The following is a 60948-nucleotide window of genomic DNA, read 5'->3' on the forward strand; positions in this document are numbered from 1 at the left end:
TGCGTCGTGACAATATTTCAGGAAAATAAATTTGCATGGTGTCACGATACGAACCACCGTGAAGATTAAATAACTAAATTTAGTGTTTAACATTTACGTATGGAGATAACTAATGATGACTTACAGTAAGAACTGCGGTAGTTATTATTTTGTTACAGTATATTATGCTGTATTGTAGTAACAGTTCGCATAAGGTAACAAATATTAATTGATTATAGTATTATGTCTTGTAATGCTTGTGATGAATATCCAGAAGATATTCAATTACAGATGATACTATACATAATTCTGTGTGTGGAAATACCGTAGTCTAACTATTTAGAATCGTCCAGTACATATCCAAAATTATAAATAATTTCTGTATTAATTTAGCTTTCCAATATGAGTTAGATTTCATAAACTGTTATGACTCTTACATGATAGCTGCTGCTGAAAGGTATTTCAGATCGATAGATAGTTGAATCAAAGAAGAGTTTTATAGTTGTTTTAACGTAGAAGCAAAGGCGTGTAAATTCTTGTGAGGTAGTTGGGGGATACTGAATCACGAAGACTATAGTAATTTAGAGTCTTCTTTTTCGTTATCTTTGTCCCGAAGCTGGTTTGTGACACAAGGATATAATGTCAAAGCAGAAAATGTCTTTAAAAGTGCTATATAAGAGGAAGTCGGTTAAAATATCAAGATGTCTCGTCCAATTAATTATTTTTCTTGTTAGATAAAAAAGGTAAATAATGGAACTTTAGCGACTATATTTACCTTAAGTATTTGGTAACTGATCATAAAGTTTCCAAATCTCCACAAAAATATTTTGGGTAAGATTCGACCAAATTTGCAATTCACGTATCTTTCGAGATAGAGTTTGAGAATGTGATCACTCGTTTTTAAATTGTTAGCATTTAAACTCGGATACAGTACTAAAATGCATTATATTCATTATTTTATTATGATTAAGATACATATTGAAAATATAAAATACCTGAGGGAATTGATTACTTCCTTGATATTAGATAGGAATGAAACTATTTATGAGATAAAGTATGGTATTACTCCCTTTAAATGATAATTTTAGCTCTTGTTCAAGGTATAATTTACTGTTATTCTATAAATAATTAAATTACTGCAACTATAATTTTTTGAAAACAGTTTAGATTTTGGCCGGCTACTAAGTTCGATGATAATTAATATTCATGCAAATATCATATTGATATATATTTAACTGCTCACAGATAAATCGTTTGGGACTAAAGATGGTTTCTATTTTCAAAATTGATTAGACTACTGTTATTCTCTTCCATTTTAAACATACTAACAATATCATTTCTTTTGAAGTTTTGTGTGGCACAGGTATTCTACAAAGCATAACATTGTTTTGCACCGTTTTTAGTCCACTGTCATCAAGCTTTCATCAAGAAGGTAAAAAAACTGCTATGGCTTGTATGCTTTAAATGGATTAGCAATAAACAAGCCAAACTCTTTGAATATCGTGACGTCCAATCAACTGTCATCGAATACCAATCTTAACTCATGAGTTATGTGGCAATTAAAACATGGTCAGCTATTAATTTGATCACCTTTTGACATTATCTATTTTAATTGAATTATTTTTTACGAGAACTTATTTGTAATGAATGCTTACAATTATTCAATATTAAATTCCTGTTAGCTAACGCTGCAGCTATTTCTCATAATTGAATAAATCTTTTCACCATAATCCGGAAAAGCAAGATCTAAACGTCAGCTTGCAGTTACTTTTTTTTTAAAACAAAAATTAAATTGTTTTGCCGTTTATTTTCCAACAGTCTGTTATCGACCACTTAAAAACGATTTATTGCAGTTTGTTATGAGCAATGTTCAAATTTCTTACGAAACTGACGAAAAATAGTTTAACATAAATAGACTTTGCATTATGATATTAGAGAATGCAGTCAATTTCCCTTCCACTAATTAATCTTTCATTAAAGAAACTATTTAAGAAAAGTGGTAAACGTCAAAATGTTAAGAGTTGCCATTTCCAGAAAGAATGTATTTATCACATTAACAGAAGCTGGAGGCACTATCTGTTATTACGATAAACAGAAAGCTGTAGGATGCCTTCGAGGTTTGTTCATAATAGTATTTCTATTTCCTTACTTTCAAATAATAACGGATAAAATTATACTGTTCTTTTATTTAACGTATGCTAGAGTAGAAGCTTATCATGAATTGGCTAGTAAGATATCTTTATATATAAAATGATATTGTAATTCTGATTAATTAAAACATACGATGTAGAGACTACAACGTTAATAGTAATAAAATAAATATTCACTTATGATTTCAAATGTTATCATGGCATATCCAAAGTTAAAAGTATTGTTGGTGATATTAAGCTGCTACCAAAATTGTTACTTAAGGAGCACTCAGAATAATTTATTTAGCCAATATATACAAAATTTAAAAAAAATGATTAATATCAAAAGTTTAATGAATCACTGCATACTAGAGAATACTGAATAACGCAGGACATTGCCTATAGCAACTTTAACACCCACGGATGTACGTGATTCAATTTATTCATTTACCAATAATAATTTGAAAGTACTTCCAGATCATTCTAGTAGCCGAATAGTGTTAGAAGATATTTTCGACTGTTTAATTAATTGTTGGCGTCACCTTTTATGTTACTCTTTACCAAAGAATGAGCGATACTGCAATAGCCTTTTAAAGTATTCAAGAATTTCTGAGCTTTCATATCTTTACAATGTTGTTATCAGCGAAATTAAGCGACAGTTGTTTTACATTCGCTTCAATTATGGAGTAAATGTTATTGTAGTAGATGAGTAGGTTGGATCAGAAAAGAAATGACAATAAATCCAAATCTAGAGCACTTATTATTTAAATTCATCAATATCTTGTAATGACCTTTAACGTATCATTAATTAGGCAGACCGATAAGAAAGTTACTGCCGATCTTTCTCCAAAATATATCATAGGATTTAATTTCCGTTTGTTTGAATAATAGGAAGGAGTAATGTAGCTTCAAAATGAAATAAGTACGAATCCAAATCTAGTTTCTTTATTATTTAAATTCATTAATATTCTGGTAAGACATTTAACTTGTCATTAATTAGACTGTCTGATGAGAAGCTTATTACGAATCTTACTTCAAGATAAAAAAGTTGGATTTTTGCTTACAAAGTATACCTCGCAGTTTAGCTCTAATTATGCACCTTGGAATGCAGATAAGCCATACCGTGTATCTGGTGAAATATTAAGCACTTTATGTTTATTTTTATTTTCTCCATTTTTCAATCCTGGATGTAAATTAAGTTACTATTAGAAACAATATCTTTGGTAACCCTACCCAAGTAGGCCAAGCCTTTTCTTTCTTTAATAAAGAATTCCGCGATTGTTTACATTTTTCTCCATCCAGTTTATATACTGTAATTAAAGAAATAAATACTAGCTTCGAAATACGAGACCTTCAGGATAATAGTATTCGATAAAAACTGCAACACCCAACCAGTCAGTTTACAGATCGTATCTTTGATTTCAATTGGCTAAAACCACGTTGATAGTGCCAAGTGCCTTTCTCGTATATTCTAGTAACTTCGATAATGGTTCTTATTTTAACTTGGTAAAACTCTATAGCGTAATCACATTGTATAGAAGCAATGTAAAATAATGGTAGCATACATTAATCTTGTTAGTATTTTACAAAAGTACACTTAATGAAGATCCCCTTGCTCGATTACAATCTATTTCATTAGGAATCTTAACATCTTAATCGTCCTTACATTTTAAGTTTAATTTTTCTATGTATATTTGTATGGTAAAAATGGTCTGTTAGAAAATATGTTATATACAGAAGCGGCAAAACTGCTTTATCTTACACTGCCCTTTTTGCCATATAATATAGTTTTATTTATTTCCATACAAAAATTTCTAATAAATACATGTATGTGGGTATTTCAAAGCTATTTACAATTTTCCAGTAAAAGTTAAATTTATGCGTTCGATAGCTTAAGAATATTTCAAAAATAAACTATTTAACCCGTAAGCTATTGTAGCTGTTTAAAATTTCCTAGAACAAGCCCAGGCAATTGATGGCATATTCTTCAAAGCGTTCGAGTTCATCAAAGACAAATTACGATATTTTTTTTAATTCGGCTAGTATTGCACTTGAGATGATCTTGTTTTTGTAAATTCGAACATTCAGTCTGATATGGCCTAGTAGCGCCCGAATACTACAGCTCGTGTATACTAATCACATTGATGATAGGCGATTTGATTGTCTTATTAGAAGGAAGAGTTTTGTGATTTCGAGTGATTTTTAACTTGCAGACTGTTTTTCTAATGTCGCTGACTAAGTAACCATACAAAATGGCATTCACTGCTGGGTATGTAAACGTTAAATAAATTAGAATACTTCGTACTGCCAATGTCGTTGGTGATTCGTCTTCAAGTTGTGGATTTAGTATACTTACTAGACTATCGATATAGAAAGGAGTCCACATGATAAAATAGGTTACCACAATAATGGCTAATACTTTAGCTGCTTTTAGATGTTTTCGTACTCGAGGCGAAGAGGTCATTACTTGCTCTCGATGAAGGGATGTTAAACTGAAATTGGGACGATTTTGAATGAAGGACTTTGCAATGCAAAATATTCGATAATAGATGATCGATATTGCAAAGAAGGGAAGAATAAAAAAAATGATAATCTGTACTAAACTGTAATGAAATTCGTGTGGATTTTGTGGATTCCAAGCAAAGCATTCATTTCTTAAAATTGGACGAAAAGTCAGTATAGGGATAAAACCAATTAGAGCAGATACAATCCAAATAAAGGCGACGATAATAATTGCATATCTGGGCTTAGAGTAAACATGATATCGTATCGGTGCTTGCAAAGCGATAAGTTTATCGACACTTACGGCTACTAGATGGAGGTTAATGGAAATAACGATAGCAATAGGAATATTGGATGAAAGATTGCAGTATAACCAATTTTCTTCTCCTGAAGTAGGATTACCAACGCTAGGGTATAAGTAGGCTAATGCAAACATAATATCAGCTAAGAACATACCAGCCATAATGACGTTGGTAACATTTTGCATTTGTTTCTTACTCAATATGATGAGAATATTGAATAAATTAAACAAGACTGTGATGGTAGCAATAGAATTGCCTACAATCACTCGCACTATATCTTCTGATGAAAGACTAGAATTAAATTTCGATATTTTATAGCTTTCATTATCCATAATGTTCAATAATTTACTTGTGGTGCTAACTTCGGCTGTAAGTTTAACCGAAATATGAGATGGTACCGTTGTGAACACAGATACTAATGTTGGTCTCGACTTTCAAAATATAAGTAATCTTTGTCAAAAATAATGTCAATTACAGCTGGCGGATCTAAATAAGACCATTATTAACTGCTTGTCTTTGTATTTGATCAGTTTATGTCTATTTAAGAAAATAGTAATTATAGATTGCCTCTAAATATAAAAGAAATCAAGTTATTTTACTAGAATACCTAATGCAAGTATGAATTAAAGTAGATACTAATAGACTATAATATAAAGTCATTTTTAAGAACCGTTCTTAACCATAACAGATAGTTTCCATATATCCATATTACCATATTTACCAAAGGCAAAGATCGATACTATCAATGTATGCTAACTCGTTTTATTTCAATTCATTTAACAATGAGATTATTTCCAATAACAATGATTATTATTATCCATGGCATGTACAGAAAAGTTAATTGACATATTGATTAAATGGCATTACTACTACAAACAGAAAAAGTTCATATTGAAAGCAACTTTTGATATTCTCTATAGCAGCATTATAAAATGCAAATAATTTGATTTCATTTATTAAAATGGCATAATGCAAATGAAACTGTAGTAACGGTTGTGTTCCTAATGTTATACTGCTGCCATAGTGATCATTGTTAGTAAGCCATTTAAGGGCTAATTTGATTAAGAGCATAGGTGGAAATAATTTTTCCCTGATGTACATCAAACAATGATTTAAAATTATGACAATATCAAGTTGAAAATATCACAACGATGTATTAAACCAATTCCTAAATTTACAAATTTCGAAAAAAATAGCTACTGCATAGAAGACTAAATTTAATTCTGTTAGATTAATATCTTAGGCTTAATGAAAATTAAATGATTAAATTGAACAAAATAACTATATGGTAAGTTTTCTCCCTTCAAAGTAGGGCCAGGATAGTAGACAAGTTCATTTGTTAGCCGACCCGACTTTCCTGATATTAGATAGCAGTGGATAAATATGAGTGTATCGTTTAATTAAGAAATTAAATGCCGATGCGACAAGTTGTCTCTCTTCAGAGTAAAGTCGAGATAGTAGACAAGTTGATTTATTAGAGTTGACTATCCTGCTATTTGATAGCAGTAGATAAATATATAGCTGAAGAACATAAATACGGACCTGGCAAGTCGTCTCTCTTCGATGAAAAGTTGACACAACAGGCAAGTTAATTTGATTACAGACTTGACTTTGCTGGTATTGGATAGCAGTTGATAAATATATCGTTAAAAAACAAATGCTGAAATGGCAAGTCGTCTCTCTCTGATGTAAGGTCAAGATAGTGAACAAGTCGATTTTTAAACAGATTTAGCTTCACTACTCTTGGATAGCAGTATTAAATATACTGTTTGATTGAATAAAATACCAAAGGGACTATTCGCCTCTCTTTGAAGTTGAGATAGTGGATAAGTTAATTTGTTAACAGACTTGACTTTCAGCTATTGGATATCGTACGAATAGATAAATATTCTGTTTTAAAGAACAAAATAGCTATATAAAGTAAAGTTGAGATTGTCGAAAAGTTATTTTGTTAGCCGACTTGACTTTCAGCTATTGGATACCGCGCGAATAGATAAATATTCTGGTTTAAAAAACAAAATAGCTATATAAAGTAAAGTTGAGATAGTCGAAAAGTTAATTCGTTAATAGAGTTGATTTTCTTACTATTAGATAGCTGTAAGTACCGTAATATAGAATTAATTGCTAGTTTTCAGTTTCATTCAAATTTTTTGTTGTTGCCCTTCAATTGGCAGTTACTAATCGAAAAAATTAGGCTTAAAATTGTATTTCAGTTATTTTTGTTTATATATCTGCTCCTTTATAGAACGTCAGCAAGGAAGAAGAATCTTAAATATTTGATTATGGATTTGCATTTATTGAAAATTCTTCCTCAATAAATGAACTTGTACTTCATAACTAAAAATGAGGTTAAATATGGGGTGATTGATGTGTTGATCTATTTAAAACAGGAAGACCCCTTTTAGATTGTAAAAAGTTATAATATGATAAAAAATTATCCTTATATGGCTTGAAAATAAATGTATAGACTTAATTTCAGATGAATCATAAACAATGATAGCTTGTTATAAATTAAATTATGAAAAGAATAGCCGATGCTATAGCTGGATAATCCAGAAAGAGTGTGAAGGATTGTTTTGATGAATTTGCCATATAGTTTTAATCAGGCTTTTTTCTAAGATAAACCCTTTCAGTTTCACAAAGAATATGACATAAAAAAGTAGAATGCCAAGGAGTATTCAAGCTACTATATGTACGTTGTATGTACGTTGCACGTACATACACATATAAGCAGCAAAGATTTACTATTTAATTTTTAAGACATATAAAGTACGAAAAATACCTCACATCTCCTTAACGCGGTTTTTTGAAGAGAGTTTTCTTCGTTATTTTGTAAAGTAATCGCAATTAATTATATCATAGTAACTAATTTGTCGGTGTTAGCTTCTCTGGCTTGCATTGATAAGATTTCAGATTCTAACTGGCTACAGTAGCCAGAATAATGTATGGTTGGATTTCTTAAAGTATCATGACAAAATGTTTATGTCATATTTAGTTAAAGCTTAAATTGAGCATCCTGCTTTTAAATATTGGAGGATACAATATAAGTTAGCGGTAGTAAGCTGACTAAGAATGATTTATACATCTTTCAACAGTAATATGTAAGGAATATTATTGATAGAATACATACTCTAGCTATTTATATAAATTATGACTTTTAGCCTAGGTGATATTATCTCGATAAGCTAACGTCATTTTCATTAAGAATGAAAGAATCATAAAATACTAAAAATCAATTACTTTAATACCGGTACTAGTTAATATCAAACAGGATGTTAGAATGAAAGAATCATAGAATACTAAAAATCAATTATTTTAATACCGGTACTAGTTAATATCAAACAGGATGTTTTTGGATATGTTTATCCTATGCCTATATATTTTTTTCTATAAATTGAAAATATTTTTCCGTTACCATGTTTATAATTTGACTATGCGTTATCTATTAAGTTATTATTGCTATCACGACAATACTAGCATTCTAGGTGCTAAAAGGAATCGTATTGAAGTAACATTAAAAATACTATAGCCAAAGGTTTCATTATTATTATCAATTATATCAATGGATAAAACAATATGAAATTTTACTACAAATATTATATAAATTGCTTGTTTAGCTTATTGCAAATGGAATATCTTAATGCCACTATTGCATCATACTAATCTTCTATAGATTTCAGGCATAATATAGACATAAGAATTTTGCTATTGGCTTTAATCTATAAGCACATTATATAAGAAATTAAACGGTAATCCTATTTATAAGTTTTGGTTACTTCAAATATATTTGTACACTTACTAAAAAGAAATTGACTCAAAATTTTGTCTCATTCGAAATATTAGCAGTGATTTGCAGAGCCATTCCAATTTTTTATGCCCAGTTTTATATAATTTATCGCTAAGCTACACTCTTGCAGACTTGTAACATTAAGAATTGAGTATTTTAATATCTGTCATTTTTCAGATTAAATTGACATATCCTATCACTGAGGTATCTAGGAAATGTATGACTTCGAGAGAATAATTTATGTATACCTATTACTACTTCATAGGGGATTAGTAAGATGAAAGTTCAATTATCAGATATCACTGAATTGAATATGAAATATTTAGAAGTTCGTTATCTTATTAGATTATGGATGCCTCTCTGCTGTATATCTACTTAAAACGTATTGAAAGAGAAAAAATCCAAGTATTTAATGGGGTCTACTAGTACTATTTCGCTGAACCTTGCATTATAAACAAATGGCCCCGCAAGATATTATGAATGAATTAACTAAAAATAGTACAAAAGATTAATTATTTCCACTTAACATTGTGTAGCTATTGGAAAGTTGCTCCCATTTCAATTTTTGACTAGATATCTATATATTATACTATCCAAATTTTAGTAATCATGCATTTACTTTGAATTTTTGATTAATTACAAGCCATTGATATAGATATCATTTACAATTCCATTTCATTTAGGAAATTCATCTTAAATTGACGCTGTCATAAATATGCCTTAAAACAGGAGCCAAGAAATGATATTCGAAATGATTGTGATTGAGTTTTATTCTTTGAATAAATCATTTGAGAAATAAAATTATATCTCATATCGATTATTTCACCACTAATATATGGCACCAAAGATGTTGCATAGAAGTGGTAGTATATAAATTACTGTGTAGCCATATCAGCTTATTTTACCGGCTATATTCGCGGATATTGTACGAAAATAAATTAAGTTAATGATTATTTATGAAAGCTTCGTATCTGTAATAATTAAAACCTGAAATTTATATTTAATTTAATTTTGCAACTTTCTAGGTAAGACAATGATTTTAAAGAGTACAATAATTTCATTTATTGACTTCGCCAAAGTTACAATATGCGCGTGCATAACAAATACAATTAAAACAACTATCTATGTCTATTGCGAAAATTCTATGTAATATCTTGTGGGCTATTAGTTTATAATGCAACGTTCGTAAGGTATTCTCACAGCAGTTCAAATTAGTCGAGTTGAAGAGAAATATACTAGCCTATCGCTTAATTTATTATGTGAATTAGTCAGCATATAAGCAAATAGGAAACGATGTTTGCAATGCCATAATATGTTTGAATACTAATTATATCAAGCGAAATAAGATAAATTTTAATTTCAAGATGAAACAAGTTATTATTCTGATTGGCTTTTACATAATCTTTATTGGCTTTACATAACCGAAGACCTCATATAACTTTCTGTATTAACTATTTTAGTAAGTCATTTAGCTGGATTTGGCCAAAACAAATTTATGGTGTGATATGATATTATTTGTCGGATTTTAAGGCTAGCGTGTTTTCGCGCCTAACTTATATATTTACTGCTTATTAGTCTCTATATTGCTAACTAAATAAGGATATCCTATAAATACGTATTTGCTTTAATTTACTCAGATTTTATTGGTTAATATCTGGAAGAAAAAGCTTGTATTATTGACAATTCAATCAACCTTAGCTATTGTTTATTTAATGTTCTAGAAGATACAATAGCCTAGTTTAACTTCGTGTTACGAAAAATTTTCTGGCCCTTCGAAGTCTTACAGATTATAAATACAAAATATCAAAAAAGGGCTTCAATCTGCTAAAATTACATTAAATCTTTTAAGAATTTATAGCAGCATTATATATCCATGGAACATGTATAAGGAATGTAGCCTTTAGATTAGCTTTAGAATCATCCTGCGACGAGTAATAGTAAAAATTAAGCTATCTTATCATGTAAACGTTCGTCAAATTATAATGTCTTCTTGTTTACTTTATTGTTTGGTAAAGATTAATTATTTTGCATCTAGATCCTTTAATTAATATTATAATCTGATGGAAATTCTATATAGCGTGTTACTGTAGCTTTTGCAAAGAGGGCGTTTCTATTCGGATAATTGCATAATTTACACTAAATAAAGCAATATGGGATACATTCCTAATTTGATGTAACGTTCTTAATCGCGGTTATCATAAGAGATATTAACTCTTATGAACTACTTTGTTTGTTTCTAGTTGTATTTATAATGACTCCAGCATTGTTACAAAAATATACTATTGAACGACTAATTTACAAAATGGCTCCGATTATACTTTGCTTGATACTTCTTTCAGTTTGTCCATTATTAGGTAAGCTTAAAATCCTAATTCACGCAGCAACTTTGAATTCTTGCAATATCTACTGATTTATTGTCTTCATTTTAATCAAATTTTGATCAGACAGATATTGTTTTATTTCATTTAAGATATTTAACTGAATGGTAGTGGCACTAGCAAATTTTAAAATTTTAGTTGTGAATTTTGACAATCAGTTATAATCAGATGGCACATTATTGGCCATCAATGGTGTTTAATCTTTCGAATCAAACTTAATCTTACTCTACTTTATCTCTTTAGCTATAACTCTAAAAGAAAAAAATTTTGTTTAACTAATTTGGCACACCACTGTTGAAAAATCATCTCGATATCAGCAATTACGCAACCAGTAAACATTTTATACATTAGCTTATACTTTACCAGCTAAACTAACGCTATCTCGCATTAAACTATCCTTTCAATCTCTTTCTATTTGTGAATTCATCTTTATAGTTTATAAGATCAGAACTTCGTAACACGTTTACCTATCATTAAATCTTGTCCGGGACTTGTACAGAGAATAGCTAGTTATGATGTTGCTATTAACTGCTAAATGCATATGATTTTTAAAGCCTTCTCTCAGTGTCCAGTGCAGTGCCAGTGCACAGGAAATCCTGTAACCACCGTAGCTTGTACTGGATCACAAATCACATCTCTTCCAATATCTACACAAAACTACGATAAAGTTACTAAATTGTAAGTATAATCATTTTATCAAATTACATTAAATTCATTGAAATTGGATTCATTTAGCAAAATAATTTATTTATTGAGATTTTTTGCTTGAAATTACAGCATTTTAGCTAATACCGCCGTCACTACTCTCCCTGTTAACAGCTTCAACAAGTTTCCAAACTTACTTCATTTGTAAGTATAACTCATATGCGCTTATTAGATTATAATTTCTTACCTATTTGGACTAATACTGCAAGCACATCATTGTTAAGGCAACTCATCTCGCCTTAATAAAATAACGTTCCATCACTCCTAATAAATGCACATAAATACAAGCCTTATACGAGTTTTATGCACTAGGAACTAACTAATGCCAGGTTATCGTAGTCAGTGCTATGTGAGAGAAGAAAGGATGAAAGAGGAAAGTTATTAATAGAATTGCGGCAGTGTAAATGATTTCTTCCATGTATATATTAACATACATTAGCATCAATGAACTAAAGCTATCATAGAGTTATACAGTACATTATAAACTCATCTGTAATTTGATTTTGAAATCTACTTGGAACGTCCGTAATTTTTATAAGACATACCGTAGAATAGAAATAATAAAGTCTGAGAGGGTGTAGCAGTATCTTACTGAATGATATCATTTTTGTTATAAATTATAAAAGATCTTCTGCAAGTTACGTGCTAAAAGTAATAAAATAAATTGCGTAGCTATGTTTCGTAGACGATTGTATATAACTAGTTATTTTACCTTAAATTGTAAAGTAGATATTCAGACTGAGGCACAGTTTCATACTGATGGATATTTCTAGATACATTAGTGAGTACTAATAGTAATGTAGAGAAGAGTGTATTTTTTTCAGGTAGAGCAATATTTTAGATAATGATATTATTTTATAGTAAATTATATAAGACTCTTTTAAGGATACGAATAGTAATGAAAGCAATTGAGGAAGAATGTGTTACTTTTCAGGTAGAGCAGAGTAGTAGTTTAGTTAATACCTTTTTTGTAACAACCATATATGGCTCTTGCTGAAGTACTAACGGAAAGAAAGTAACTGTGTAGCTAAGCTTCGCAGATTTTCATGTTTGAGATGTTGTTATTACGATTAATTGCAAAACAGACATAAAAACTAAGGGCCAGTTTAATGCTTATAGTTGTTGATAGCTATTTGTTTATCAATAGCTAATTACAAGTTCACAGTATTAGACTAGAGATTACTTTCTGCTCTGGATCCCTTCTTATTGAGCGCGTTTAATAAAGTCTGCACGAATTAAAAGAGGGCAACAGCGATAAAATGTATTAGAACTGAGACTAAGAAGGCAGGATGATTGAATCAAATTAGTCTAGAATTTATTCTCCAAAAAAATTATAATAAACCAGCTAGTTCAACTACATCTATAAAATAAAATATTGTAGATATAGTAAATAGAATGCATCGAGCAAAATGTAAATGATAAATTAGTTTACTTTGGTTAATTTTCTGTCGTTAGGAATAAATTTTAAAACAATGGCTTTGATAAGTTACTATTTAGTGCTAAATTTTAGATTAGCACATATAGGACAGCTTTTATTTCTTCAAGTTTGTCATGCAATCTTTATTTTGGTTTACATTTTCTGTTGTAGGTATTTGAGCAATAACCTAATTAGTGATATTAAAGTTGGTGCGTTTAATAATTTGTCTGCCTTATCGTCATTGTAAGTGGCACAAGTTTAATTATTATTTCCATTTTTCGTACCATTATTTGAACAATTCGTCGAATTGGTATTTATCGTCACATAACTTTTATTATGATTTCGTGCTCTTGTATTTGCTTTTTAGAGATTTATCTTCCAACAAAATACAAACTTTGCCAAACCTGGTGTTTAATTCGCTTTATTATCTTTCAGAATTGTGAGTAATTGTCACGGTACGAACTACCGTGAAGAAATAGCTATTTAAATTTGGTGAATATAATATAGTGATAATATATTACAACTAGTTACTTACAATAAGAATTACTCTAATTGTAAATGTTTTACTGTAAATTTAATGCTGTGCTCTAATGTGCACTGAAATGATTCTGTGAATGGACATGTTGTAGTCCGAACGTAAAAAATTAGTTCGTAGATGTTCTCACCTAAGTATTTTTATAAGATGACTCGTGAATGTTAGCTGCTGTAGAAGGGTATATAAACCCGTCAGATAGTTGAATAAAGCAGTTGTCAATTGTCTAGTTGAGTTTAACGTAGAAGCAAAGGCGTTTAAATTCTAGTGAGATAGTTAAGGGATACTGAATCCCGGAGACTATAGTAATTTAGAGATTTGTTTTACGTTATCCTTGTCACGAAGCTGGTTTGTGACAGTAATATTTTAAATGAAGTTAATTTTACTTCTTTACGTGCTGATGATAGTAACTAAAATTGTAAATATGTAACAAATTGAATAGGTTATTGATTAAATTTGCATGATTGGACTATTTATTTGTTGTATTAAGAATAATTTTTGAATTTAATCTTTAAATGTCATATTTTATTATATCTTATGCCAAACTTATCTTGAATTAATAATTACAGTAATTATGATTGTTTTTAAAGCCTTTTAACTTGTTCCAGTAAAAATTATTCAAAGACAAGATAAATTCAATATAAGGCAATTCACTCCGACAAATGCTGTGTATAATTGCTAGAAATTATTAAGCACGTAGACATTCGTCAAAATGATACTTTACTTTATTACTCTGCCATATAAGCTTTAACTATAGTTTAGTAAACCGATGAGAAAATATCTAATACAATGGAATAAGATATTCATTAAAGTGTAAGTTGCCATTAATAGCGTTGAAGCAGCAAAAGTTATAACTAGAACATGTACTTCTTAAATTATATTGCGAATAACTGCTTTATCCGCAGTAAATTTAAAGTATCTAAACGCTATCCAATACTAAGGAAGATTAAAATAGTAATGTAAAAGAAAAAAAAAATTCGCAGATATTATAGTCTAGTGCTGAAAAATTTATAACCAGTGCAAATGTACTAATTAAGAGACTGCAAATAATTGTTTGTCAAGAGTAACTTTTAAAGTACCTCAATCCAACTCGATAGTACAGAAAATTAAAGTTACTTATCGGTATTCAATTATGACAATGATAATATTTTATTACAGATTTAGAACAATCGCACATGACTACCCACATTCCTTAAAAAGTTTAGGCGGCACTTATTTCTTTTATATCTTCATTGAACTTGACTTGTATTGCTATACGAAATTTAAAACCTAAATAAGTGTTCCAGATTTAATTGATGTTCTTTTATTTTTCTGTCTGCTTGCTATCAGAAGTTAAATTGTATTTTTTAAATGTTATCATTAGGGATCTGTATAATAATAGTATTTCCTCAATTCAAGATCAAGCCTTGGCTGGAATGAAATTTCTATTAACATTGTACGGATTATGATATTAACTGATTAATCGATTGATTCTAGTTACAATAATTGCTTCTATATCATAATGATGTCGTATAATAATCGATAGTACCGATATCTGAAGCAAATTATACTATGAGGATGTGAAAATTTACATCTTTGTGTCACTGTTCTTGATTATGAATACTTTCGGTAACAACATTGAAGCATCATCTCCATTTATTTCTTGTTAGGCAACTCTTTAACAACAAATTAACGTCTATTCCGTATAAAGCTCTTGAACAATGCCTACTTCTTACCAAGTTGTAAGTAAAATTTTAAATCAAAACAGTAAACGTATCCAATCTATCCAGTAAATCCATGGTACCTGAATTTAATGGAACTAAATATTAAAATAGACTATTCTGCAAATTTTTATTTAACATTAATTAGAAATTTGAAATATAACAGCATAACCTCAATTGATAGTTCAAAGTTGGATCTACACAAATTAACCGTATTGTAAGTAAATATTGCTTGAGAAAATGAACTTTTTAGATAGTATTCATAGTATTTATTTATTTTCGTAATCATTTTTACAAGTATTACTGAAGATCTACTCCCAGTTCAATATGATCTTCATGCCATCATTCTTGTAAATTAATCTTGATATCTTGCCAGCATGGTAACTGGACTCAAATGACATTTAATAAATAGATGGTGTTAATTAATATGACGCCTTATTAGAGAATTAGGTTTTAACAAGATTGCTTCTGTTGGAAATATGGCATTTGATAATATACCAAATGTTCTGATGATGTATGTACGCCAGATATGATCAAATAGCTGGTACTGCACTATTTAGCAAACGGAAATTTTGCTCCAAGATTTAAAGAACATTTCAACTATTTCTATGTATAGTGATTTAACACATAACAACATTAAGACCATTACCCAAAGGATGTTTTCCAAAATTAAGAAATTAAAGTCTCTGTAAGTTTTGACTAATTACATCTTATACTAAGTGATAAGCTTAATATTACTATGTTAGCGAATCGTTTTAATGGCTACAGTATGTAGAAGTCCTTCTTCATTGAAACCAAATACAATTGCGAAAACTAATCTTTAAAATGCCTTATTGCCATTTAGGTCTCTTTCTAATAACAAAATAACATATATTCCGAATGGTTGCTTTATGGGGTTTAACTCGTTGACCAACCTGTAGGAATAAGATTTTTGTTCTGTTTGTAAAATTATTACTATACATAATAAGAAAATCTACAACTTTATATTGCTAATAAATTAGTTTGCATCTCTGCTGCATTTGGTATTTATTGAAATAATTAGAAACGCTTTAACAATTTCCATAAAAATAACTTTAATGCATTTGATTTTCAATCAAACTTTGGTTTAAAAAATTCTGCAGGGACTTAAGTAATAACCAAATTACCACGATTAACCAACAGAGTCTCGGATCATTACCTAGCCTTACGCAGCTGTACGCCAAATAGACATATCTTATATTGAACGTATCTTTTCTGCGTATAATTTATAGATAATTTTTGAGTTATGATTGCTTGTATCCTTAGGAAAATAATTCGTTAATAATTTTAATAGTGCATTCATTTAATTTATGTATTTTTCGGCAGATCGCTGGGCTCTAATTTGATTTCGTATATTGCGGATTCTAGTTTCAGTTCCATGCCCAAATTAATGGATCTGTAAGTTTAAAATACTTATTTGTTAGGATTGAAATTTTAGGGTTTCAATTTTAATTTATCGATTATTTATGCTGAGATTTTTAACAATCAATGCAATTTTTTTGCAATGATTTCATAATGAGGTCACATATTTTATCGTCCATAAATAAAGCAACTTGGGTAATAGGAACCTAATTTAATTTTTAAATTTTAGTTCGCTAAATCATAACCGAATACAAATGATTTCAAAAAATTTGCTTTATAATCTGAAGTCTCTCCGTTATATGTAAGAATGGATTAGCGTTAAGACTCAACTGAATAATATTACACTGTTATTTGCAATCTTCAATCTGTGCTAAAAAATCGTCTCTGCCGTTAGAAAAGATAAGCATAGCATCAATTTCATGCCAGATTTTAGAAATTAGCTTAATTTATTATTATCTCTCCAGCATTTTTCAGAGCAATTGTATTCAGAAAATCGCAGATAATGCTTTTAACCAAACACCAGGCTTGCAGATTTTGTCAGTTTAAATAAGATTTAGATAAGAAAATATTAAATATATAAAAACATTATGTATATTTTTATCAAATAGTATTTTAAATTTTTATTGGCTGTCCAAACTATCTTAATCTAAAGATTACTAGACAATAATCGGCTAACAGTTATTGGTGACAAGACTTTTTCCGGATTAGGAAATGTGACGTTTATGTAGGTCTACAGCCCATATACTATGTAACAGCAGATAAATTATTTTCGCTTCATCGTGATCAGTTATGCCAATTTTTTAAATTTTATGGTGCTCAATGTATACTGCTTAACATCCTCCTAATAAGAAGAAATTTTATCCTAGAAATTTAAGAAATAACTATTTGGGTTGTATCTCCACTAAAGCATTTACAATGGCAACCAAATTAAAAGCTTTGTTAGTTTAGATCTATGATTAATTCCATAACAAAATCCAAATTATCGAAATTTTGTTTGACCGGACAAGTTTAAAAATATCTTTTGATTTACCAAAAACTTAGAAATAGCAACTATTCAAAAGCTTGTTGTAATATTCCTGCTCAAGTGGCCTGTAACCCTAGGGCTCCTGGAAATTGTACAGGAATTTCACCGACAACGTGTGCAAATTTCAATGTAAACCCACCTCCAACAAGCATGACCTGCAATGCTAAGTAATCTTTATAATGTAGTACCGTTTTTAAAATTATTTGTTGTAATTGTTACAATATTAATCTTGATCTCGCTATAAAATTTTTACAAAACCAATTAAAGACCAGCCACACCCCCTTCCACAGTAATAATTGCAACTAGTACCGACGGAGCCACTCCAACATTTGCTTGGGCAAATCAACTTCTGATCTTTGTTGCTGCATCTTTAAATATCCTTCTTTATTGCACTTCTTAACGGCTGTCTTTCAAATAGAATCAAAGCAGCGGACGTGAAATTACTTCTAACTTAGCAGTAAACATACCTAATTTGATTTATTGTAAAGTTTGTTAGATTTTACATTGGTATACCATTATTATGGCTTCCTAACTAAGATGTAAAATAAGTTATGATATAGATCATTCTCTTGCGTTACTTGTATAATTATCGCTGGCTCAATAACTTTAATTGATTGCATTAATAGGATAAAAATTCATATTTAGAAAAATAAAACTAAGTTAAATTCTCCATCTCTTGCTTTATTTAGCCACTGAGTAGGATTGTACAAAAATGTGACCGTAAATGCTGTCTAGTTGTAGCGACGTAAATATTAAAACTGCAGATAGGATACTTGCTTAACCCCTTATTTTGAGTTTTTAGTAACTGCATATCATCGCTGATTCCATAATATTTACTTGGGTAGCTAAATACGGAAATAAATAATCTAGCTATAAGTCTTAGCAGTTTATAGTCGTTACTCATTACGCATGAAATAGCATGGATAAAGTCAAGACTTTCTTAAAAGATTTTGCAACATTTCGGTATCACGGTACGAACTACCGTGAAGAAATAGCTATTTAAATTTGGTGAATATAATATAGTGATAATACATTACAACTAGTTACTTACAATAAGAATTACTCTAATTATAAATGTGTTACAGTAATTGTAATGCTGTGCTGTAATGTGTACTGAAATATTTCTGTGAATGGACATGTTGTAGTCCGAACGTAAAAAATTAGTTCGTAGATGTTCTCACCTAAGTATTTTTATAAGATGACTCGTGAATGTTAGCTGCTGTAGAAAGGTATATAAGCCCGTCAGATAGTTGAATAAAGCAATTGTCAATTGTCTAGTTGAGTTTAACGTAGAAGCAAAGGCGCCTAAATTCTAGTGAGATAGTTAAGGGATACTGAATCCCGGAGACTATAGTAATTTAGAGATTTGTTTTACGTTATCCTTGTCACGAAGCTGGTTTGTGACATTCGGCTTCACTGTCTGGGTTCTTAAATATAATAGTGCACCTGATAAAGGAAATACTCGGAAGATTGCAAATCAAACGTGATATTATTAGCGAAATTCTTTTTGCCAATATTGAATTGCTTTTATCGCTAATTTTATTGCATCCTATGCACATTTAACATATTGTACAGTTTAACGAAAATGATATAGAAAACAGCTATGACACTTTTATAATACACTTAATCCTGAAAAATATTGCATAGTCCTCTGGTAAAATTACAAATTATTCGAATCTATTGAATACATTAAGTAGTGGTAATGGGTGAATAAAAGTAATGAAAAATCGGAAATAAATCTCAGCTGAATCATTGGTAAGTTAGGACATCATATACTGTACAGTACATATTAGCTCTACTGTAATATACCTCAAAGTAATTTAAAGACATACATAATCAGCATCGGAGTCGTAGCGGACATTATATTGAAAAATAGAATAAATCCTAATTAGCTGTGGGTTAGGTAAAGATATCCTCAGTCAATATACTGTATTAAAAGTATGAGTCTGTTGAGACTGCTGACTTAGCATCACAGATTCTTCAGTATACGTATTTCAAGTAGAGATCCTGCTAGTAATGAAGAAGTTCTAAGGATTACGTAATCATAGGCTACTGATACCGTATATATGGATATATAATAAAATAGCAGAGGTGAGCTATAATAGTTTATTCTAATTTCATTCATAAAATTGATTTGATCTATTCTCTATGACTTAAAGCCCTGGGGCATCTAATGTGAACATTCTTCTTACATTGTATGCAATGACTCCTTTAACTTTGTAGTGATTTAAAATAAGCTATAATTCTATAGTAAATGTTTTTTTGTAATACTTTGAATGTCGGGGTAGTTTTAAAGCTTTGCAAGCGCAATCCTTTCTGATAATAGTTTTAACCCTGCAGTCACGAAAAAAAATAATGATAGCAATAACATTCATATATTACACCATACCGTAGTATCACTTAAATTAGCATAACTTAGAACGCAAGTAGATATTTAGAGTAGAAAGCAAATGTAGGTGTAGTACTTTTCCACTATAATTATTTCAAGGAAATATTCACATCTGTTACCTATCTGTAAGAAAATATTTTATAGATACGGTCTAGAAAATCAGTTTTTAAGGGCTTAGCTTTCGAGTAAATAAATCCATTTTTCACGCCACCGAGCTTAAGTGAATTTTATCAATTTAAATCGTCGTATTGGATACTTTGCAACATTCTCCGTACAAGTTGTATTCACCAATAATGAATTGTCGGTAAGCTTAGACGTGGATATCATTCTTTAGAGGATTACAAAGAAGACTTTTATAGAACTGTATTGATAGATTTAATATCTAAAATTATTTTAAAACATGAGTCTTGCTTTTATCTTGCAGAGCGGAAAGCATTATCACCATTTGTATAGATCATGCTGACTAGAAATTGCTACCATCGCCACGCAACAATAGTTCCCTAATGTAGAAATGTCTTAGTAATTTCGATAATCAGCAACAAAACTGCATCATCAAAGTCTTGCTAAATTTAAATTTGGCTCTTTTGTATCACGTAAGAAAAAATGGCTAAAAAAGAATGCACATCAATTTTAACTGTCCAACTCAAGCTACGAACATGCAATCAAAGATAACGGATAGCCCCATCGCTTACTAAAATCTAAATATTGATATAAAAATCGTAGAGATACAATAATTATACTGCACTATCGTTATTTGTAGTAAAGAACATTATGATTAGAAATGTTCAATTAGCTAGGCATCATTATTTATTCGGCGCTAAATTTCTATTTATAGTGATACTCGTATTCTAAAACCATTGAATTTTAACCTAGGTTGGCGCTGGCGTGATGATAAAGAATCCCTTCCCTCATAAGAGTTGTGACTATGCATATCTCGATGCCGAATTCTAATCAGTTTCATTTAAAGGACATTGAAACAAGATTTAAAATCAAAAGTGCTTTGTCTTTGCTAATTCAGCAATTCTTCAAAGTTGCGTTATATTTTAGTTATTAAATAATGTCTATCCGTCCTTCTATAGAAGTCTGATCACTTTTTCTACCCCATCAAGACCATACTTAAACTAATATTTTTGCATCTCCTCATTGTCATTACGTAATAAAATTACGAACTGACATTGCACAGACAACATTCCCAAGCGATGCTCATAATTGTGCTAGTCAATAACACATAAATAGCCACATATTGTTTTACTACCCATTTTACTCTCAACAATGCGATGGATTATTTTATCGTAAATAACAAATTAATCAATTACAGCCATAAATAAATTTCGATAGACATGCTTCATATTTCTAAGTCAGTGCGCCTGCAAACAGTAAGGAAACTGATTAACAAGCTATAGTAATATAAAATATTAGTAGAAGTGGTAGAAATAGCGTAAATGAATGATATTAAACAGATAATAAAAATTTCCTGGTGGTATCATTATTTAACAGCGGACCAGAATCAATAGCAGCGGTTTCGAAGCGTATTAAATTATATTTTCTTAATTTCTTGTTAATATATCAGCATTGTTAACCATTCAGTTGTGCTTCTATTGCCACGAATAATGCTAATGAGATAAAAGTTAGGTCAAGTTTACACCAATTTACTATCATTACGTCATTTTATTACAGTGTAAGACAATTGACGAGTATGCTATTTTGAAATAACTTAAAATAATATACAAGTTACTAATTAAAGCAATTTAGCAACTGAAGTACTGAAATATTAGGCTAGATAAAATAAATTAAATAAGAGTCCTTTTATATTAAAGCACTTTCTTTAATAAGACTCTCATATTTTAAAATTCTAACAGTATTCCATGCGATCTATATTGAAAAAAAACCTCTAAGACAAATACTTCTAACTTATCTCTCTTCGTGTAATTTTAACTTTCGTTCCTAGAAACAAACAGGTGATAAAATGATCTAATTTGAATAATTAATTGTAGTAATTTTCTTAGAATGATGCAATTTAAAATTTCTTATTTGATACTTTACATCTTTAACATTCAATTACACGTGATGAATTTCTGTTCGGAAATGTTGGTCCGCTCTGTTAGCTTATTGTTTTTTAAATCTTCTAAACTGTCTCTCCTATGGCTTTTAAAAATGTTTCTAAATCGAAATGAACTTTACTTATAATTCACACTTACAAAGACTACAAAGTGACTTTAGGACAAGTAATTATCTTATTTTTGTTCGATATTATACCTCGGAAAAGTTTGGTAATTTCGTTTCTTTTAATAAAATATGTTGCCTTAGGCTAAGTTTTATAACTTTATCTACGACGTACTACTTCAGTTAATATTGATTTCTTTTAAATTAACTAATTTTTCAATAAAGCTTATGTTTAGTTTTTGTCTAAGTGTGAATATTGGTTTACTGTAACCTTTTGCAGATAGAAAAATATGAGGTTTTGAAATCTGTTGCAGGTTGCTTAAGAGGGTGAATTTGATGGTTAGCTGCAGTATCAGTTTTTGGAGTCGTTTTAATTTCTTTATTGCTTGAATTAATTTTTGCAGCCATAGAAGATAAAAGATCTACTATTACCATGGAAGACAAATTAAATGTGCCATAGCGTATCAATTTTTAGCAGTAGCAGATAAAGATTTACTCATCTCACGGATTGAAATGGGAACGTATCATAATTTTACTAACTTGAAGTCGAGGCAACAGTAGGACACCTTATAAGTTATTCATATAGAGGGTAGAGTCAATTTGAATCTAAACCCTAATATTAAGGATAATAAAGAAATAGAATATAATTAAAATAATTGATTTAATGATAGCTTGTTATTCCGCCCCTTTACGAAGGATGATGAAATCGCTTGTCTTTATGATGCTGCAGTTTGGCTATTGATACTAAAGACTATTATGTTTGATTTATCAGAAAGACGTATCTTGGACGGGCAATAATGTAATACGGGTCGTAGATTGTCTCTCCATATGGACTTTGACTACAGTATAAACTGATTCTGGATTTAGAATATACGAGAAGCATAAAGAAATTCAGATTATAATTTCAGCCCTAGTTAAAATGGTTATTTTTATTGACTTCTATCAAACTGATGATCATCCCATTGGACATTAACTAGCTCTTTACCGTATGATATCATCTTACGTTGAAATTTAACAATTCATTAATAGCAAGGACTTATAAAAAATTTACTATTCTGAATTCTATTTAATCCTGAAGGGCTACCCATTAGAAAATAATAATTAACACTTCCTTGCTTTATTATTGACTGATTCCATCTATAGCCCGGACAATGAACTAATAGTTTTAAACATCGCATTATCAATGACTTGCCTTGCAAATTGATACCTTTCACACGGTGACTAAAATCAGTTTCATTGATTTGAATTAGTTTGATAGAGCTCTAAGAGGGCTCTTTCCTCTGGAAATTTTAGTACATCTGCTATTTGGTTTATATAGCACATAATAAATAGGCTTATAGCTTACAAAATTTGAAGTATCGTTTCATGCTACATTAATTTGAAAGTAAAATTTTTAAAATTGAGATAATATGCCGAGATTGTGATTCAAGCAGGTATTAAAGTAATCGTCATATTTTCTCAATAGATCTCTTGTTTGATTTCATGGTCGGGGCCGCAATGCGGAATATGTCAAAAGCGATTAAAGGTGCTAGTCTGATCATATAATAGCTTATTTATTATTTTCACTAGCTTACGAAAATGCTTATAAATTAAAGTTATGGTTTTAGTAACGTTTCCAGACAATGCCACAATTTCTTATTATAGTATGTCGATCTTTGTCCCTTGAGATTAGTTACTACGTGATAACGAAACCCAAATCGAATTTCGAAAGATTCGACTTTAGATATAGTTCTTTGGCAATAATAATGACTAATTACTGCCTTTAGATTATTGGAATATTTTTGCATGTTTTATTCATGAGAAGAATTACATCATGATTAATTGGTCCACGTCACAAGGTGAGCGCGCTGGATGATTATCACCAGATTTTGTACGCTACTATTCGCACTGTGTAATTATTTAATTGCAAAACAGAAACGAACTAACTTGAATTTTAATATGTATACGACAATAAATGACTTTTGCTTACTGCATATGCTCACTATTTACTGTATGACTTGTAGAGATTGAAATGGTATGTGAAGCTAAAGCAAGAAAGTTGTTCCAGAGAGATTTTCTATGCCATTCAACTAATAATTGACCTTTAAATACAATTACTTTAGCTAGATTAATTTCTTTGCCTTCCTGTAATACAATCTTAAAAACAATGAAAATGATTTTGGTTATTTTGATAAGTAGTAATTATGTAAGAACAATATTGTAAACATAATTGGATAGCCTAAATTGTTAAGATACTTAAGAAATACGACTCTACTCCAGCGAATAACATTCCGTAAAGGAGTAAAACTTCGTTTTCCTCTACTACCTACTAGTTCTGTAATATAGGCTAACTAGAGTGGTCATTTTGGACTATCTAAAGAATTGAAGTAGATTAAACTGATCATGATTTATCATTTCGCTAGCGAAAGGCAATATAATTTAACAGGAATATAATTAGCAAACAAGACAAAGGCAGTATTTATATGACTAATATTGTCAACAAAGTGCCGGCAGCGAGATAAACCAATTTTATTAAAGTCGTTCGAACGATATTATATTAGATTGAAATTGACCGTTATCCTGATATTAATGGCACTTAGGACGTAGGCTTTTTGCCAAAGTGAAGTATTTCGGCTAGGAACTAAAAACCTGTAATGATTACTATGGCATCATGCCATCGAAAGATACCTATCAGAACTAGCATTGATGTTGAAATAACCCGCAACATGGTTTCCTAGGTGATATTTTCGATGTAAAACATTACAGTGGTTGCTATAGAAGATCAGGTGATGGAATAAGCTGACGATCAGCTAATACTGTTTCCAAAGCGATCAAGTTTCTCTTATTTTAGAGTATAATTGGCGCATTTTGCTAAGATTTCAAAGCATGTCAACAAATTATGTTGTAGTAAAAGATTCCATAGTTGTATCCAAATTATTTTTACACCATTATACCTATAAAATAGTATTAGAGGTATAGAGTGGTCTAGTCTATTATTGTTTGCTATTATTACTTATCCCTAATTACATCATTTTTAAAGTTCGGAGTGAGAGTTGAACACTGTACTCAGTGGCAATCTGTAAAGTTGAAGTCTTTCATTGAGTTATGGACAATAGTAGAAGCAGACACATTTACTACAATTTTGATTGGATTATTGTTCAACGGCAATATTACAATGTTCGAATTTGCAATCATCAATTTACCCGGTTTACTTTTTTTAAATTATTCGCAAGCCATGTAGCTAGTAGTAAAAGAAAGAAAACATTTATCGTATTTCTATTTTATAACCACTAGAATGAACTTTGACTAGTATGGCGTGATTAAAATCACAACAGGAGATTGTAGCCATTCAATCGATTTCTACTGTGTTCGTATAACCTTACAATACTCACCATTGCTTGTTCTTACTATCGACTATGACTTACTGTACTTTGCACAAGTCTCTGTTTGTTTACGAATTTTTCTATATAATAAAATGCAAATTAAATTCAAGGGTTAGTGGCAAAGGATAATGGTATTGAACAACTTTGAAAAATGAACGACTATTTAAACTTTATCCAACATCGTAATTCATAGTATTCGGGTTGTAAGATAGGACTAAAAATAGTCATGATAACCTTATGGTTTGGATCATATGATACATAATACAGTAATGGATATCCCCATCTATTCTATTTTGATGGAATTTTTAACTGGCATGATGACATACGAGTAGTTCACTTTCAGCCAGTGTTCTCTACCTGAATGGTGTACTTATTGAAAACATGACTCGTCATGCTGATGCTAGGTTTCAACAAGAAACTCAACAGGCCTGCCCAGGATTAAAAATAATTGTGAACATGTCTGCCAGGGTCATTCATGTCCTTCACAATGAATATTAAATATGCTATAAAGTGAGTGATCTTTAAATTGATCTTCTATTGACCGCTAGATCTCCTGTAGGTGATTGAATGGTGGTTGCTTAGCGATAGATTAATAGGGCTATTTTTAGATTGTATTTTTTAATCATATTAATTTAATTGGCCTTTATACCACTTAGAAATGGATCTACTCCAAATAAATGCCGTCATTTATTGAAATATGGACAAAGAAAGTCATTGTTATTTTAAGCTATGGAATGAGCCCTGCCCACGGATCCTGATTCTATATAAGTGTTGCACTTTGCCACCAGGAATTAAATTGCATTTGTTAATTTGCTTCGGCAGTTCTTCATCGGCTGAAAAGTTACTCAACAAATCCACAATGCATCCTTCAACTTTGACTGTTTTTCTTTGCTTGACTGCGTTTCCCTTATCAGGTAGTAAGATATGATCTATATAGTATACAGGTTGCAATTCAGGATAACATGCGTATGCATAGATAATTTGACCATATTGAGTAATAAATGCTTCTAAACTGAGTGGCTTAACTTTAGCAATTGCCATATCTCATCACTAGCTGACGTATTTTCGATAAATTATGGATTCACGTTATAAAAACGGTGTACTGTAGCTGATCTTAATAATTTTTGTTACCATAACTATATTTAATTTTTCACTTATACAGTAGTTCTCCAAGCGACTAGTCGTAGAAATTGTCTTTTAGCAGGAATTTACCTTCATCAGAATTTATTTGAGATTCTGATAGTGATTAGGGTTAGATAAAAACTATATATTTCTGGTATGCGTATTTGTGTGCGTGTATTTATGAAGTAATAAATGCATTGCTAATAAATAACTCAATTTACATTTCAATAGTCTTGTCACAATGCCCTAATGGTTGCCTTTGCGGCAATTTTCATACGGTTAGTTGCGCTGGATCCGATATTATAACAATGCCATTAACTTCGTCGGTTATGCCAAACATCAAGTCATTGTGAGTATGAATTCATTACCAGCTCTTATTAGCATATGCAAATCGATATGTTAGCGTATGGATTGTAATCGTAAACAGTTTTTCTTCCCTTCATGTTGAAATACGTTAATTAATCATGAGATATACATCATTATTTGTAATGGCCATGACTTTACCATTTAGTACTTTGCTCTCTTGGAATGCTGCTTTTAATTCATTTTCTAAAGTCATATTTCTATATATCTAAATTGATGACAAGATGTCTACTGACTTTTAATTAATTGACGGTTGTAAATTGTTCTTTCCTTTCATTCGATAGTATTTTAACACATACGAACGTAGCTACAATTCCATCAGCGAGCTTTATCACATATCCGAACTTAAATTATATGTAAGTTTATGTACTCATAGTGATACAATTGACGAAAGATAAGACGCAAATAAGAATAATTGCTCTGATAACTTTTTTCAATACGCATATCAAATTTAATGGCTCTAAATATTCCCAATTTAAAATACAGAGGTTTAAAGTATAACAAAATTAATAAAATCGAACCAGGAGCTTTCAAAGGATTATCGAAACTAACGACTATGTAAGTACTTTGACACTGCTTATGCAAGAAGCATTGGTGTGATACTAAAAAATGTTAACAATGTTATGTGGAGAATGTGTGGCATTTCATTTTATTTAGTAATATAAATTGACTGCTGCAAAAAATTATTAGATAATCAAATTTGTCGTTGTAAATCGTATTCTATTACAGAGATTTTACCGGTAACAAATTACAAGTTATTGAGAACAATTTATACGCTAATTCGACAAATTTACGCAAATTGTAAGTAGCTCTATAATGCTATAGTAAAAATTTAATTAAGTATTAAATATATTCATAATTAGTTTCATACATAATAATCTTAACGACTTACATCCGGTGTGTATTATACTTCAATTTACTGGTATTAATGCATTTTGTTTTATTCTAGGAAATTTGATAAAAATTCAATAACGTCAGTTAAGAATCAAGCCTTTAATGGATTACATAAATTATCTATGCTGTAAGTAGCATTGAAATAAATACACAACTGCACATAACATGAAGAAGAAATTACTAGATTATGAAATCTTATGTACATGAATATTAAATAGAAATAACTATTATCCCACAGTTCGTTCAGTAATAATCAACTTCGTGAAATTCCTACTATCGCATTACATCCTTTAAGCCAACTAAACACACTGTAAGTTATATCGAAGTTTTCGATATTCCTAGTAAAGTAGATAGCTGTTATTTTAATTGGTTTATATTTACTTCTTGAATATCTAGAATATTGGATAATAACCAATTATCGCGCATTGATGATGAGAGCTTTAAACTACCGAATTTGCAAGAACTGTAAGTTAAAGTAAATTAGTAACGATATCTAATAGTGAGCATAATCAGAAATACAGTATGTACTAGTACACCATTTCCAGCTGCATATTACTTATTGTTTACTTTTTTTTCTTTTTTCATTAAGTTTATATATAAACCATTTTTTAATGATTAATTATTAAATATACTAAATAATTTTACTCTAAATGTAGGCGATTGTTCCATAATTCCGTCATGAATATCTCCGATAGTGCATTTAAATGGAATTCTAACCTTAAGTACTTGTAAGTATCAACATGAAAATACTTCATTAGTTTCCTTATTTAATGTGTATTTGCATAGTTATCAAGATTTTGCGAATAATATTAAAAGAGGCTAAAGGTTAAATTTATTTCACTATAGAGGACTAAGGTACAATAAACTTAATACCATCAATCAAAAGACTTTTCAGCCGTTATCTCATCTTATGGAATTGTATGTGATATTTTAAATAACTATACAGACAGCTTTGCTATATATAGGCATCCAATTTTTAATGCTTCCAATATACTTTTTTAGATATTTAAGTAAAAACGAAATTACTTCACTAAGTGCTGAATTGTTTCAGAATCTTAACAATCTGCTAGCCTTGTAAGTAGAAATAATAGCATTTTGTAAAACATTATTCTTTTGCTATTGAAAAGATTTAATTTTTTATCATTCACGATACGATATAATAACTTAATCTATTTGTTAATCTCTACAGAGATATAAGTAATAACCATATCGCTAAAATTTCGAACAATATTTTCGCCCCTATGCGAAATTTAAGAAGACTGTAAGTTAATCTTTCAACATAATAAACTAGTTTAGCGGAATATTTAATAATTTATAATCTGTTTCTTTAGCACTCGATTCTGTAGCAGTAAAAACACTTTCGATTTAGCTTCCAATCAAATATATTGTATTTGTTTACCCGTAGGAATTTATCTTACACTAAACTGACTTCAATCACCAAGACAAGCTTCGGATCTATGCCTAACTTAATTCAACTGTAAGTGTTAGTAAATTAGCGGCATTCTTCGTTGTTTACAGCATCATTCAAACTATTAATTTTATCTTGCTGTTATTTCAATAGAATTTTAACCAACAACGAAATATCGAGGATCGAGGACGCAGCATTTACGAAAATGAAGAGCTTAACTGAAATGTAGGTTATCTTATATTCATTTTAATAACTAATAGCCTAGACTGAATTCGTAGCTGTGGTTTTAATTTGTGTAAGAACTAGCAAGTGTTGCTGAAATAAAATTGCTAGCTTTATCTTAGCTTTAGAATAATCATAGAGGAATAATGATTAAGAAAAAATGAAATAATATGCTATTTCTCATTTATTAATCAGATACTTGCAAGGAAATAGGTTAACTACTGTCAATTCAAAAGTTTTCATCTCCTTATCAACACTCCAAAAACTGTAAGTGTTCATCGAGAATTAAAAGTGTATTTTTTAGGTCTTAGCTTATTTATTATTAAATTTAGGTATAACATTAAAGTTATGAAATAGTAACGTATAATTTATTTCTTTCAATAGGGACATATCTAATAACTGCCTGTATGACATCAAAAATAGTGCCTTCAAAAAATTGAACAATCTGCACAGTCTGTAAGTCAAGCTTCCATTTCAAAAATTATGAATTCCATCGAACGAGTTTTTGATGCTGTTACTGCTATACTGTAGGCATTAATTAATTATATGCTATTGATTTCATTTGTATTAGAAATTTAGGAAATAATCACCTCTCTATTATTCGCCATAATGCTTTCGAAGGATTGCTAAAGCTTTATGAATTGTGAGTGCATTATTGTATTAGATATGCTAGAATTTTTAATGAAATTGAAATCGGATTATAAAGTACCCTAATCAAAATATCACTTCAATATGATAGAAATATGTTGAGGACCAATGTTACATGTGTGCACAAGGATGCATTTGTCAAAATGCCAAATTTAAAAACTCTGTAAGTATTAAAAATTAAATGTTCCTATACGCTATCTTTTAATTTATAGCTGATAGTACGGTAATTATTAAGTATAAATATTCCCAATTAATTATAATCTACTTAATATATAGAATAAGTCATTCAGCTGCTGTATGTTGCAATCTTCCGACTCAAAAATCCTGTAAAGCTTATTCTGGCAGCTGCGAAAAAGTGAATCAAAAATGCCATAATAACATGCCAAAGCCGGCATTATGCCACGGCAGGTAATTTTTAGCATTTCTTCTTAGTATCAAATACAACTATCTATTCCGTACAGTTTTTAGCCTTAATCATATGAAGATCGTTATTATAATAATTGAAATAGAAGACTTTTGAATATTTATCTAAGTTGTCAATAGTAAATAATATACGTAACATCGTGTATGTATTCTAGCAATTAGTAAATATCTTAAATATTATTTTCTATTCATGACAATGCTAGTAATGTATCGGAAGACGTAATTTAGCCATAAATTAACCTATTAATCTTAAATTAGCAAGATTTACATCAGAATGGTACAACACACCCGAATTAATAATTCAGTTCTGAGACCATAATAGTCTGTTAGCAGTTGCTAATATTTTAGATTGTTGATTAATGACTCATCTATACTTGAACCAATAAGTAAATAGACGACGTTGTAAACTAGTACGGTAAACGCCCAAGATGACCAACTTACTATTTTTAGCCCAAATCTTTAGCGAAAAAATTAATGACGACTGATAGACCTGATAGTAATATTATGCGACCAATAGTAACAGTTAAATATGTTTTTGTTTCATTTAGTCTCTCTTTTAAATGATGCAGATTTATTGCTATTTCCTATCAAATATTACCGTATACCAACTGAGAAAATTTGGATAGTTTCGATTTGAATAACGCAAATATATAAAACCCTTTATCGTTATATAGCTACTTCTCTCAATAAATGAATGAATGATTTATGACTTACTTTATTCCCTAATTAGGCTAATTTGCGAATTTTATATTGTGATTGTTAATCTAAACCATATATCGAATGTGTATTTCTTATTTTAGACCTTTAAAAAGTTTTTCCAATGTCAGATCAACATCGGCCCCCATGGTATATACTACAACGAACAAAATTCAAACAATCATCAAGATAGAACAAACAAGTGGAGCTTGGTCAATCTTCGCTCGGTCTCAAGTTGACTTGATTATTTTATCGGTTCTTTCGTCTTATTTCCTGCATATGGTTTAAGTATCTTGAAGTCAAAGTCTGTGAAACCTTATCACTCGCCACAATGGAATCTATTTTTGAAAATGCCTTAGTAATCACCTTTTACATATAAGCTTTGAACATTGTAACAATTCAAAAAATCATAAAAATAGAAAATGCAAATAAACGTCTATTGCTGTAACGTGATGGAAGAAAGTCGAAATCGGTTGGCCTATTGCCCCGAAACTTTTTTGTAAGTTTGGAACTTAACATCATCAAGCAAGCTTTCAATATTTCGCTTAGGTAATAGCAAAAAAAAAATGATAGAGATGGGCCATTGCTGCGCATTAATGAAAAATTATTAAAGGTCTTTCTACCCACTTCAGAGTGGCCAATCTTTGGTTGATGTTGCAGTTATAGTATTAAAAATAACTCTTACTATCGCATTATAAATTTGGTACAGTCAAAGTTTTTACAATTGCACTTGAATTTGGCTAAGTACGATCTTTTAATAGACTTGTTAACTTTGTAATCAATTGGGTAGCGTAGAACTTCTTATAATGTCATAATTTACATTAAAGAATTCAATATCATTATATGTTTACGCTATCATCTACTTGATGCTGTAACATCAATTAGAATTATCGAGTATAGTGGCTAGACAGCTGAATATCTACAATTATGGTTTCGCCATCAGTTCAGTTATGTACAATATCCTCTCTTAGCTGACATTTCTAATTTCTAATTTATATTAACACTTCATTCAGCAGCAATACGCAATAAAATAGATTCCTGCACCTTAAATGTTTCACCTTATTACATGCTAATCAAAATTCAGTTATCCTTTTAAAAATTAACAGAAAATTTGCAATTATATCTGTGTTAAATATTCGAAATTAATATTTGTATTAAATAACGAATACTTTAGTGCATTAATTGGACGCTGATTTTTAGCTGCTATTGCACTTTAAACAATATACGCGTATTTCTTATTATTAATGTATATTACACGATATTTTATTCAAGAAAATCTTCAAGTTGAACTTTTAAATTTCACTTCTAATTTATTATTTGATGTACGATAAATTTCTTACGATATGAATCGATATTTTCCCTACGATTATCGGATTATATTTACTACAAATAAACTTATGGCAAGCATCACTATAAGCTTAAAATTTGCGTGGGAGTTATTGATAATATAGATCTCAAACACGGACTTAATGAAACTGATCCAATCAGTACCTACAGAGGTCATCTAAGTATATATTTACTACCTGAAATTGTCTAAGTTATTTCGAATATTAACGTTATGCTATCAAGTTTATAAATTTAAAACTTGTGGCATAGTGTCCAAAATTTATCATCTAGAGTGCATTGAAAACGAAAGCCACCAAAAGCTTATACGTTTCATAAATTGGTGCATTCCAGAGGCATACCATAATATGTGCGATTTTTGCTTGCAATACTAAAGCAAAGATATAAATAGTAGAATATGATCAAAGTCAATTTCAAAATTAATCTGCCTTTGTATCATAATATTTTACAGTTTAGGATTAGTTGAATACGTTATGAATATTTAAGCTTTGCATTTGATTACCTTATTGCTTTTACATAATAATAATGTAGAATTAAGAATGCTATATTTAGTATAGTATTGCTGATTACTGCAAATAAAAGATAGTCGAAAATAATTCATCTATGAGGAATCTAGTTAGAATTCTCGCTTATGAAAACTTTTTGCGAGCCTTATCAGTAAATAAGGTAATGAATCATTTCATACTCACAAGGTCTTACTCTCGTATGTTTCTATAAAGTAATTGTAGAGTTTTATCAAGATTGCTATAGATCAAGAACTGAGTGTAGGTCAATCGTATAACATTTTTTATCCTAATACCTTCAAAGCTTAACTATATAAAAAAAGCAGTTCATTCATATTCTTTTAAATGAAAAAGCCTGCAATAGTCATCAAAGCAGCTTAGAAATGGATGTGTAGTTTACGATAACATTTTGTTTTGAACTGGTTAGAAGTATGAAGTACTACTTTAGGAATTGTTAATGATGCTATTATACTAAGTTTATTACGATATTATGACGATATAGTAATATATTACAAGTAAGTACCGAGAATATAGGAGTTTCACTGAACTTACAATCTACGTAAACTTACGTCTAAAATTGTTTATGTGATGGAGGGTTTGATATTTCGAAGGACTGAGATTAATTGCCATTTACTATTAGTATACCAAAGGTTGTATAAAAGTTTTACTTTATTTTAAGTAGTTAAGTAAGTACAGTGAGATAGTTACGGTTGATCAGCGTGCAAGCTGTCGTGAGTAAGTTGTAAAGGAAAACTGGGAAACTAACAAATTCTGAGGTGGAAATTCGCGGTATTTATAGTTTTACAAATAGAGCACATGTAGAGAATAGGATTATAGAATTAGATACAACATTTACCATAACAGATTACAACATAGCTGATAATTGTAGCAAACAGCGACTGTTGTAATATCAAAATAAAGTAGACTATATATGAATGTGAAGCAAGGGAACTGCAGATATGTCTAAATATAAGAGCAGTACAACATGTCTATATTTAAGAGTAGAATATAGTTACAGTATATTTTAAATACACCACAGTTTACTACCTTGAATGTCTGTATTCGATAATTTAATCGTAATATCATATTCGTTATTGAAATATGTTGATAGTATAGTAAATACATCTATAAAGGCTGACAGAGTATATTCTTAGGATTGTGATCAATAAATGTTCTTCAGGTTAAGGCTAAGTTGTGTGAGAGTTATATACCTTGCATATTGTGTGGAGCGAGTAAGTGTGTATCTAGCAAGAATTCCAATCACTATACTGTGGGCTAGGGAAGTAGTTCTGCGGATTGAAGTAAAGTTTATTGTTAGTACTAAGTTTTTTTTATTTTGCCACAAGCGTAGTTCTGGCAAAGGTCTAATTCGTCTAGATTCCAGGGCTATCGTAAATAAACTTCAGCTAGGGAAGCAAGTTCATGAAACTGATAGATTTATGGTAAGTGTTAAAATATAAATAAGAATTCCAATAATAGTCTATTTCTGACAAATTTGAAATGCAATTGTTGTTTTTCATCTCTTGTTTCTAGTTGATATAATACTTTCGTTACTAAGAATAAAATTGTGAGGATCTATGACTAGCTAGCTTCGAAAAATTTGCTAATATCGTAAGCGAAAGGAAAATAAGCTCTCATTTGGGCTAATTATCGATCAAATTCTAAAGAATCATACACCAATCTAATCAATGAAACTTATTAAGCCTCATTATAGATTGTTTATGGGTCCAGTTATTTTAATTCGTGATGACTTTATGACCATCATTGCTAATTACTTGCCGTTGAGAGCATATTTACCCAATCCACGGTTCGTGCTGAACATTTAATAATTTAATAGATATTGATTTTTAACTTAATCTGCGTGTCCATTACTCTAAAGATAAAGCATGTCTTAAGCAGGCAGATTATCGATAGGATCTGCTGTACTTTATATATGTTAGATATATGCATAGCGTGTACAGATAGCATGACATATAAGCTGTCTATAATTCGTATCGAATCATGTTCCAGTCTTACTTAAGTACTTAAATGTTGTTTAATATTCTAGTTTGGAATGCAATTTGAAAAATAAGTCTTTGTTTAAGCTTTTTACATGCAAATAAGAAGAACATACGTAAATTTTTAACCCTATTAGCTAACAATTTCGTTGCATTCTTGACAATGAAACCTAACGGATCTTGTTCAAATAACTTTACCTTAACCCAGTCTACCATATAGACAACGTCTGATTCCATTTGCAATTACTATTTATACATTGGTTTAATATCGGGATTATTGGACCTTAAGATCATCGTATTACATATTCTCCATTGATTATTTTTAATAGACACTGAATTCGTTTCTAGTGAATTATTATGATTGAAAATTTAGTTTGCTGGATGGGAAGACTCATAAATGAGATTCTATTTATTCACGAAAGCAATTGTTCCATATCACAATCGGAGGACTTGCGCAACAAACTAGCTTAATTATCATACCCACTTGTTACCCGATGATTTTGCATCTATTAGGGTAAATTTTTTTGACTATTTTCGTCCCTGATACGTAATTGGACAGTAAGTTGCAGCATCACTCATAGTTTTGAAGCTTCTGTTGTGATCTTGAAGAATGAAATTTATACCTGCAATTGAGATGTTACTCATATTTTTACTTCCGGCAATAGGTAATAAGAATAAACATTCTTCTTTGAATCGATTATAAATTTTAAAGTAGCCTGAATGCCAACTATAATCAATAATAATTTATTAGCCATTAGATGTATTTGTTCGTAACTACTTTTATCTTCATTAAGTATCTTCAGAAAACATTAGTCTCTGATTCATTGAAAGGCTTCAAAATTAATAGAGCGAACTAGGCTTTAAAATCAATTGTAGAAAAATATATAAATGCGGTATGCCGGATAACAAAGAGTTTCTTAAAATCACTGTTTAACGCAAAATGCAAAGTGTGCTAGTTTTAGCGTTAACTACTCACATAAGAAGTGTGTTCTGAATGGTGCAGATATTTTCTGCCTGCTAAATGGTTTAGGACCTGACTTCATGATCATAAATTACGCAATCTTGTTGCTCAGCTTCTTTGTAACGCCATACTACTTTTACAATGGAGCAATCATTGCTTTATTTCAACTCTTATTTATTATCCATTTACTACAGTTTACTTTCGTAGTAAGGCAAAGAGGATTTTCTGATCTCTCAATAATGTATTCTACATCAGGATGCGAAATCAACTAAATTTAATTAAGTCTCGTTTAAGACTTTCGTTAAAGTATTCACCTATCATTAGCATTAATTACAATGAATGAGGTCCATGTTGTTATTCGGGCAAATTAAGATAATTAATTATGAAATATTTTCTTACATTATTATTTAAGAACTTCAATATAATCCCTATAATTATCGACCCGTGTTAAACTTTGAGTAACATTGCTGTGCGGATACTTTATACTTCTATAATTAAACGCTAAAACTCGAAGTCTAAAAACGTATCAATTTTTAGATGATTTCAAATTAAATTTCAAATCTTTTAATTAATTATCATTAAGCTTTATTAAGATTAGGTAATTATTGATCATAATTGGTGTAGGAATAGCAACATCGGTAAATTAGTCTTATTGCTAATATATCCTCTGCTCTAGCGATTGCTTATTCAATCGGGCACGACGTTACCTAGTAGAAAGCAGTAATGTCTCAAAATTTTACTGAAAGCATTGATAACTCAACATCCATATTCGACGATCAAGCTGAGACCTTGAATGATACAAAATTTGGCACTGCGGATAATGCTGCTAGTTCTTTACAGTCTGAAGATGATATTAAAGCTCAACAAAATTTTATTGAGCAGGATGAAGCTATTATAAAAGTAGAAAATACATCTATTGAATCCTCTACCGTTTTTGAGAGTAATTATAATGAAGTAAATTTTAACTCAGAAAGCAATCAATCTATGAAGAAGGAGATTAAAAAAGAGAACGAGGATGAATTGCAAGAAGATTTCAATAATTATTTTGATCAATCGAACGAAAATCGCGACTTCATCGAGGATAATAATAAATTCTTGGATATGGAACAAAACTCAAAATCTGAACATTCCAAACTAACTGGCGCGGAACAAGTTTGCCAGCATGGCGTACATTTTAGTTGTCAGGATTGCAAATTACAGAAGCAAAGAGCGCTTACACGAAATAGAGTTCGATTACATCGAATGAGAAAACGACAAAAACAATATTTACAAAGTTTAATGTAAGTAAATTTCAGTAAAGCCCTAATAGCATTTTCTTTGAACCAACAGAAGGCCAAGCTCTAGTGACAATCATATCATGATGAAGAATAACCCCTGATAAATTAAAATAACTCTTAACATACTTTCTAGGGACGATAATGAGCAAATACCATATGCTTCTAGATGTGCAAATGGAGCTATCAGTAGAAGTCGTGGATACGCTATATCGACAAATAATCGTAAGAGTGAGAATATAATATTTTACTGGAATCTTTGATATTATCCGACAGTCATAACAGTTATTAAAAATTGAATGCTAATAATTTTGATACATTTAATATTAGGAGTTGAAGATCGTAAATATCAATTAGCTAATTCGTCCGTTGAAAAAGCAAATCAAGGCTACTATGTCGAACCCTCCAAAATTCCTAATAGTAATTTGCTACTCCACTCCTTACAGGTCTCAGGTCATAAAGAGCATTCTAACTGTAATACATCGATTTACTATCCATCATCTTCTAATAATGTATCGGCTGAGGCAATAATTTACTCAGAAAAGGAAGATCAGAATAATCCCTTTTGCTCCAAATGTTTAAGAAAATATGATAAAAGTAGGAATTTGGCTTCCTCATTCTGCCCACACACGCAGCCAATGCGTGGTAGGGCACGTAATTTTGGTCTTTTAAATTCTACAAGGTTAGCTAGCGAGAGGATGTCGTTGTGGATGTGTTTAAAACATTTACTGAAATATTTTTTATTTTTTTGATCGTTGTTATCATCAACTATAAAAATTCACATTCAGTAAGAATTTATACGACAAATCTGTTGCACCAAACACAAATGAACACCACCATCTAAATAAAGACAGAGTAGATCACCAGGGCGATTATGGTAAGTGAGCAAGTTAGTCTACGTATTTCCTGTTGATGCTTTTGTAGTTTTAAAGCGCTATTAAAAGCTGGCCTATCGATTAACTAGGGAATTTTGATCTTAATAATGTTATAGCTAAAACAGCTTATGGAGATGACCAAGAAATGGACAATTTTCACTGCATTGCAGATGCAGCTGGTGATAATTTTTTAAATGATACCGCCTCTTATGATTGTTCACATGGTGCGAATAAGATTACTGATGTTATAGATTATATAGATAAAATGACTACAGACAGTAAAACTTCTCTAGTCAAGAAAAAACACTATTGCGGAATAGGTAAAGAATGTATTGTCTATGTCTGTAGTCGTGGAAAATGCCGAGGGAGTTTGCAAAATGCAAACATTGCAAATTACTGTCCATATGGTATAAAATTAATCAATAACTTTTCTTGCGGAAATACGTATCGAGTTAAAGTATTCGGACAGCATAATCATAAGGTACAGGAAAAAGATATTCTTTCCGCCAATCAAAAGCTACATGGGAAAGTTAAAAAATGGATAACGGCTTGCCTTCTTAGTGGAATGAGTATAAAGCGTATATTTAAAGCTAGCATAGATCAAGAAAACATTCTCAGTATTGGTCGTATTCCTATCTGTAACGTAGCACTAAAAGGACTTGATGCAGCATCAGCATGGCACCCGTCCATCAACCAAATTGCAAAGGTTAAAAAGATGGTCAAGAAATCTCGAAACAGCTATGTCAAGCTTAAATTGAATATTCCAAAAATGCTTGACAAATATCGTGATCAAGTTCTGTATATCAGTACTTTTGAAGATACCGAATCCATTAACTTATATCTATCTATGGCTAATAAAGGCTTATCAATTTGCAATGCGGATTCATTTAGTCCAATTAAGGTGCCTAATAATTTGTTTCTTTGCGTATTGCAAACAGAATATATGCGGGCCCGCATGCTAAGCATACAAAATTTGCGTTCGGGCAAATCAGTCTTACACTATTCAGGCACCAAAAAATTAAATGCTTGTGGACTAGTATTAGGTGCCTTTCTCTATAGATGTCATGCAAAATTAGGTGAAATCGTGGCATATGTTATTTTATCCGATCATAGTGTAGAGTTGTTAGGTACTGCTTTATCGAAATTGATTTTGGTAGGACTAAAACCAGATATTGGAATAACCAATAAATGTAATAGTATGATATGTGCCTTTGAGTGCCTTTTTGGTCCGTCGTTTCCAGTTTTTATAGATCGTAGCTCTATTTTGGATCAATGGAAGAGATGGTTAGCATCATCTAGGCATCATCCTCCTAATTGCTTCCCTAGTCCAGCAGATCAATGTTTTATACTAGACAAGATTAGAATACTAGCTACTACTACGGAAGTGGAAAACTTTGCCATAGAAAAACGGATATTACTCCGATATTGCAAGAAAAAAGGCCTTGATCACGTAAATCATCATTATAGCAACAAATATGGCTTATCATTAGAACAAGCACTCAAAAGTTATAATGATCAAAATATTCAACGGAAAATCCCCCTCTATGATTGTTGCGAAAAATTTTGGTGCTTGGTTTATCAAAAAAGTGACTCGGAATTAATATCATCAGAGAGCTTAAGCGCTATTGGCAGAAGACATTTTGAAGAATTATATCATCATATTGACATGAAGAAAGGCAGAAATGTTCAAAAGTTTATTTATCAAGTGTTTGATATTATGAAATTACAGTGCCATGCAGCCAAGTAAATTTATTGACAGTATTTATAAAGTACCATATTACATATGCACTTATTCGTCTTTGCTAAAGGATATCCATTTACGAATAAATGCGATTATACTTAATTTAATCTGTCTAAATGTCTACGTAATGGTAGCATTTGGGTTTTATATGAGAGACATAGTTTACCAAATTGGATTTGTTATCTTTAGAATGAGCGAAAAAAGCGAATTGATAGTTTACTTTAGCCAATATATTATATGAGTTTAACACTAGCATATTAATAATTAATGACTCTGGGACAGTATTTTGGAATAAATGACAAATGTGAGAATTGAAGGTAAAAATAGTATTTCATTTTCTAGCTTTTCTAATGCAATCGTTGGTGTTAATGCTTTAAATAATAATACGATAAAGAAATAGAAATTGGAAATTGGAAGAGAAAAACGGTGCATACGATGATAAACTAAGATACTATAACTTATACTACAGTATATTCCAAAATGTGTCGGTAGAGTTAAGTGAAATAATATTGACATAACAAGCCAAAGACATATTCCAGTATGAATAAGAATAGCATGTGCACTAATAGTCTGCATATTAAAGTTCAACTAAGCTAGAGCTTCTAATGCCTGCGCATACCATTACTTCATTTACGTTAACTATTCGGAATGGTAAATTGATTAAAATTGCAAAGCGATAAGAGAAACTATAGGACTCGAAGCGATAGCACTTGAAATATCATAGTAACATTAGCAGAGATCGGAAAACCACAGTACCTGCAAGATCGATTTCAAGTAACCCCTACTCCTTAATACGAATCTATTTAGAAATTATTCAAGATTTAGAATATTGATCAAAATATCGATGAATTGCTGCGAACTAATCATGATACAGTATATTCCTCGATCGACTATTTTCTGTACTTACACTGATGCCAGATTCTACCCCGTTTTTCAATTTTAGTATGTATCCGAACAATGTAAAGGATGTGATAGACAGGATCATTGCGAATAACCAAGAGATCTTGAGGGAGAGTAGAATGGAATTAGAAAATTTAAATTATTGCAAGCGATCGATCCAATCTTCAAGTGATGTTGATTTCCATTTGCTTTGAATAACTTTCTTAGAATTGGTACTATTGAAAGATTGTTTCTTTGGGTTTAGCTAGAGCTGATGATCATGTCAAATTGAATTGATATTTAGGAAGAGATCGAAGTGAAAATCGCCATTTCCTTCAAAGACAACAACATAAATCAAGATCAGCATCTAAGTGTACGACCAATCTTAAAAATTGGTGCGCTATTGCATGTTGTGCTTACCATTGATACTAAATTTCTTTTTTAAGTGAGATTAAAATGATCTAAATTTACCTTACGATTACGGTTGTAAAATTAGGATTTCTATGCCGATAAATGGCTTTAGGCCTAACCATAGACATTCATTTCAAAGAAGGTCTTATTCGGCGGATGCAGGTATACTTATGGTAGATTTAAAACTGATATACTTTCAATCCTATCAAAGTACAGAGATTTTAGAAAATTACGGTGCTTTATAGCATACACCATTATTAAATCCGTACATACTATAACATTTGTAGATAGCAACAATTTTCTTCATTTTAGTTCCTCGGGACTGTCGCTGTACTTTTCAAGAACACTTTAGTTCAGATATTCAAGTTGGCAAACAGTGTTCAAATCCCTGTAATACATCAGGAAGTAATGTTCTGATCAATAATAGGTCTGAGATTTCACTAAGAACACAGGTAAAGTATTGTTAAAGTGTATCAACCTTATAATATTTGCTATGATTTACGGTGCGGTAGAGCAAAGGACTCGAATTAACCTAACTTATATCGCTGAAATCTTTTCAGGGTAAGCAAACTTTACATGGAGAAGAAACTAGCCACAGTATAAGACAAAGGTTTAACTCTTATTATATCATATTATGACTCCAATTAGATTTATACTTTCTAGAATAAATTTTGTTTCAATTAAATTTAATAGAAACTCTGAAAATATTTATAGAAAGCAATACAATGCAACCAATCCTAACAATATTTTCATCGATGATGGCAGGAAAAATAAAGCGCATAGTACACCAGATAATCTTATTTCTAAACCATTAGGCGATGAAATTTATCCGTGCCATGGTCGAAATCCCATGCACATAATTAATACATGATGAATTGTAATACGTTTATTTTTGCAATGTTTACTAGAAAATGTGAAGAAATTCATTTACAAGACTGCGAATAGAAATCTAAGCCATGACACGAGCTCCGTTTCAAATTCTTCTATCCAGACAGTCAATATGAACAGCTTAGAGGATCTTGATGATTTCCCTTCAAAATGGCAAGCTTGCCAAAAACAAACCGGAGAAATTCCAGTGTCTGAACTCAGTTCCTTTTTAATAAATTTAACTGCAGATAACAGCTTTACTTTAACCAAAAAAAGTCATGTCATGAATGGCAGCAGTGAAGAACTCTGTTTCTTCTGCCGCAGAAATGATTTCTTGGAGGGTCATGCTAATACAAAAAGCAATGTCAAGCCGTGTCCATTTTATGTCAAAATATCCAATTTCTACTGCAAAAGAGAGGTTTACCAAATTGAAATGCAAGGATATCATAATCATGCTACGAAAAACAGTAAAGCTAATAATCAAGTCCGTCGAATTCTTCATCGCTCTGTAAGAGCATGGATCATTGCATGTCTTCGCTCAGGTATGAGTTCAAGACTTACATTTATGGCCAGCATTAATCGTCTAAATATTCCAGGAATAGGCTCGATCCCAACCAGTAGCAACAATGCGCGTTTATCATCGTCATCCAATTCGATCATCTGGAATCCAACGCTGAAGCAGATCATTAGTATTAAGAACAAATTAAGAAATGCTCATCAATGTCACATCAGCGATAACCATTGTGTACGAAAACTGATTTTAAAATACCGCAATGATGTAGTTTACATGAGCACTTTTGAAGACACGGACGCTGTTAATCAATTTCTTGAAATAAGAAAAAAACATTTACATAAATCGAATTGCTCTATTGGTCTAACTCATGTACCCAAAGATTTATTTCTTTGCGTATTGCAAACGGATTTTATGCGTAAGCGTATGATAAAGATCCAAAAGATAAAGCAAGGAGATGCAATTTTGCATTATCATACCATAGATGGACTTGACTGGCATGGTCAACCTATCGGATTATTATTATACAAAAACGAATTTGATGTCGCAGAAATTATCGCATACATAATATCATCAGAACCAATCGTTGAGCTGTTAAGTATTTCACTTTCTAAACTGGTTGAAGTTGGATTATCTCCTGATGCGGGGATAGTAACTGAATGGAACTATGTTGCTAGCTCTTATAAGTGTATTTTCGATGATTCATTCTCGATATTTATTAGTAGTTATCATTTAGTAGAAGGATGGAAGAGATGGTTAGTATCTGTAAAGAATCATCCCATTAATTTGACGCCTACTGAAGCAGATCGCATTACAATATTAAACAAAGTTAAGACATTAGCAACAACTGACCAGGAAAATATTCATGCAGAAACGAAGCTAGGCTTATTTAATTACTGTCGAGATAGAGGACTCCATCATATTATTGAGTATTATAACGAAAAATACGCAAATAATACCGCAAATAGGAAAATAAATGGCGGTATAGAATGGCAAACAACTGGGCAAGTGAGCGAAGATTGCTGGTGTTTACTATTCAAAGAGAAGGTTGCTAAATGGCTTCAGAATGGCAATCTGCATACTAGTATGGCATATCAAGCGCCGTTGAATTATAATATCGAGAATAAGAAGATAACTGTAGTAGAGAATGTGGTAGAGCGTTTAATTTGCCTTATGAAATATCAAGAAGAAGCGGTAAAGTTATTGTTAAGTAATGAGAAACAAGATGATGAAGTGAAATAATTTTGTATAAAGTTGTTCTAAAAGTAGTATCATAGCACCGTATTGAAATAAATTTAAAAGTTTATTTTATTAAGCATGTGAGGTTAAAGGAGAAAGCTATAAAAAATATATTAATTCAATAACCAAAGTACCAAGTAATAAAAGTACACTAATATTACGTTAGAAGTTTGACAACCGTTATGGGAATTTTGATAAATAGAAAGATAAAATTATCCACTAAATTTTTTTGATTATTAGACGTTCTAAAGTATGGTACGATTGTTATTGAATTCATATATTTTATCATACGCGTATATACTCGTATATATAACTGCATTTGTGGAGTGAAATGATGCTCGGTTCTCTTTTCTTTACCTACCTATTCTCTTGATTGTATTGGTTTGAAATATTAATATTTGTAACGACTCATACTGTAATTGTGTTTTAATATTTTCATAAGGTAGACAACATTAGCATGCATTATATTCACATGGTGACATAGAACATGTGTTATATGCATATATTTAAATACCGTTACCCAATGGGCTATACGATGAGTACAATAATGTAATTACTGATTCGGAAAAATAAAGGGAGAGTTCATTGTAGGTTTGTTTGCCAGTCTATCGTATGCACTACAATTAACTTAGATTTCTATTAAGAATCATAACGAAAGACAATTCTTTTCTCAGATCAAAATCATATTTTCTTCTAAATAGCGTAGCTCATTTCTGTAACGATTGGCTTTAGATTCTATGAATTATAGGTACTCCAACCTATTAGATCTTCACGAATAGTGAATACAGTACCGTAACTAACTAATACTCTAACATCACATATGATATATTTTGGTTTAGATTTTACTAGTACAAACTCACGTCGCTTTGCTGACGTTTTACGATAATGTACCCATTTGTCAATAATTAACAGATAGTGTTACCATTCGACCTTATATATATCCCGGTAATAGTCAGGCACTACTATATTCACAGCTGTGCTTCTAGAATATTACTTTTAGATAACGCATTGACGGATGAAATGCTATGAAATGCTATATTAAGATTAGTTCATAGTCCAAAGCACATTATGATAACTAATGTACGGTGATGGACAAACCAAGTTAAGATTAGCAGGTACTGTAAGATATAGACAGTGCGGTACAATGTCCTAAGTACTGTACTGTGGTCAATTCTATACCTATCATTATAATATATCTAAGGATCGCTTGCGTATGCAAGCAAAGCTTGCTCTGTCGATAACAACTGTTCAAAGAAAATGTAACAATCAAAATGGCTACGTAGAAAACTCTCTAAAGATTTGATGCTTATTCAATTTTCATCCGAGTATTACATCAAATCAAAATGTAAAGGCCCAGTAGCCACCCTTAGCGATATAACGAATACTATTTTAAGAATTAGTACTCTGCAGAAATGACTACCTTAGAGCTATTCGTTTTACATGAAGATATCTTGAGGTAAAAGATGCTGTAAAAATCTTATACTGACCTATTGAAATAAACCCATAATCGCAATCATCCAATAGTAGTATAAATACCCCCGCGCTGCTGCGGGTGGGTGGAATTTTAATTTTTACTTGCAATCGTTATTGACCTGCGCGAGCCAGTATTTTGGTAGTCTCCAACAGTATTATAGCGTTAGATAATATCTGTCAATTTTCGAACGAGTAATTTAGGTAAACTCTTATCATACCGTCGACATGGTTAATATAATATCGAAGGGAAGTTATGATATCAGCAATAGTTCGATTCTATCCATACTTTACTACGTCGACTTTAAACTTACAGTATACAGTCTACCCTTAAAATCACTAAAATTTCTGCATTAAACACAATAACAATATCAGCTGACAATATTATGTAGAAATTATAGATATTGAGAAGTAAATGAAAAGATTTGAAAAAAAATTTATTTTCGGTCGCTAAGAAAGCACTTTAAATAAATTAATGGTAATCAAACGATCGGTAATAAAACTTTAATTTTCGATAATGCCATCAACATAGCGCTGCATCACTTACGGTAATAAAAACAGTTAGCATTATCGAATCCTTCATCTACTTTATATGTCTTCTGCACCTAGCGCTATGAATCTGAATAAACCGTATTAAGTCTTCATGTATTTATTGGTTTAGTAAAAATAATATAGACAACTGGTATGATCTAGCATAGTATACAGTCTGAATCAACTGTTGCAAAGGATAGAATGACTAAAAAGTCTCATCGTCGCCAGTCTTATCAATAATCATGACGGTTATGATTAATAAACACTATGAATAATATCTTTTATCTCTTTGTTATTTTTTCAATAATGATAACGCATATTACTAATTCAATCGATAATTATCCAATAGCGTTACAAAGAGACAAGTAAATACGTTAGCAAAGATAATTTTATTAAAAGTCTGCCGTAATGAACTAGTGAAATATGATTTTGTTTCCAAAATATAATTTCTCTAAATTTTTAACATCATCGGCCTATCACAACTACCGTAGTTCACTAGCAGTAAATGACTGTTGCTTACATTAAAACACAGCATATTATTTTGGATAGCAGAAGAAGACTTTAGATTTATTGGGATAAATTGGACAATAATTATGAATTTACTCTTATCCAGAAAATCAGTTGTAACCCAATCAAATTGTATGAGTATTACGATTACAAACCCAATTGAAATTGTTACTCTTTCTTGAAAGATTCTAATTTAAAGGCAAATAATAATGTTAATTACAGCATTATAAAGCTTTTTTCATCAAGTTATTGTAATATCGTTATTTGCAGACAGGTAAACAGTACTACCCGACATATTTAAGAAATATACGAAGGTTATGACAAAAACACGTAGCGGTATAAATTAAATTTAAACTAACTTTAAGAGTGATGGTATTTGACTCAATAGACCAATTTTGGCCAGTTGTTTAAGTAATAGCACGTATTATACAATGGTTATGGCTTAACATACTACAAGATACGGCAGGGGTAATGACAATGATTACCGAAAATTAAAATCATAATTGGGCTATATTGATAGTGCTTCAAAATTAGGTAACGAAAATCTGATCGCAGTAGCTCTATCTTTCTTAATCGCTACTATGATCTTTCTAAAATCTGGAGACGAATTCGACTATTTTTGTTCGGGGAAACCTTTGAATATTAATAGCGATAAATTTAAAAATGACCATAGCTGACGACACTTACTGTGAAGTAAAAGGTTAAATGTACTATTGGAAATCAGCGATAATAAAAATTACTTCCTAATGATTGGAGTTGTGTGACTAGTATCCTTAGAATGAACACGTAATCTTCTCCCTGGAGTTCGAAATAAATTTGTTATAAATGCTCTCATTTCCCTTCTAATTTCAGAACTGGCGTAATTGTACAGCATGGGATTTAAAATAGTTGGAATTAACATCAAAAGAGCAGACAAACGATAAAATATCCAAAATATTTCGGGTAAACGCCTGACCGCGTTACCAGTAGAGTGCTTTAGGAATGCAATTCCTATATGTATTGCCATAAATGGGAAGTAGGAAGCTGCCGATAAAATGGTAATGATCAGTAATGCCATTATGGCTTGATTTTTCTTTCGCCTAGACTTCTTGACTTCTGCTTTATACTCTGAATCGGCCATTGGAGGGTCATGATGCCATAATCTAGCAATAACGCAGGCATACAATGTGATAATAATAATTATTGGTATTCCAAACGTAGCAACGGCATAAATAGTGAATGAAATAGCATTATAGAAAGATCCATAAGGCGATAATGAACTTGTGCAGTTTACAATACTATTGCGATCATAAATGCGTAGAATTACAATTAAAAGGGTGCTACTAAGTGATATTATCCAGATTGCCATCAAAATCCTATTCATCTGCTTCCCAGTGTATGCTCGTTTTAGTGGGTGTATAATTGCTCGATATCTTTCTGCTCCAATTATCAACAGCGTAAATGTAGAAGTAGTTATTGATGCAACGTATATATAAAATAAACTGTTGCAAACAATATTAGCAATGTTTGGTGTTATTTTCCCAAATAATTGAGGATACGTCTTTAATATTAGAGGAAAAGTCGCTACTACACTATACGTAACGACATGAATTATATCAGCAAGTGCAAGATTAGCGATAAGGCGATTCAAGGGTATCTGCAGATATTTCTGGGTGCAAATTTTATGGAAAATGATAACATTTAAAGTTATGCTAAAGAAACTCAATACCATAGCGATGATAGTAAGATCTGAATTAAACCATGAAAATGGAGAAAAGGGAGTATAGGCAGAACTACCATTGTTCGAATAGTTGTAGTTCATTTTTACGAATATCAAAGCTATTAACGCGTCTTTAATTTTCGAAATAGTGTAATAAAATGTTCAGAAGATAGCAACTATGCTAGGCTATATCACAATCTTGTATTAATACTCAATTTAAACCACATATGACAGCTTTAAATTCACTTGTAGCCAAGAAAATGGAAAGAATAATTTCTCTTTAATTTCTGACCGTTGCTAAATTCTTTTCAAGTCTTTCGCGAAATCGGCAATAGAACTGTTCTAATAAAATTCTTTCGAATCTTGATCGTAAATGATAAATTTATCTTAGTTAAGTAAATTTATAAAATGATAAGCAATTATAGAGCTTAGGTATTGTCAAAATAGTTTAACATGAATGACTGCAAGTTTACGAATAAACTACACTTACATATTAGATACCAAGATACTTTCATTGCAAATTTGGCATTTATTTCCAATGATATTAGGCGATATTATGAACTTTTACATTTCACAAAGTATAAATAGATTTGCTTTAGAGTAAGGACTTTGTTTTTACAAGCAAAAAATTATAGGTAATAAAAAATAACTTTTAATCGAACGTAATTTTTGGATCCTCGTAATAGGAAATTTTAGAAATGAATGACAATCACTTTAAGCATCGTATTAGTGCTATTTTTAAACAAAGGATTTAAATTGTTAATGAGATATTATTCCAAATAAATAAATGAACCGTAACATTTGTCTGCTTTTAAATATTTTCACAAACTTCTATGGAAGTAATTTGAAAAGAAAATTTATTCAGTCTTTATAATTCAGTATTATATCTACAAATTATTGCCGACGGAAAATAAATTAAAATATACTTTTTTAAATTAAATAAAATTTTCGATACGAATTTTCATCATTTATTTTTAAAGTATCGCTACAATAAAGTTTACTTTACAATGTGGAAAATTTTTCTTGCCTAAGTAAAATATATTATCAATTTTATAGATTTGAAACAATTACGAATCTAGCTATTCTTCATTACGAACGAAAGCATTATTAATTAATTTCCATAGTCAACATGGAGATAAAACATTTCAAGGTTATGATCTTTATATTTTATACGTGAATCAATTTCATTTCCTTATTTTACATTACTGCATGTGACAAAGTCTTAGCTGCTTTTGTGAGAGAATTGCTAATATTCTCTTGGTTATAGAGTATTACGTATGTCAGTTCTCTTCAATCAGTATACCTTCGTCTCTCTCCAAGATAAATCACCAAAGTCTGTTTATCTAGTTGATCTTATGACTGTATTGCTTGTGTATTATATGCTTGACTAGTACTCAAAAAGTACCCTAGTGTATGATTTTCAGCGTAATGAAAGAAAACAAACTTAAGGTTGTTTGCAAATCAGTACCTATGGCAATGATTTTTAATTAATTAATTAATAAACAAAATTGCATCAAATTAATCATATATGAGTCGCTGTTGTGAAATCAAAGTAAAGACTAGAATATAAGGAGTCTTATCTTTTATTCCTGTTAAAAACGTCAATATTAATTATTATCGTATCTAGCCCATTTAATTATCTTTAATTGCAAATTAATTATGGCGATTTCTACGCTAAAAATTCAACAGCTTTCTTACGTATTTATCTTAATTGTTAGCATTCCTCGAATACTATAATGGTGGATGCTTTAGCATTGTTTAATAGTTTATATTTTCTAAATTGTAGTTTGTTTATTTTTTTGTGGCCTATAGCTCATATATAATTAATATTATTAAAGGTCAAACTGTACCATACAATTTAACAAAGTCAATTATAAGGCTATTTTAAAAGTATGATTGCTTTAAATTTATCAAGAAGAGTCAGTATATCCGCATACAGCTACTGGTCTTATACGATAATTGATGCATTCTTTTGACTGAACCACTCAAGCAGGAGACCTCTGAGTGTATTTACTTTACTTAAAGTAGCAGATAAAAAGAAATAGAAGAAAATGTAGTTTGAATATAGCATTTTTAGCTTTAAGTTGTCTCATTTTAATTATGTTATGACAATTTGACGATATAGAACATGCTTCTTAATTTTATAATGTGCCACAGAGTATAAATGCTGTCATTGAAATCAATTTGGCTTGCACCGCACTCAGCTAAAATTTCTCAGGATATTACTTATTAATGAGTATATTTTGAAAGTTAATTACATTTTTTAGTTGTTAAATTAAGAATCTAGAATGGAAATGATAGATTCTTCATTAAAGCTATAGAAAACTGGCCGTTTTCATTCTAAGTATTTTCTATACTGATTGTCCCAAGTGGTAGTCTATTAATATAATACTGTAATTACAAGGAATAGCACAAATCAATTGTTTGCTATCTTGGATACCTGATTTTCTATTTGTAGATCATGCTTAAGCGCAAGTGTGCAATTTTAATTAATATTCTGTAATGCCTAGGAAGATTTAAAAGCATAAATTGAAATTTTCAATCATACGTCTACTAATGATATTGTACTGTAAAATATCGTTTAAAAGCATGTGGCTAACAGATCATGTTAAACTGTGTTCAATATCATTTTTAGGATCTGATGCAGAACATGTGTAAAAATCATAATTTCAACATAGATTAATTTCTCTGTTGAAAGTACAGCTAGTTTCAAATTGGTCGCTACTAAGCCTTTCTTGTCACTACGACCTAGTTATACTATCTTCGTAAGTTAAATACTTAAGAATCGCTCCACGCCAGATAGGAAACCTATATTAAAAAGGTACTTGCACCACAGATTCATCTATTTCTTTCTTAGATAGTTAATCATAAAGCTCATTCATAGCATTAACAAAATTAGCCCGTACGTAATTGAAATTCAAAACACTTATAAATTATAATTTCTCTATAAGATTCGTTTCAAACGAACAGATTTACAGTATATAAGATATAATCGGGTTAATTTATTTTACTTTCTATTTAGTTTGACAATTAAAAACTAGCCATACTTTCTTGCACCTATGTACGTAATTCAATTAATGCCTTTACTAAAATATGAATAAACGACTTTGAGTTTATTCTTTTAATGGAAGATCATAGTGAACGCGTTGTCTGCAGCAAACAAATAAATTGTTTTCCTTTAATAAATTATGTGTTGTTTTTGCTAGAAAGAACAGTTTTCTTTATAGCAACTGCTACATCCTTAATTAAAGGCTGACTGCAGGCAGGGTGTATTTGTGGACGAAGTATACAAACTGGTAGTCCAGAAGATATGCTAGATGTTCAATATCCTGCATCAGCGTTGTGTTGTTGTTAGGAACAACAGATTTCTGCTTTCTACCACATCTGCTGCATCCTTTACTGTATTTGGCCTCAGAGGTAAGTTTTTAAGATTTTTCTGTTCCGCCTATGCTTTTGTTAGAGACAATAGTTTTCTTTTTCTACTAAGGCTACTCTATTCTTGATTTTATTTTGGTCATAGAGGCAAGTTTATAAGATTTTTCTCTGTCTTTGCATTCTACAGACAATATAAGCAAGATATTCTTTATAGACGAAGGAAACAAATTTGTAGCGAACCAGATGCGCTAGAAGATCAATATATACTAAAGTATTAATGTCCATGCTATTATTATAAAAACAGCTCTCTTCTATAGTGTCTATTTCATTCTAGACTACAGTAGTAGAGCTCGCTTTGATTCTCCTTCGCGTACCGTATACACTTTGTATATTCTTGTACAATGTCCATTTTACTTTCCATTATGGTAGATTACGACAGGATGTTTCCGTGGACTAATGTTGTAATGATTTAATTATTATTTTTCGAATAGTTTATTGACAAGAGATCTAAGACAAAGAGAAGAGACATTTCAATCTACTTGGCGTAAAAGCAGAGGAAATATACTGGAAAAGCATGTTTAAAGTGCTTCCGGGTATAGACTTGCAAGCAGGAAAAGTGCAAGCAGGAATAGTGGATTACTCAATCAGGAACAACCAGAAGTAGATCTATTTCTGCTCTATAGTCTCCGACTCTACCTAGGTCTGCACGGCGTTACTATACTGCTTCTCTCTGCCTGAACTGTAAGGCCGATGATACAAAAAGAGAAATATATGCCGTATTATCAAGTAAAAATTAGAAAGACTACTAGCAGTATTATTTTCTAGTACTAACTGATTTACATCTTTAAAACTAGTAGAATCCTCTCTCGTTGTTACTTTACTATATATTACACAAGATATAGCTAGACATATTGTGTAAAAATCACACAGCAAGATACATAGCAGACTATACAAGTTTATAACGAACGTGTTTTATTGGATTATCTATTAGAAACAGAAGTTTTCATGTAGTAGGAACTAGGCAGCTTCACCTTTTATTTACTAAGTATGATTTAGTTCGTGTTATCAACTGTTAGAATAGATTGTCAGCGCGATTATTCTGAAAATACTTATTGCTAACAGTGTGCAGTAATGAACTAAATTACTCATTTAATACTGTTTCGAATCGTTGTTGGAGCTTAGCATCGGTCTATGCTGATGGCTTATGTGATTTATTAGGTGTTTATGCTATAATAAATTGAAACAGTTCAATGTTGCGGTGTTGCCTTGTCATTAGGATAACTTAATAAGTACAGTAATAATTAGTATGGAGAATATCCATATTTGTAGTGCTAGGTAAGATAAATAATGCCTTAACGTGGATGTTGTTTGTAATAGTTCAATACATATTTGATATTGATTGTTATTGTGCGATAGATAGCAATAAGATGATTCAAGTTATAGCTGATGATAGTTGAATTAGACAACCTACGAGCTTAGATTAAGATTAAGTATGAGTAAGAGATTCAAAATATTTACTGATAGAAAAGCTATGTAAGGAATATCTCAGTTCGAGACGTTTCTCCTAGTAAGGTATAATAATAATACTATTGTTGTTTATAAATTAGACGGTTCCTATATAAACGGGAACATTTGACTTTAGTGGTGTGGTAAAAAAGTTGTAGATTTATCTTTGCGATAGAAGTTTTATCTTTACAGCATTTTACTGGGTATGTTTAACGTTAAGTATAAGGGTGTTTAAGTCAGTAGCTATTTATGGACTTTTACTGTACGCTATCTTGTCACAGAAGTGAAATGTTGACATTCATTAAAACTCTTTCTGAAAAAAAAATATCGATATTAGTAATTTAATCAAGCATGCATAAGCTACCATTCTTAAGTCTGAAAGCTTTAATGGCTACAGCTTTAACTATATTATTCAAGCTTCTATTTGATACATATTATCTCGCCAATTGTTCAAGCTGTCATTGATCCACATAGTGGTAATAGCTAAATGGAAAATTAATCTCATGAGATGCTATTTTAATATCTGTGTTACAAACCACGAGTGACAAAGTAGTCTATACACGCCAATTCTTGCGGAAAACGCCACTTACTAACTTAATGAGGCGAGATTAGCTACATTACCAAATAATTCAGTTCCAACAACCAAATACTATGGTATAATTATAGCGTCGCAGATATAGCACGACTCTAATTACTGACGATCTCCTATGGTTAAGATACGACAGTTAGGTAGAAGCTACTCCATTGCATGCTCATACCATAAAGACGAAATATGTGATTTCAAATATTGATATAACATATACTGTAAATACAGATCGATTTGTAACGATACCAAATGGATGTTTTTAAGACTTGGAAATAATGATAGCGCTATCTAAGATTCAAATTACAACTTTTATATTGCTGTAATCGAAGCTACCTTTGGTAAGTTACTTAGATTACTAGCTCTTAAACATGATGAATTCGATAAGATAGTTCTAATACAGACTTTATCTAAGCGATTCCTGTTTCCATGTTTGACTTTTGATCGAAACTGCTCCTTAACTAAGTTGTAGCCTCAAGCATCATGAATTAGATAAGTTCTTTCTAATAGAGAGTGTATCTTAGGCATCTTTGTTCAATGCTTGACAATATTATTATAGGACAAAACTCTTTCAATTGAAATACAGTGTAGAGCCATGAGTTTAGTACTTGAGCTGAATTTTTAATTAAGTATGGAATTACTAATATGCACTACCGTAGACTATAAATATAATGCTTTCATAATTTAATACCATTAGTTGCTTGAGACCCGACAAAATATGGTAATTCAATGCCTTTGCTTAGTTCGTGGAAGCGAAGTAATGCTATTTACTACTATTACTACGTAAGTCATGTGCTAGGATTTATAATCGTATGCAACGAGTAGATTGGGAAGTCTTCTTGTTTATAGTTTCCTGTAAGAACAGTTATGGTTAGTTTTATTGTAATGGAGTGTAATTCACGTTTTAAATCCAAATAGTCTGATTTATTGAAGACCCTACAAAATTGACTTTATTACATAAAGATTTTGTCAACCAGATCATTATTATAATGATTTTGTTAATTTTTGCCAGCTGTTACTGATTTGCGATTGAAAGTGCTATGATTTCGATCGTTAAGATAGAATCATAACCAGGATTAATGTAATTATAGAATACTTAATACAAGTACTTGCATAACATAGAAGATAATCTTCAACACAAAAATGCTAGAAATTTGCTACATTTAGGATCAATTCTTAAAATAATTACATATTTCAAAGATACTCTTATTTCGCGAAAAGTTCAATAGGGTTACCTTAGAAGCACCTTACATATTAGCGATGTTTTACGGATAAGTATTACTTTATTCGCTATATTAACTCACTTATTGTAATAGCCTATTTCTGTTACTAATTTGCTATGACTAAGAAAAAGAAGCTATTCGATTGGATAAATTGATTTCCGTTTCTTTTACGGCAAAAAATAATACATGCCTATGATCGAAAAGGTATCGAAGTCAATCTTTAATGTTGAGCTAATCTCAGACTTTCTATTAGGCTATCAAATACAACATAAAATAATTGCTAAACTTAGGTGCTCATTGCAAAGATTTATCATAAAATTACGGATTCTGAATTTTAATGTGATATATCATTCGGTTAATGTGGAAACGTAAAACTGAAAACTCTAGCAATGGACTGGATACAAAAAGCCGCAAGCTACTGCACTAAATAGATTCGGTTATTTTATTGTAGTCAAACCTAACTCTTTTCTAACTTATATTTTTGCTACTAACTGATATTGATGAAATAAAAATTAAACTGATGAGTTTATTTATTAACTTACTTTTCCATGTATCGACTGAGTATTCACTTATAGTGTGATTAAAAGAAAGACGCTCCTCTATGATCATAAGGGCATAGTAGCTATATTCCTTATTCGATGGCTGGGAGATATAGATGAAGTATTTAAACCTTCTTTTATGTTGTGAACATTGTTTTATTTATGGTCTTTGGTTTTATTAATTAAGAATTTTCATCCATTTCACTTAAAAATAATCTTCTTACTTAAAATGAAAATTGATAATAGCATTGGCGAAATTTCGGCTATAAGTTAGATCCTTGTATTGCAAGATGCGAAGTAAGCGCTCCCCGTATTATTTATCTTGGAGTTTAATAAATTGTGGATATTTGGCACAATATCTTTTTAAAGTCAATTTCAAGAAAAATTTTCTATTTAGCAACTTATGTTGAAAATGAAGCATTTTCGAAAATAAAGGTAAGGTTCCGTGCAGATTTGTTTACGAGACTATCTCAGGTATCCAGATAATTTCCAAACCCTTATTTTTGCCCCCGGATGTTGATGCAATCAATACCAGGAATTGAATATCTTGTAAGTTTAATGTCAGGATGAATGCCTTGAAAAGCTCTTTTATGAAGAATGAGCTTTCATAAAGCCAACCCTATTTCTGCTCTATCACAAATACGTTTAATTATCGGGTAGCAGTTGTCCCCCGGAGAATTTTTCCATAACCGTATGCCAACCGGATGCACAGACGTTTCTTGATAAATTTGGATTTATCAATCATTTAAAAAAGTCATTTATTCGACCTTGATCTAAATCATGTCAGAACATGGTTACAAGATAAAAAGAAACATTTGTTCATAGGTATGAACCCACCTCAGACAAAGAAAATGAGAAAAACAGTCATTTTACAAATTGCTAGAATAGTTCATTCAGCCGGTATCAATTTATAATATTAGCTGTAACTTTAAAATTATTTCGTTTTGGAGATAGGGAGTATATAAATGTTTATCTTTTAATTAAATAAGAGTCTTTCGTTCATCACAAATAAAACTTTGATGCTCCGAAAATACGACAACCTATTTATTTAACCTATTTATTTAACTATACTATAGCATCGATCGTTATACCTACTAGAAATGCTAACAATTAAAATCATATAAAAATACTGATTTTCTATTTCTTGAATCTCTGTAATAACTGTTCAAATAAAGAGAATAATTAATCCCTATGTTTGTACAACAACGGAAATAAAGACATGACGACTTATAGTCTTGTCTCACTTTAATTCTTAGCTATGACTGACATTGGATTAATTGAATACATGTTCTTTTCAAAAATTGCCGACAGTGGCGCTGTTTTATATACAACCCAATTTTGAGCTTCTTTCATTTCCTTAATAAACGTACCTTTGTTGAGTACCGTACTAGATAAAAACACATAATCTACTAGCAACGTGGTTATATCGTAGACTAGAAAATAAAAGTCTTGCAGGATCATCTTGGAAAAAAACTAAGGTATGCAAGTTGAGACTTACACGTGCTGTATAACCAGATGAATATTACAGATTACCGACGAAGCTAATATAGACTTTATCACTACGCTATAATACAACTATGAAAAGGGGATTGATTTACATAAGAAATATAAATATCATAATCCAGAAAGTGTATCTTTTAAGTGAGGACTATGGCTAATCAATAATTCATATGTTTTCGTTTATGTTGAAGTATTGGTAGATTCATTACTGTTTCAAATCTTAAAAGATATTATTTTGTAGCTACGCCAGAAAAATTGACGTAATATTGTAAACAGAAGTTGTGATTGTTGCCACAATTTACTTAAAGTAAATAATGCAATTCGCCTCCAAAATCTTATTTAACCTAAGGCCATGTATTGCTCATTACGGTATATTCTGTCGGTTACAATTCGTACTGTTAATACTACATTGAACAATCTGAGTTTTTTTGATACAATTTACTTATATAAAATTTTCAAAAAATTTTGAATTAAATAACTGATAAAAGTTAAGGCTTATCCATTCATACGGACTGATATCTTAGTAATAATTTTTTTCTTCTGTTAAAAGATAGTAATCATATTGAAAGCGATTGTCTTTCATTTCTAAGACCTTTTATTGCAGAAATTAAAGTGGTTTCGATCGTATACAAATCGTTTTTTATGGCTCTTCATTATTAGCTTGTTAAGACACAAATCAAGACTTCAAAGCAAGTTTATTCCTACTTTGTGATTTATGAAAGCGTAATATTGTAAAGTACTGTACGGTTGAATATAAATTCCAAAATCGCTGGAAAAAGTTCGATATTTAATTAAAAAGTAAGTGAAGCATATTTTATCGTCGTTTATGTTCAACTGTTTTGATAAATCCTTATTTTATGCTTGACTATCATTTTATAAAACTGACTAAATAAGGAAAAATTTTAGAGATTTTATCGAAATTCGAAAAAATTTAGCAGAGCAATTCAATTGCTATTTTGACCAGTGATTTTAGAAATTTCGTAACAGCCAAAAATTGAAAAGAAACTATTTATTCACTTTTCTTGGTCCAAAGCTGATTTAAAGCTACTCTATCTGACTGAAATTGCTACATAATTTGGAATTTTTGATAGCGTAACCAAGTGTAGTTGCTGCTTCTGAATATTTTATCTCTATTTCGAAAATTAAATGCGCATTGATTGCTTTGGCATTCGTAAATATGAACAACACTTATTCGAATAATCAGAGTTCGGACTCTACTCCGTATTCTCCATTAACATGGTATCATTCTGAACTTACCATTAGCGCTATGATGATGAGTTTCTTAAGCTTCATTTTAAATATGATCATATTTTATAAATTATGTACCAAGAAATATTTGAAGAAGCCCCTTCATCGCCTAATTGCTAATCTAGCGCTTACAGATATAATTCATGTCATCACATATAGTGTCATGGCGACTTTTCCACTAATAGTAAACACTTATCGTCAATTGTTCTGGAAAATAACCCCATCTGCTGCTAATATTACTTGCAAAATTGTATTCTACATATACGTTGCATCAATAACAACTTCTACTTCGACATTATTGGTAATTGGAGCTGAAAGATATCGAGCAATTACATATCCACTTAGACGAACTTACACAAGAAAGCAAATGAATAGAATTTTGATGGCAATTTTGGCAATATCATTCAGTAGTACCCTTTTGATTATATTTACGCGCAATTATGATCGGTCTAGTATCCTTAACTGCACAGGGTCATTGTCGCCGTACAAGTCTTTCATTGCTGCTATTTCATTCACTGTTTATGCCATTGCCACGTATGGAATACCAACAGTATTTATTATCATATTCTATGTCTGTATTATTATGAGTTTATATTATTATAACCTGCCAAAGGGCGATTCAGAGTATCGAGCTGAAGTCAATAAATCAAGGCAAATGAAAAATCAAGTCATAATGGCATTACTTATCATTACCATTTTATCAGCAGCATCTTACTTCCCATTTATGGCCATTCATGTCGGAATTGCATTCCTAAAGTATTCTACTAACAATGCGATCAAAGACTTGCCCAAACTCTTTTGGATATTCTATCGTTTGACTGCCATTTTGATGTTGATTCCAACGATTCTAAATCCAATACTGTACAATTTTGCCAGCTCTGAAATCAAGAAGGAAATGAAAGCATTTACAGTTAACTTGCCTCGAATTTCTGCTAGAAAATGTTGTATTCACTTTAGAAAAGCTAATCGTTTAACTCCAGTCTTAAAAATGTGATTATTGTCGCAACCAGTTTCTAATGGTCCATTTATTCTTGTACCTTGCAATAAGTATCTTCCATTATGATCTCTCTAAATCATTATCATCAATATTCAAAGGTTTCCCTGATCGAACTAGTCAAATTCGTTACAGACTTAAAAGATCACCATTGCGGCTAAGGAAGGTGGAACTACTGTAAACAGATTGTACTTCCAATTTGAAGTGCTGTCAATCTAGCCTGCTTCTGATTTTCATTTTCTGTAAACACTATTATTGACCCTTGATAATGTTTAATGTGCTGCAGTATTTTAAGCCGTAGCTATGACATAATACTGTAAGTGCTTTACTTAAATAAATCACTAGCTAAAACTGGTCTTATTTCTGTTAAATGTAGTTTCTTTTCAGAATATTCGTATATTGTGATGTGCTTAGTTATAACCCTTGAATAATTTTTTAAGCTGTCATGTCGTTGAGGTTAGTATTTGCAGATAATGATTTTCTAACTCTCTAGCCCATAAGTTAAGTTCTGTTTAATCAGCCGTTTGATAAGACAAGCTTGATACTCAAGTCTACATCAGTAGAATCGTTCACATTACAATCTGTTCAGAAACAATAAATAATTTCTAGTGGATTCGAAAATGTAATGCCAATAAATTTACTTACGTCACATACAATTTTCTTGGAAAGAAGAGTAAATTTCATAACCGTTATCAAATGATTGCAAGTAAGTCGAAAACCTTTCTTCTTCTATTCAAATAAACCCTTATGTTCATATTTCAGTAAAAGCAACAGTCGATTGCTGCAAGCAAATTCGCCGCGATAATTTGGCGAGGTTAGGAATGTAGAGGAAATTTATGTTGGAATTAAAATCAAACATTACCCTTAAATTACGCTACATTTTATTTTGGAGAGCTTTGTTTATTAAAATAATGCTAAATGACCGGTTGCCAATTTAATAAGTAGTATTGCATGAAAGAAAATATGAAGTGAATGAAGATCATTTTTTAAGTATGAATGAAATGTGAATTTCATGATAACGCTGATGATGATAACATTTTCTAAACGCCTTTACGACAAGGTCAAAACAGAATTAATTTTATAGAAGCTGATTTTCTTAAGGAGTCATTAAAGATGTTAGCCTTTACATTAGACATATAATAGGTTCAATTATCAGTGCTAGTTGCATAACTATCCAAGAGCAAATGTAGGGGGAAGTATCTGGAAACCAGCTTACAAGATATACTAGATGATCAATATCCTATAGTATAGATATTATGTTATTGTTAGAAACAGCAGATTTTTCATCGGTTGCTCCATCTTTACTGTGTTTAGCCATTAAGGTAAGCATTAACATTGCTTTCTTCTATCTCTGCTTTTGTTAGAAACAAGTTTTTTCCTTCTTTAGCTTCAGCTCCACCCTGCTATCTATTTGCCATCGAAATAAGTTGATAAGATTCTTCACTTCTATCTCTGTTTTTGGCAGACTGCAGACAGAATGTTTGTAGATTGAGGATACCAGTTTTTAGCAAATGAAATCAGCTGCATGATCAATCTACTATCGTATCGATTTCATATTATAGTTAGTAACGAGAGCCATCTTCTTTCTATCAAGGCTGCAAGGCTGCTCTATTTCTTGACTGCCATGAGTGTACTTGTAGAACCCA

The 60948-nt window shown here is 30.8% G+C and overlaps 5 protein-coding genes across 5 annotated transcripts; 4 read left to right on the top strand and 1 right to left on the bottom strand.

The window, feature by feature from the left end:
* Nucleotides 1–11001: 11001 nt before the first annotated feature.
* TRIADDRAFT_61721 (uncharacterized protein) lies at nt 11002–16351 on the top strand (the record flags this gene model as incomplete). The annotated part of the gene is made up of 9 exons (XM_002117640.1): nt 11002–11053; nt 11632–11755; nt 11855–11926; nt 13371–13442; nt 15381–15452; nt 15580–15648; nt 15874–15945; nt 16048–16119; nt 16276–16351. 9 exons carry the CDS (start codon nt 11002–11004, stop codon nt 16349–16351), a joined length of 681 nt encoding a protein of 226 aa, XP_002117676.1.
* Nucleotides 16352–27120: 10769 nt separating this feature from the next.
* Nucleotides 27121–31813, top strand: TRIADDRAFT_61722 (uncharacterized protein; the record flags this gene model as incomplete). Its single annotated transcript, XM_002117641.1, has 17 exons — nt 27121–27149; nt 27519–27590; nt 27721–27792; nt 27964–28035; nt 28184–28255; nt 28367–28438; nt 28525–28593; nt 28785–28856; nt 29131–29202; nt 29318–29389; nt 29534–29605; nt 29690–29761; nt 29954–30025; nt 30143–30214; nt 30498–30569; nt 30683–30814; nt 31630–31813. The coding sequence occupies 17 exons, from the start codon at nt 27121–27123 to the stop codon at nt 31811–31813; spliced, it is 1350 nt and encodes a 449-aa protein (XP_002117677.1).
* Nucleotides 31814–37053: 5240 nt separating this feature from the next.
* TRIADDRAFT_61723 (uncharacterized protein) lies at nt 37054–40226 on the top strand (the record flags this gene model as incomplete). The annotated part of the gene is made up of 5 exons (XM_002117642.1): nt 37054–37610; nt 37741–37829; nt 37935–38286; nt 38393–38481; nt 38569–40226. 5 exons carry the CDS (start codon nt 37054–37056, stop codon nt 40224–40226), a joined length of 2745 nt encoding a protein of 914 aa, XP_002117678.1.
* A 1386-nt stretch (nt 40227–41612) lies between these two features.
* Nucleotides 41613–44130, top strand: TRIADDRAFT_61724 (uncharacterized protein; the record flags this gene model as incomplete). The annotated part of the gene is made up of 5 exons (XM_002117643.1): nt 41613–41672; nt 41798–41962; nt 42071–42120; nt 42204–42349; nt 42419–44130. 5 exons carry the CDS (start codon nt 41613–41615, stop codon nt 44128–44130), a joined length of 2133 nt encoding a protein of 710 aa, XP_002117679.1.
* A 3241-nt stretch (nt 44131–47371) lies between these two features.
* TRIADDRAFT_61725 (uncharacterized protein) lies at nt 47372–48436 on the bottom strand (the record flags this gene model as incomplete). The annotated part of the gene is made up of 1 exon (XM_002117680.1): nt 47372–48436. The coding sequence occupies one exon, from the start codon at nt 48434–48436 to the stop codon at nt 47372–47374; it is 1065 nt and encodes a 354-aa protein (XP_002117716.1).
* Between the last annotated feature and the right edge of the window lie 12512 nt (nt 48437–60948).

The sequence above is a fragment of the Trichoplax adhaerens genome, genomic scaffold (genome assembly GCF_000150275.1).
Source record: "Trichoplax adhaerens TRIADscaffold_27 genomic scaffold, whole genome shotgun sequence".
Taxonomy (NCBI): Eukaryota; Metazoa; Placozoa; class Uniplacotomia; order Trichoplacea; family Trichoplacidae; genus Trichoplax; species Trichoplax adhaerens.